At 37.6% G+C, this 72089-nt stretch overlaps 2 protein-coding genes across 3 annotated transcripts; both read right to left on the reverse strand.

The window, feature by feature from the left end:
• Positions 1 to 386: 386 nt before the first annotated feature.
• On the reverse strand, positions 387 to 11705 carry LOC140879966 (uncharacterized). Of its 2 annotated transcripts, none has more exons than XM_073283965.1 (28): positions 11424 to 11705; positions 11128 to 11302; positions 10909 to 11021; positions 10438 to 10554; positions 10075 to 10221; positions 9625 to 9978; positions 9378 to 9526; positions 9081 to 9202; positions 8877 to 8968; positions 8154 to 8388; positions 7965 to 8022; positions 7360 to 7520; positions 7179 to 7249; positions 6918 to 7091; positions 6672 to 6743; positions 4997 to 5098; positions 4832 to 4921; positions 3961 to 4036; positions 3744 to 3837; positions 3594 to 3663; positions 3331 to 3510; positions 2624 to 2746; positions 2449 to 2532; positions 1802 to 1986; positions 1576 to 1714; positions 1437 to 1496; positions 952 to 1056; positions 387 to 873 (listed from the first exon to the last, which is right to left on the reverse strand). In XM_073283965.1, exons 1-28 carry the CDS (start codon positions 11523 to 11525, stop codon positions 760 to 762), a joined length of 3564 nt encoding a protein of 1187 aa, XP_073140066.1. In that variant the 5' UTR covers positions 11526 to 11705; the 3' UTR covers positions 387 to 759. The 2 variants fall into 2 exon arrangements, with proteins under 2 accessions (XP_073140066.1, XP_073140067.1); XM_073283966.1 differs by having other exon boundaries at positions 7360 to 7508; positions 11424 to 11704.
• A 19248-nt stretch (positions 11706 to 30953) lies between these two features.
• On the reverse strand, positions 30954 to 35081 carry LOC140881397 (probable inactive leucine-rich repeat receptor-like protein kinase At3g03770). Its single transcript, XM_073286682.1, has 7 exons — positions 33343 to 35081; positions 33114 to 33247; positions 32637 to 32880; positions 32243 to 32457; positions 32119 to 32144; positions 31841 to 31952; positions 30954 to 31345 (listed from the first exon to the last, which is right to left on the reverse strand). Exons 1-7 carry the CDS (start codon positions 34736 to 34738, stop codon positions 31115 to 31117), a joined length of 2358 nt encoding a protein of 785 aa, XP_073142783.1. The 5' UTR covers positions 34739 to 35081; the 3' UTR covers positions 30954 to 31114.
• Positions 35082 to 72089: the final 37008 nt, after the last annotated feature.

Here is a 72089-nt window from a genome sequence, read left to right on the forward strand (position 1 = left end):
GAACAAAGAATTAAGCATGTGACATTCAAAAAACAAAATTGACCAGCTTGTCATGTAATAATTTTTTTTAGTGAAAACGAGAGGACAATTATGGTGACAGAAGGGAGTTCTTTCCTCTTCTCACATTTCAAAATTTTATACTGAACCCCCCAAATTTAACAAGGTTTTTGACTTTGGCCCACACTGAGGCATCTCTACGAGGACAATGGAAACCAAGATCATACCAATTGTCGAATCGAACATTGCAACATATAAAAAGCTACATCTAACAGTAACATACATATATTCAGGGAACACGTTACTCCGCCGCCGGCAGGACGACTAATGTCGCCAACACCAAGCAGAGGAAAGAACTCAAAACTATAATTCCAGCTGACAGAAGGAAATGAAAGAAACTAGGTTTTCTTATTAGCACAAGTTAGCAATAATTTAAACAATGAAGGATGACAATAAATATATATGCACAGGATCCGACTAATTTTTGTGCTGTCACAATAACTTAAACTGAATCCTGCCTCACATTTTCTATTTGACAGAAGCGAGAGATGGGATACAAAACAAAGCCAGAATAGCCATTAATCTTCACTTGGGGAGGCTATTCTAACCTTACACCATCTCACAAATTAGAACACAAGTGTACAATAAAACCTATACTTCATTGTACAATGTTGTGCATTTTCTCATGCATATCCAATGGAGGAGTTGTATCTAGAAGACTGGCGCTGACAATGAAAGAACAAATTGTACATATGCAAAACTTTACATGAAGTAGCTGAGGGATTTTTTCCTTCTCGAACCTCCTTCGCCGTAAAGTTCATTCCACTGATGAAGCTCTGTCATGTTTATCGACTCTGACGAAACACTTGCGCAGACCTAGGTGGAATAAATAAATTTAGAACAAGGGACAAGCAGGTGATGGAAAGCAACAGATTTCATGTGATTTTTTCTCACCCTTTCATGAGCAAATCGGAAGTCATCTATATTTAGGGGGCGAATATCAGCACTCCCACTTAAAGCTGGTGGGATCCTCCCTTCAGCAAGAGCAGCGGCTTGCTCCTGATATTAACCATAACAGTTAGATGAGGATAGAAAATCCAAAAAAGAAAAAAACAAAAAACAAAAAACAAAGGTAGTCTCTTCAGATAACCTACTTGATAACATCTCTATGAGAAACAATTTCTCCATTATCGGAAGTTGTAAAGAAAGAAACAAAGCCACCACAATATATCAAGAATAAGATGACTAAAATCCAAAATTGATTCTAAACCTTGATTATCCCCAATCAGATGATATAAAAGGAAACATGCTAAAAAGCTACAGTCCCAACAAGACATGATTTGTGTGGCACACTTGCAACAGTAAAAACCGGAAACAGGAAATAGATGCCACTAAGTTTAATTTTCCGATCTAAATGATATAAATTAAGGAGAAGATACCTTTTTCTCTTTTTCCAAAATCTCTCTAATTGGGCGATGTGCAGCTGTGACACACAAATTCTGAAACAAAACACAGAAGTTAACTTAAGTAGAGCCCTGCACCAACAAATCATTCACAACGTAAGCCTTAAGGCCCAACCTTAAGATCACTTCCAGAATAACCATCTGTCATACTCGCGACTGAATCCAAATCCATGTCTGCAGACAAGTCCTCTTTTGCTAGTATCACTTGTAGGATTTTTGCTCTATTAGCAGCATCTGGTAAGTTGACCATCAATCTATAGACAACACCATAAAATCGTAACCATCAAACATTTTGTGTTCAAGATCAAACTTCTTGAAGATGTTTTTGGTCTTGTTTTTACCTACGTGGCAGCCGCCTTATTACAGCTTCATCTAGGTCGAAAGGCCTGTTTGTTGCAGCAAGTACCAAAACACGCTCTGTGTCTTTCGTTCGCAACCCATCCCAATTCACCATAAACTCATTTTTCATTTTACGCATGGCCTCATGTTCTCCAGGGTTTTCCCTTCGCCCCAGCATGCTATCTACCTACAAAAGAAGAAAAAAGCACAGCAGTCAGGATAAATGGTAATGTGTCTTGTGAGCTCAGATAGGGCTCGGTTTTGACAGAACTTTAAACAACTCAACCACAACATTGGGTTGAACTCAAGTCCCCGAATTCAGCATCCAACTAATCGAGCTCGAGTTATGATACTCTTAACATTTTTGGCATGATATTTTATCTTACCCTGAATTTATCACTCTTGCCAACAATCAATTGACAACTTTATAAAAATACAAGCATTTTAGACACCACATCGTCCAATTCCTATTTCAAGAAGAAGCTGTGGTTCAAGTAACCAGATTTGCAAGTTACTATTGATCAAACTCAAGCAAGAATAGCAATTTTTTGGGTGCCTAAGCTCTAATTGGCTTGACTGCACCCCAAAAGAATGAAGTAGAAGATTGTAAGGAAAAAACACATCATAATGTAGAGTGACATGGGCATACTTCATCAACAAATATAACGCTTGGAGCGATTTTGCTGGCCAGTGAGAAGACAGCCTTGACATATTTCTCACCCTCACCAAACCACTGCAAATACAAAGAACGGTGGTGCAACATGAGAACGTTATGACATCAGCAGAATCTTATAAAAGTGAAGTTGAGCTTTTTATAGAATAACCTTTGATGTTATGCTGGACATTGAAATGTTAATGAAGTTAGCACCAGCTTCAGTGGCCACAGCCTTAGCAAGCATGGTTTTTCCTGTTCCAGGGGGGCCAAATAAAAGTATACCCTTGCAAGGCTGCATAAGAGAATAGATTTGGAGGTTCTTAACACAAAGAGTGCAAGCTAGCCACAATAATAATACTTAAACATCCAACAAATCAGGCACTGCCAGAAAAGACTAAATCTCAGAGTGAATTTGAATGCACCTCAGTAGATTGAAAGACATGTCATCCTAATTAAAATGTGTACAAGATTATGAGCAATTGAGACAAAGTAGTCTAAAGAAATCATTTTTATGAGGTGATAAATGGCAATCTTTCATCCGTATCATAGAAAATTATTCCGAACAAAAAGATATATATATTCTAAATCCCCCCAAAAAAAAAATTCTAAACAAAATGAAAGGGAAAATAGTAAAAAGATCAGCACAGAAAATGATCCCACTAACCACAAAAAGGGGTATCATGTATTTACAACAAGGAGAAGTTAAACAAGATACATAGGAAAGATGATATAATAATTCAAGAAAAATGAAAACAACTCAACAGAAACGGCAACTAAAAATAGTAAATATTGTGGAAATACGCAATAGTTCCTCTGCCCAAAATCTCCTTCTTGCATCAAGGGAATAATCCCATAAAAAGGAATAAAAAATGTCACCTTGGTGAGTTGACCCTTGCAGAAAAGTTCTGGCCTCTGTAAAGGAAGCATCACCAACTCCTTCAACGTGTCTTTCACATTTTCCAGTGCTCCTATATCATCAAATGTCACTCCAATATCACTGGGTGGAATTACATCTGCTAGAAGCCTCTTCTCGAATTCATTTTCAGTCACAACATCCTGGGAAAACCCAAATTGAAGATACAAATCGCAGATTGACAAATCAATCACAAATGATAATGGTGTAAGCAACAAAGTATCACCTTGAGGGACTTCTTTAGATTCTTGGATTCATTCATTATGGATTGTAATATTCCAATGCCATATTGAATGCTGCAACAAGAGTGCCATAATAGTTTATTCTGACTATTGGTTGATATTTTGCAAAATAAAAAGTGGCTTCTTTCTATTACCTCTCTGTAGATAAAACAAGCCTCGCATCTGCTTCAGCTTTAGGGTTCGTCATCAAATGATGGCTCAAAGCCCATCCAACAACCTTTTCCGCACCTTCAAAACATTAAAAAAACTAAATCATCTTCTCATGCTCACAAGTTTTATATCATTTCACATGAAAATCAAAGAGTAAAACAAAGCTAATATTTGATAAAGACGTGCAAAAGAAACACATACTCTCGTTTGTAAGTGATTGGTCTTTGATGCTTAAAGTTTCTAATCCATCACACCCCAGCACATAACGGTTTAGAACCTGTACATAAAAATACAAAGCAAAAGTCAAATGAAATTGCTAGCTCGTATAGTAGAGCTGGTTTCAGTTGGAATGATACGAGGATGATGGTTGAATAATCAAGCCTTATCAGTACGCAAATCCCATTATTATAGGTGAAACATGCACAATGTACTGTCATCACTGACAATAGCCAACATTCACTAAGATATCCTTCTTCGCACTTAAATTACATGAATGAACAAACTCATCCCATCTTTTCATCTTATCTCTAAAGAAACTGCACAGGAATGAAGTTACAAACAACAAAACACAAATGCCAGAGAGTAAGCACAAACCCATTCACAATTTTTTCAACTATTTTTTGGGTGGAAAAAATGCTACTCGTAATTCTGTGGTACAAGAAAATGGCATCCTAGCAAGATTAGAAAGTTCTGAAGTAAATATGGAGAATTAACCAGTTAAATACTACTAAAAATTAAAATTCCACAAAAGATTTTGATTCATATTTGTAATCGCTGGTCATTCTCCATATAAGTGCAGGTGTTAATGTTACTCTGCTGCCTCTTTGTCCATTCAGGTTAGAGATTCAATTTAATGAGGGCAGATTACTATACCCTGTATCATTTCTAGCATAAAGATCGAAAAAGTATGAATGGTGTTACTTAAAGAAAAAACTACATATGTTCAACCAAAGGAGATCTGCATCATGAGTAGCTCAAGTGCCAAGTGTAATCAAAATATTTGCAAGCCTATAACAATCATAGATAAACGAAAAATTGTGTGGCCCACTTTCATGATGAAAAGAAAACTCACAGTTCGTAAATTATACAAATTTGCTTTCACTTTCAGGGTTTCAGAATCTTGATCCAATTGACGCTTCCAACTAACCAGATGAGCTTCATCCTGAGATGTTGATCAGCATCATTATACAATTTAGTTTGCCAAAAACCATTATGAAAAGGAATTCCAGCAACAAACCTGAGGCATGTGAATTGTTACTTTATTAGGAAACAGTTTGGACAAAAGCTTAGTTGCCTTGGTAACATCCTTAGCCCTATCATTCAGCCTTCCAAAACTATCCTGGGATAATCAAATCCACATCATATGAGAGCAGTCAAAAATGTGATGAGTTGAGAATTCTGAGAGCTGGTACACTATCACATAACACGAGAAATAATCTTATTCGGAACAATGTTAGCCATCTAAACACAAGCAACTAGGATATACCAGCTTTATAATGAGAACCAACAAAGAAAAAGTTACGGACAGGTGTACTTGTCATAACAAAGAACTCTTCATTCAAGGTAAGCTCGGATGAAAAGTTAATCTATAGTAATTATTGTAGGATTTTAAATTACACGATTTATTATAGCTTCTTTCGTGGTAGTCTATAGGTTCCGCTTTTAGAGGAGTCGGTCGGTCTAACTTAATAGGCTGCTCAAGGTCCAAGTCAAGGTGCACTTGGCATAAATGCCTCAAACTGCTGTTGTAAAGCTTAAAGCCCATAACAATGGGCACTAATACCAATTTGTCACGCCCTGCATTATCAATCTTGTTATAGGACGATAATGTGCCTTTTCTTGTTGCATCTCCTCCCCTTTTGACATTTTTTTCTTGAGGCTCGTTAGACAGAATTTTTTGGCATGCAAAATTTTATCGATCAGGTTTTGGGAGACAGATATCCCAGGATTTCAAATTTACACAATTTGTAATTCTCTTCGATAGGTAACGAATTCTCTTCGTTGGTGTGTTGGACCGCCTATAATTTCTTAACATGGTATCAGAGCTCAGGCCTTCCGTGTGTGTTGGACCGCCCATAATTGGGCTGCCTGTAGTTAGGTCACCCGTTAATACCTCCACGCTCCAAATGTTCATTCCTGAGCGTGTCGTGTGGGATGTGTGTTGAAATATTGTCCCACATCGGTAGGATAGAGTTCCTGGGAGCCCTTAATATAGACAAGGACAACCCACACCTCTTGAGCTAGCTTTTGAGGTGAGTTAGGTCCAAGTCAATTTCTAACATGGTATCAGAGCCCAGACCCTCCGTGTGTGTTGGACCGCCCATAATTGGGCTGCCTATATTTAGGTCACCCGTTAATATCTCCACGCTCCAGATGTTCATTCCTGGGCGTGTGGGGGTGTGTTGCAATATTGTCCCACATCGGTAGGATAGAGTTCTTGGGAGCCCTTAATATGAACAAGGGCAACCTTCACCTCTTGAGCTAGCTTTTGAGGTGAGTTAAGTCCAAGTCAATTTCTTAACAATATGCACATAAGTGTAATTCAAGAATCGATAGCATCATGTACTGCCCAGCACATAAGAGGTTCGAATTAAAGAAAAAAACTCGAGTTTCTATATGTTCCATCATTCTTAATCTAGCTTGAAGATCTATAAGAATGTTTGTAACAAATAAGGATGATGGATACGTAACTTCATTAAGATAGATGAGTTTCATGGGAAGCACAAAGCCATATAAATGAAAGACAGCTTGAAAATGCTAGAAAGGTTGTTAAATAAGACAGACTAGCAAAGCCCTCACTTTGTGTGGCACAAATACATGCTTCATGGCTAAAGACGAAACATGCAGTATACTCCTAAACAGCACAATAAGACAATGACAATGTAGACAGAAATTTATCAACAGATTCTTACAGGGAAAGTCAAGTCAAGCAATGCAGTCTGGTGGCTGCCGAATTTCGTGAAAAGCAAACCGCCAGGGTGGGACTGCAGAAGAGAAAACTGGATTTACAAACGAATCCCAAAGTATATGCATAGAGTATTTGACTTATACTTAATGTCAATAATCTATTTTATGTCAACCCAAGCAGCATAATTAGAACAATCAGTGAAGCAGAATATGTAAAGAATGTGTGCGGACGAATAGGTGAATATTTTTACCTTTTCCTTAGAATATTCAGTTTGAATGTGTGTGCCAATAACGACGACATTATCGGGAAGTTTCTCAAGCTTGTTCTTAAAAATAGCATATGATTCTGAACTTCCTGCCATCGACTTCTCCGCATCTTTCATAAACAAAATAAAAGGGGAATCCCTGCTCTCTTCAAATACGGTCTAGCAATTGGGAAGAATAAAATTGGGTGATATCAAGTAACCATTTCAATGTAAACCCAGTGATTTTAAAAAGAAAAGCAATCACACCTCAAACATAGTGTTAATGAATAACTTGTCCATATCCTCAATGCCAGATGTATCCAAGCGAAGTTCATTGGCTAGATGGAAAAAATAATATTGTATGTATGAGGAATATGGAAAACTTTGAATTTCATATTGCACAAAGCTAAAAGAAATAAAGTAGAGATCCTATCAAGCTGGGAATCACCATGGCAGAAGAATCCATGTCCATTATCACAAAGACCTCCAAAATCAACCCCATCTGCAACGAGTCTGTCAAATCTTACACCAATTTTTGATAGAGGGTTATCTTCAAAAAGCAAGAGAACCTTTCCTCGCATTCCAGGAGTTGGTCCCCTAAAAGTCGAGCTAAAAAGGTGTCATTTCATAACAACACATATAAATCAGAATGATTCGAACTTTTTGGTGAACAAGGTGCAGAAACTGCAAGCCTAAGTGAAATCTAAGTTAGAGAAGACATATTGCATACAGGACCATAGCATATGAAAAAGCATGCTACATTATATATCCAATATTAAAAGCAAGTCATAATAAGAACTAACGAACATATTCCACTTGTAAGTTTTACCCAAATATATATGGTCTAATTGTACCATCACTTCATAAGTATTGTTCTTGAGGACAGAAACCAACGAAATTTTCAAATCAAACACCCAATGAAAAGCCAATACTACTCCTCATTTAATGTTATGAGAGCTCTGTGATTCACGAGCAGTTACCACCAGAGGAAATCTCATTCTACCAGAAGCCAATATAAGCCAAAGAAAGCAAGGCATGGGATATTGTTATTACCTTGTAGAACTTGGATATACTCCACCAGAAGGTATACCAATGAATTTAACTCTATCGCCTAAATCAATTTGCAACAATCAGAAACAAGGGATCAAAAATAAAAGAAACTGTGACAACAGTCGTTCCAAACTAGACAGCGAGCGTTGAGCAGACAAACAATTAAACCACACTAATTACAATGCTACTTACCTACTTTGATAGTAGAGTTCTTAGCAGCATTCACTGAATTGGGTATGACATCATTTTCCATTTTCAACGAGTCAGAGCCAAGTGGAGCACTCGGTGAATTACCGGTGTCTGCTTCACCAGATGTAAGACCAATGTCCTTACCAATAACTGTAGATCTAGTAACTTGCTTGCTCGTATTGCACACTTTTTCTGCATTGACTCCCTCTTTCAGAGTCTCAGCATCCTTAGAAGAACCCTGAAACAAATGGATAATCCATACATGAGTCTATGACACTTCATCTATTTATTATATTTTATCCTGTTTATTAGATATTTAAAAATATGGTTCAATACTTCAATAATAAAATCCAAAAGACCAATAAACAAATTCACAACCTGAAAAATGACGTTCAATCTACTCCAGATAGCATGCTTTTCACATGCATTCCTTAGAAAACTGTTCAATAAAATCTGTGGGTTTCATTTCTTGTTTGAAATATTAAATAAGGGACAAAGATAACTTGGGAGACACCCTCTCTCAATCAATTACTATGCAAGAAGAAAAATAATAGATGCAGGTATTAAAAAAACTAAAAGTATATAGGTTTTTCTCTTTTTTTACACTTTTTGGGTTAAAAGCATGAGCATAAACAAGTACCAGATGCCAATTTGTCATGAAAACATAATAAATCAAAATAGGAAACACATCTTAACAATAAATTGAATTGGTCAATCTAAACTTACTCCCAAAAATGAATGGCTGTCAAATATAAGCAATTTAGCCCCAAAAAAATGAGCTAACGCCTTTGCCAACATTTCTTGGTAGATATCAGACCCTGAAAAATAAAAGTAAAAATACATTGCATGTTTTAAATTAAATCTCATGAAACAGCATTAAGAAGATTGGCCTACTGGTTAACAAATACTAATGTGAAACCAATTGGAGACCTGCAGGACCAGAAAGCAAAATTCTCGGATTCAGAGTAGGAAGCTCGGATGTATATTTAACTTGATCCTTGTGCTTCAGGTGTATATATGAAGCCGCGACAAGAACATTTTTTGTATTCTCACTGCAAGTTAATTAAATATGTGAGTATCAATAACTCCGTGATACCAACATGTGTTGTTTATGCCTACTATAAATTATATGCAGGAAAACCAGACGATCAATAGAAAGATGATGGGGTGAATATAGGCTGCAGTTTCAAATCCTCAAAATTTTGAACTAAAGCTGCAGAGCACTACCTCAAATAGTATGGGAAATTATCGAATGAAACTTTTAGCTCTCTCCCATGTAGAATCGATAAAATAATGCTTTCTCTAAATGCTGAAGTTCGTGTGCACATGCCAGATGCTGATGTCAGAATCGGATCCCTATCCCAGCCTCTTTCATCCTGTCACACAAAAGTTTAGTCTAATCCCAAGTCATGAAAATGTAATAACATTATCATAGCGAAAGAAAATGCTCGGCCTGGCTACTATTGCTTCTTGCCTCTAAGCCAGGTTCTATACTGCCATCAAACTTGTTGGCAGCCCCAACATCAACAGCTGCTTCACTCCCTAGGTTTGTAGCTGAGTTAACTTCTTGCCCATCAAGCTCATCCTCATTAACAGTGGGGGAGGAAGGCAGTTCACTCACTCTGTAATTTTTACCACTGGCCTGAGATGTAGGCTTAAACCGTGATAAATCTTGCCGCGGGTTAGAAAGGGATGCCAAAATTGAAGCACCAGCCACAGCAGATGCATCTCCTGCTCGTCTTTCAACGGGAATCAGCTTTCCTACATTAGCCTGAACATCTGGTGGGGGGCTCTTGATTATGTGTTCATAAGGTAGCTGCTGGAAAATCTATATGGATCACATTGAGGACTCCACGTGAAATAATATGAATTGGAAAAGAAAATCAAATCAAATAATAATTGTTACAAAATACACTGAGGATACATATGCATGGGTTCCAAGAAAGCCGAAAACCACTTCATCTCCTGAATTAAGATCACAACTAGAATTTTTCTTGATTGTTTTACCATTCACTTGCACACATGCTTTGCTTCCCCGGCTCTCAAGCACCGCGACAGGTTTATCATCACGCTGATCATTTTCCACACAAAGTAAGCAAAAAAATAAAATAGCAGACCAAAAAACCTCAGAATATTCCACACACACATCGCAAGTGAAGAACCACAAGTAGGGCCATCTCTTTAAGCAATGCAGGTATCATCTTCATTTACGGAATCAGATACAAAAAATAATAATAATTTAAGACGAAGATCATTCCACCTTTTAAGTTTTATTTACAAGCATTACCTGGGTGAGCCTTATTGAACACAAGATTGCACTGATGGTTTGATCACGAATCAATAGATTCGCCTGTTTGCTCGAGCCAACTAAGAAATTGGTCGTGTACACGGAAACAGTTGGGTTCTGCAAACAGACACATTGTTGTTATTCGATCATTTCCTTTGTTTTTAAATCCCTGTATTATACATAATTATCAGACAATAAAAATAGTGTCTTCAGCTTTGTCTAAGCTAGAAACTTCAACTAACGTACACCAAGAACTCCAGTCATAAGAGATAAAAAAAAATTAATAATAATAAAGACTGAAAATAGAAAAGAAAGAGATCATCTGAGGGACTAAGTGAAAGGTCTGACCACTTTACCAAATCCAAAAAATGTAGACCAAGAACTCCAGCTCATACCAAGAAATTCAAATAGAAAGCAGATTAGAGAGAGAGAGAGAGAGAGAGAGAGAGAGAGAGAGAGAGAGAAAGTCACCAGCGAGGATTGGGTAAGAAGCCGGCACCAAGGCGTGGTTGTTTCGAAACCTAGATGCTGCTTCCACGAAGTGAACGAGCTCCTCGGCTTATCCGCCACAGCTGCCACAGCCCCTGAATTTCGAAAAATCACAGAAAATTCCACAAATTTCAGCATTCCACACACATGCAACAAAATCCGAAAGTCAAGTTCCCAAAAAACTTAAAACAAATAATCCACCTTCAACAACCACATGAGCGGCTACGGAGACGGACGCAGCTGGAGCGGCGGTAGCCGCAGGGCGTTCGGCCGGATCAGTGGAGCTTATTTCCTTCGGATTCTCCGCAGGCTCTAGCTCTAAAGCCTTCGAATTATCATCATTTACACTATTATTTTTATTATTGCTGCTCTCGCCCTACACCAAAAAATCATCCAAAATCAACTCTAAAACGAATAATCCTAAAAAGAAAAAAACACCAAAATAATTCCGAGCTGAAAAATTGAAAAATCAGACAGAGAAAGGAAGCGAAAAGTACCTTCTGACGCTTGGGAGAAGAAGGCTTGTTGTTATCATCGGAGGCGGAAGATGATCTCTTGTTATTCGACGGCAGAGATCCACTTCGCCGGGTCGACACCATCTCCGCTGGCTGAATTGTTGAATGCGATATGTTTATAGAGAGAGTGTGTGTGGGTGTACGTATATATGTATGTATATATAGACACACACTGAATGTATAGATATAGGTGTGTGTATGTATATATAGATAAATGGGGTCAAACAGTAAAAATTTATTGATGCGGTGAAGAAGACAAATACGGAGAACAGTTTGGTGCAATTGGAAACGAAGAGCCTGCGCTTTTCATTTTATATATATGTGGGTAATTGGGGTGCTTACGTTAGCTGGATTGTCTTTGTGCCACTAAATTACGCTCCAGGAGAAGCTCAACTGCTGTGGGATCTTTGATTTATGTAATTAGATTTAGGACACCGTGCTCGATAAAAACAAATTCAATTTTTTTCAAGTAAAAAACAAATCGAATAAATGAATTTACACAAAAATATTTATTAGATTATTTTATGGATTAATTTCGTGATATTGATATTTTATTCAAAATGAATTAAGAAAAAATATTATTTTTTATGTCATCTTATTGTAAATATGAGCTGAATCGAATATAGAGACTGTAAAACAAGAGACGTACTCGTGAATTTAATATCCTCTTGTTTTTACCAAATATTATCATCGATGATAATTGTATGACTCAAATTTTTTAGCAACTAAACCCGGACGTATTATCCAAGGTTAAATAAATTTAACTAAAATTTACTAAACCAATTTATGTTCTTGATAAAATTTAATAATGCTCGATATTTATTCTTTAACTCGATAATAAATGTAGAAAATTCAATTCAATCAATTCATCTAATAAAAAAAAGTTGGATATTTAGATGATTTGTTTTTTGGTTTAAGTAAATTATATTAATTAATAAAAAATTATTTTTATGAATCCACGTAATTTTTCTGATAGGTAGATTACTAGATTTCCTCTATTATGTTTCCTATGTTGCAATTTTGATTTTGTCCATTTGTTGTGATCGACATTAGAAATATTAATAAGTCATATAAGAAAAAAAATTAAAATTTATCTGTGGTTTTTTTATATATATTGTGTGTAGTAACCCAATTTCATTTTTACAATATTAATTTGACTAAAAATGTTTAGCTCAAGTAAAACATTATTAAGAAATCTTAATTTGATCAAATGGACCTAGAAATCGGATCCAAAATGTCTAAAAATGGTTAATAAACTTATTTGGGCTCGGGTGGTTCGAAAGGTCCGAACCCAAGCCCTGTGGGGATCGGACGGTCCGAAGTGATCGGTGGGAAGTACTTCGGAAGCTACGGACGAATTCGGAACGTCCAAACGTGATCGGATCGTCCGAATAGAGTTAGGCTATGCGCATTATCGACGTGTCAATTTTCTCGGACACGCAGGAGTTCGGAACGTACGAAGGTGGGATTGGAGCGTCCGATCTTTGCATTTCTACAACGTGGACTGCATGCGAGTTCGGAGCGTCCAACTTGGGGTTCGGAGTGTCCGAACTCCATCTATAAATAGGGCATCCGAGATCCATTTTCCTTGCTCATTTACATTCTTTCTGTAGTGACCCGTATCCAAAATTAATAATTAATGAGTAATTAATCGTGTGATCGTGTTTTGATTTATTAATACATGATTAAGGAAGTCTCTGTTGGAATAACGGACTTCAGAAATTGATTCAGAATGATCGGAAATGGCCCGAAAGGTGACCAAGAACGGAAGCAACATTCTGGCAGTGATGTCATTTGTGACGTCAAAAATATTACGTCATTGCTTACGCACTTGATGTGACATCGGAAGCAACGTTCGTCAGGCAGAACGGACGCAACGTTAAGAAACGGACGTTCCGTTCCGTGTCTATAAGTAGAGGGTCCGAGAATTCATTTCTTGCACCTCTTTCCTCTCTTCTCTCTCGATTCCTTAGCCTTTTAACTCAGATCTAGGGAAATCTAGGCATCATATTGGGATTCCGGAAGTGGCATAGCGATCCAGGCGTCGTAGCGGAGCTGTGGCCTAGGTTGGAGGCAATTGTCATCAGCGGGCTGACGACGGACGCAGGTATAGCTATGGTCTCCTTAAATTATATAGGAGTATGAAATAAATTAGTTAAGGTTTTTAGAGCTTAATTAATGATGCATGGGTATTTGCATTGTAGAGCTAATGTAGGCTTGGAACCTAGAGTGGGACTGCTAGGACTGCCTGTAGAAAGGTACGCAAGTACTGATTGAGATAGCCAGCGGGTTTTGCATGCTTATATATTGCATTTGTGTGTCATATTATTATGCGGCATGTGCATATCATATTGTGCATGTACATCTTTTGAGATAAGCTATGGAGGGCCGCTCAGCCCTGTTCGGACGGTTGATGTCGAGCGCCCCGCTACCGACGGGTTAGCCGGCACTGGCATCTGTAAGACACGGTCTACGTCCGATAGGAATGAGCAGTGCACACAGGGTTTGCTCCCCGGGTTGTACCACTCATTTCCTAGGCGCCATTAATGAGCAGTTGTATACAGTTATCCCAGATATGGATACCCTGTCATGTGCATGCATCATATTTGTATGTTTTACCCGTGCTTTCGTATTGAGCTTAGAGCTCACGTCCAGTCTTTTCTGTGTATCTGGACACCCCATTCGACGGGGCAGGTGTAGGTGCAAGATGGAGCACCAGGAGCTTGGAATAGCCAGTGATCAGTGAAGACAACAGGATTAGTTGTAGGTTTTGCCCTTTAGGCTTATTCATTCGATTGAGTTATATAATCGAATTTGTTTAACCGATTGTATTCTGTCGGTCTGCTTTTATTTAAGTCTTCCGCAGCGATTTATTTAATGCATGCTTATTTATGCTCTTAACTCTGATTAGGTAGTGGATCCGGATAGGATCGCTACACTTTCTCTCTCGGTTCTTGGTGGTTCTTAGTGGTTTTTAGCCTTTCCTGGTGTGCGGCGGGGCCTTGGCGAGACGTCCAGCAGTCGTAGCGGAGTTGTGCCCAAGTTTTGGGGCATTCGACAACAACGAGCTAACGACGGATGAAAAATATAACCCTAGATCCTAAAAATAGTTTGGGAGTATCTATTAGCTTAATGCTTTTAGATGTTGTTTAGTGATATAATAATCTTGTGATTATAGGCTTGGATAATAGAGCTGGTGTAGATTGCCTATTAGTATTAAGGTACGAAATTACTATTCGAGATATCTTGACTGAGTATGCATGTATTATGTGTTGCATCATTTATATGACATGATTTTATCTGCATATATTATGTCACGTCTTTATGCTTCATGCATGATCATCTTGAGCTTGTATCATTACGATATCCTGTAGTAGGGTGTTCAACCTATCTTGTTAGTGGATGATTGGACACGTAGATTCGTGATCAGGTCACCTATATCCACTGTTGGATATGTGAGTCACCACCTGGTGCGACGATGCAGAGTGCTACATACCTAGGGTCCGAGTCTGTTTTTGATCAGAGAGACTTGACCTCGAGTTTTGGTAACCCGTACACTTGCATACATGCACATATAATATTTGTATACTCATACTCTCGTGCTGAGCGTAGTTCGTTCACGTCCTTTATTTCTGTGATTATTGGATACCCTATTCGACGGGGCAGACCTCAGGTTGGATAGTGCAGGAGATGCTGGGAGATCCTAGGTGCCATGTCTTTTGAGAAGGTTATCCATAAAGTGTTGGTTGTTGTTTCAGGGGTGTTGGTTTTGGAAATATTCTACTCGATATGGTTGTAATAACTTAAGTTTCCAGATTCTTTTATTTTGGGCTGTATAACTTATATTTGGTTTCCGCTGTAAATTTTTCTGATATTGTTTAATTATGAATTTTTGCATGTTGAAGTGTTAATTAGTAGATGATCATGATGTTGGTCATTGCATTGTGCAACAATAATCAACTACCACACATCTATACTATTTACAATTTATATTATATTATATTATATTATATTATATATATATATATATATATATATATATATATATATATACTAGTAAACAGCATGTGCGATGCACGTGGTGACACTTTGTTTATATAATATATCTATTTATTATTTTTTATAATTATTGAGATTTTCACGGCCTCATAATAAAAATCATATAAAATTTAATTATTAATTATGAAAATCAACTGAAATAATACAATGATAATTTTTTTTCACTTTTAGTCATGTTAATGGTGAATTTGTATTTTTAATATTGTAACTTAAATGTTTTCATTTTTAGTCATATTACGATGCATTTTTATTTTTAATCATGTCACTTGTATATTGTTTTTATTTTGATTATTTAACTCGCATATTTTTTTTGGTTCTGTTGTGGTATATATATTTTCATTTATAGTTATGTAACTTGTATATTATTTTTATTTTTTGTCATTTAACTTGTATTATATCCCTATATATTTGTATATTACCTTACTTATAGTGTAAATAAAATGACAAATTTGTTATTTCACAATGATAAAACTTTATCCTTTTATTCATACTTTTAGATAGATAATAGATTTAATTTATACTCCTACATTAATTTCGTAAATATATGTTTTTAACTCTTAACTCTTAATATTATTATTATTTTTAGTTTTATTCTTTTCAAGATTTATATTCTTATATATTTTTTAATTCTAACATTTTATATTAATACAGTAAGTTTTAGTTTTTTATTTTAATTTTTTCAAGATTTATTTATCTATTTGATTAACTACAACTCAATTAAGCCAGAAATTAAATTTTAGTTTATTTTTATATATTTTTATATTGCCTAACTTTTAAAAAAAATTGTGAAAAATGAAAAAAAAATTGTGAAAAATTCAAAAAAATAATAATTAAAAAATAAATTGTGTAATGGTGTTAAGGGATACATTAGTTGCAATTCAATGCATGTCATAAATGTATAATGTATTTATGAATATTATTACTTTTTACATATAATAGATAACTTTTAATATTATGATACTAAATTTTTTGTTTTAGTTTTGTTCTTTTCATAATTTATATTATATTCTTAATTTTTTTAATTCTAATTTTTTATATTAATTTCGTAAGTTTTATTTTTTTTCTTTTGTTCTTTTCAAGATTTATTTATCTATTTGATTAACTACAATTCAGTTAAGCCACAAACTAAAATTTAGCTTATACCTATATATTTTTATATTGCCTAACATTACATAGCGTAAAATAAATAAAAACAAATTGTGAAAAATGAAAATAAAAATAGTTCTTTTCAAAAAATAATAATTAAAAAATAAATTATGTAATGTTATTAAGGTATGCATTAGTTGCAATTTAATGAATGTCATAAATGTATAATGTATTTATGAATATTACTATTTACCTATAATATAATAGGAATATTCATTTACTTTTATATCATAACTAAAATGTTGTTTTTACTTTTATATACTTATATATTTTTATATGAACTTACTTATAGTGTAAATAAAAAGGCAAAGTTGTTATTTCACAATCGTAAAACTTTACCCTTTTATTCACACTTTTAGATTTAGATAGGTAATAGATATATGTTTTTATATGACCTTACTTATAGTGTAAATAAAAAGACAAAGTTGTTATTTCACAATCGTAAAACTTTACCCTTTTATTAACACTTTTAGATATATAGGTCATAGATAATAGATAATAAAATAAATATATATTATCTTTAATAATTTTAAATAATAATTGCATATTTTTATTTTCCAACATTTGAATCATTTTTATGTTAATTGTTTTTAGATTTTCCTAAGAATTATGTTTTGATAAAATTTTATTTCTCTAATTTATTTTTATAATCAAATATCTATTGAATTATGACGTACCATTATTTTCAAATTTTTTTATAAGTATGTCGTAACCAAATTTTATTTTTTTATAAGAATTTTTTTTAAAAAAAGTGTTTTAAATTTTGTTTTCTTAAATTAATAAAAAATAATTCAAACCAATTCATTGAAGGTGAATTTCTATAATTAAATAAGAGGTTAATTGACACAATATATTTGTAATAACAAAGAAACTATATGAAAATATTTATTTTTGATTTCACTTATATTGCTATATTATATGATTAACTTTACAAATGCAATATGATATTTAAAAAACCAATTAAAATGTTGTGTTTAAAGAGTTCAAAAAAATTTTATATTATTTTTTATTTTCTTTCTAATATAGCATGCTTTTATTAATAGATTATTACATTATGAAATTTATTATTCATAAAATTTAAGGTGATGCTATATATCTATATATTATATTAAACACAAATTTTATAGAAGTGTAAATTGCTTAAATATTTTAAATGATCAGTTATTTTATTGTCATACTACAAAAAGTATGTGAATTCTTTTATTGCTATATTTGTTACGATCCTTATGTAATTCATTATCTATTTCAATATGAATAATTCATCATTTTTATTAGTATCTTACTATTATATTATCATAACAGGTTTTTCCTCTTAATTTACCTAATAATTCTATATTTTTCATGATAAAAAATCATTATTATCCATAAATATTAATATTAAAAATAAAAATAAAAATAAAAATGATTCACTTATAACATAATCCACAATAGCTTTGTTGCTTATGTAAGAGTGGGTGCCCAGTGAGCCAACTGTGTGGCTATGGGCTTTGTTGACTCTTTGTATAAACAATCTTTTGTTTAATATTATTTACACTTTTATGGCAATGACTTTATATTACTTCATATTGTTATATTGTGATATACTATTGTTGTTTTGATAAAGACCTTGAATATACTATAGTGTATGTAAGATGTGGTAGAACATGGAGATGTCTATCATGAAATACATCTTATAGTCACTGTATATTCTAAAACCGTTCCTAGTCGATTGAGCCGTCCGATAATAAGGATAAGGATCGCTCGAGTTTGAGACTAGCATTTGCGATGCGGAGTACCACGTTTCATTGGTAGGGAACATGGAGATGTTCGAAGCATGCAAATGGATATTCATAGGATGAATAGTCGAACTACCCTATCCGGACTTTCCAAGTGGTTATCACTTATCGAGTGGATAAAGTCCGCGGTTTTGGTTGTACACCATTAGTCCTTACGACTTGAAACATCATGGAGACTCTATATGCTAGTACTGTGCTTTGACTCGTTTACCGACTCTGAGGGGGTCATCAGGTGTCGAGATTGGGTACAGTTACGACACATATAGGAGTCAATGAATTGTTGTCAAGGATTCACCACATACTTGCGAGTGTGGATATCCTATGCGATCTGAGGAGATATTAGTGTGACAAATCTCTGGCCAGAGTACTTGATGTGATTTAAGAAATGGTTTCTTAGTAGCACATGCGATGTCACTAATTTGATCTTCAAGATGTATTGCATAGTTATCGAATCTTGAGCGACTCTCGATATACCAATGGTTGTTGATTCGATCGGGATATATGGATGAAGGGACCGTACTGTACGCTAACCAAAATCTACTGGTTCTTGTAGGCACTATCAGTGATACCTAGGGAATCATGGGGCGATGTTGCTAGGCGCTTTACCATGATTCGTTGGGCAAGTCGGAAAGTGTTGTTCCGAGTCACAAGGAGTTGTGAGCCCACGGCTAGCTGTATCCCTGAACCATTGAGGGTCACACAGTGTAATGGAGTTTTAATCCCCGTTGAGATAGTTAAATTTAAAGAGTTAAATTTAATGAACTAAGGAGTTGGACTTCTTAAATAAGAGTAAGGGAGTAGGATTTCCTAAAATGACATAGGGATGGACATTTTTGGAAACCACTGAATTCGGATTCAGGAAAATTTATTTTGACTTTAAAACGTGCAGAAATGGTTTCTGTGCACATTGGTGAAATCGTTTCATCAATCGGAGTCACGATGAATTTTATATTAATTTCTGAACGAGTGGGCTTTGCTTGTCGGGCCCCAGCTTATGACTAATGGGCCCTAAGGTGTTAGTGGCCTGCATTATAAATAAGTTATTTCAGTACAGAAATTACACACAATAGGTCATAATTTTTGAGACAGAGAAAAAAAATCGAAACCCTTCTCTCTCAAAGAATTTTCGGCCGTCCCCCTCCTGCTCTGCCCGAGAAAATTCCGGTCTGTGATTTTGAATCGCAGTAAGGAATAACGAATCAAATTCGTGTATTCTCTTCGCAGAAAACTTCTGATAGATTTTCTAGTGCAATCTATCAGAGGGATTAAACCTCTGTTCGTGGACCTGATTGAAGGCGTTCATCGGTTCCAGGGAGAGACAACAAGAGCAGAATTGTTCTGTTGGTGTCCATTAATCTCGTTGCGAGATTTGAGGTAAAATTTATTTAATTGTTATTTAAATTTTACACACACACGTAATTCAATCGATGAACGGTTGATACCCATACCATGGAAACGTTCCATGAAAAATTTTTAAACTTCCGCTGCACCGGGTATCAATCGTAATTGGTCTGGGAACTCGCCAGTTTTCAAACAGTGGTATCAGAGCCAGGTTGCTCAGATCAATCGATTGAATTAATCAATTGTACAAAATTTTTGAGTCTCGGTTTTTGAAACAAAATAAATATTTTTAATAAAAAAAATTTTTTTTTTTTTCCGGGGGCGAAACCCGGGCAGCGATTGGATCGCTGCCCGGAAGGGGCAGCGATGGTCGCTGCCCCCAGGGGCGGCGCACGGCGCCGCCCAGGGCGGCGACCGTCGCCGCCCAGGGCGGCGCACGGCGCTGCCCAGGGCAGCGCTGTGCGCTGCCCAGCGCAGCGCTGGGCGCTGCGCAGGGCAGCGCTCGGCGCCGCCCAGCGGCGGCGCCAGGCGCCGCCAGGGCAGCAAGCGTTGCTGCCCTAAGGGGGCAGCCGGGCTGCCCCGGCCCGCGCCCCGGGTGCGGGCCAACCCGGGAGTGTCCCGGGTGGCCCGCGGGAAAAATTAATATTTTATTAAAAATTAATTTTAATATGTTAAAATTTTATTTTTGGTCCGGTCAAAAATTGTTTTTGATTGGTTCACGAGATTTCGGATCGAATTGTTCGAGTCCGTAAATTTTAAAATTGATTTTGGATAAATTTGAATTTTTGGAAAATTTTAATATTTTATCCGTAAATTGAATTTTGAAATCAATTATTTTGGTACAATTGATGATAAGATATGATCTTATGATATATTGAGTAAAATATGATTTTATTTGTAAAATTGGATTTTATAGATAAAATATGATTTTATTTGATATGGAGATAAAATATGATTTTATATGTGAAATGTGATTTTATATATAAAATATGATTTTATCTTGTTTAAATTTGAATTGCCACAGCATGTTATCCAATAAATTAATTTTGAATTAAATGTTATTGGATAAGGATGATCGATTGCCATGACCAATTTTGTAGGTGTATGTTAGGAATTTACATTTTGTCTTTATTGTTGTTGGTTTTATTAATGGGCCTGGTTTATGGCCCGATATGAATGTCATATGTAATAAAAGTGGGCTTGGTTTATAGCCCGTTCCCACCCCCTAAAAATGTATCCCCTACTTGTCATTGTTATTTATTGTAAATACATTAGATTTAGTGGGAGATCAAGATTTGAAGATGGTGGGCCCAGCAGACAATGAAGACTGAAGAAATGTAAATTGGAAGCATATGTAATAGGATTGCATTTGCATACTGCATATTACCTAGGATTGGACTAAGACCCGTGATTGGCAACCACGGGTCAATTAGAAATGGAATCGATCATCCTATATAATATGTGATATTATGATTGTATGCATGTTTAGACATAAATTGCGTGAATCCGGCAATGCATGCAATAAATTAAATATGATGAGACAAATATTTTTATAAATAAAATCCCTCATTTTAAATATGATTTAAAATTTATATCAAGATAAATAAAGGAAATTTAAATATTGTTTAAATGTTCCTACCTTCCATCAACGGTCAATGTATGTGATGCTACCCACGGATACGGTCCGGCTCATATTATTGGGGGGGCCCGTCCGTCGGAAAGCTGTACATTGGATCGACAAATGTTGTAAGTTGGGTGGAACTCCCATGGGATCGGCTCATATTATTGGGGGATCCACATGGCGACCGTATCACAACTTAATATTGATGGGTCATCTTGACATGTCACTTTAAACGGCGTCATATTATTGGGCCCTTATTGGACATGAGGTAAACACATGGGGGTTGCTTTGGAAGCAATTGGGCTCTACCTTTTGAGAATTATGGTTGGCTGATATTATTCGGGACCATAAGTTTGTCAATTGGACTCCATGTTCTCACTAAGGAAAAAGTTTCCCGTTTTCACTAGAGGGTGGTGAAATCGTTAAAATAGTGGGAGTGAGATTCATAAAATTAAATTCGCCTATTTTATGTCTTAGTAAATTGTTAAACAATCATTGATATATGTCTGTTTTCTTTTTCAGTATTTCATACAATGAATTCGCGAAATCCTTTATTCTCGATCCTCGAACAAAACAAGCTGACTGGCGCCAACTATACGGAATGGTTCCGGAAGTTGAAGATTGTCTTAACTTCGGAGAAAATGCTCTACGTGTTAGAGAAAGCACCTCCGAAGGAAGCACCAGCTGACATAAGTCCGGAGGAATTGGCCAAACTTGATGCATGGTGTGACCATGACATCAAGACCAAATGCTATATGCAAGCCTCGATGTCTGATGAACTCCAGAGGCGATTTGAGGACACGGTGAATGCTGCTGACATTCACGCGCAACTCAAGGAACTTTTTGGGGCTCAGTCGAGGGCTGAAAGGTTCTCTACTGTTAAGGAGTTGATGACGTGCCGCATGCGTGAAGGGACTTCGGTCCGTGATCATGGGGTACGAGTGATTTGGCTCATACAGAAGTTAGCGACCCTTGATTTGGTGTTGGAGCATGAACTCAATGTGGACTTGCTGCTTCTATCTCTTCCTTCTTCATTTGATGGATTCGTGATAAATTTTAATATGAACAAGATAGAGGCCACCCTTGAAGAGATGGTCAATATGCTCGTTACATATGAATCCACACTTAAGAAGGATAAGCCAGCTTTCTTGGTGGGCTCCTCATCTTCTGCTAAGAAGGGGCCAAGTATGAAGGGCAAGAAACGTTCTGCCCCACCCAAGAAAGTGGAACCCGAGAAGAAGCAAAAGACAAAGGCTTCAAACAATGGAAAATCCAAGGATGTTTGCCATTACTGCAAGAAGCCGGGTCATTGGAAGCGCAACTGCAAGGAGTATCTTGAGCAGTTGGGAACTGCAAAGGGTATGTTCTATATCGAAATAAACATGTCACTTAATACAACTTCTTGGGTATTGGATACCGGATGTGGATCTCACATTTGCAATGATTTGCAGGTGATGACAAGAAGTCGCAGGCTTAGAATGGGTGAGACCCAGCTGAGGCTCGGGAATGGTTCCAGAGTTGAAGCTACGGCCATTGGAGATGTTTGTTTGATTTTGCAGAATGGTTTTAAATTATTGTTGAGAGATGTTTTATTTGTGCCAGATTTAATTAAAAACATTATTTCTATTTCTATGCTTGATAGAGATGGTTATTCTTGTAATTTTGTGAATGGGATTTGCAATATTTACAAGAATGAATGTTTAATTGGAAATGGACAACTTGAAAACGATCTATATAATTTAAAACTAAAAGACGTTCCAGTGAATTGTATTGACAAACCGGCAACAACAAACAAAAGGAAAATCGATAGTCAAAACCCGGCAAACCTATGGCACGCTAGACTAGGTCATATTTCCTCAAGGAGGATGAACAAGCTAGTGGGAGAGGGCATGTTTGATATGTCTGATATTAACTCTCTACCTACTTGTGAATCCTGCCTAAAAGGGAAAATGACTAAATCTCCTTTTAAGGGGAAGCCTGAGCGTAGTCAAAATCTGTTGGATTTGATCCATACAGATGTTTGTGGTCCATTTAGAGTAGGGACTCAACATGGCCACACCTACTTCATTACCTTTACTGATGATTATTCTAGGTATGGGTATTTATATTTAATGAAATATAAGTCTGAAGCATTTGAAAAGTTCAAAGAATTCAAGGCTGAAGTAGAAAACAAGCTAGGTAAAAGTATTAAAGCACTTCGATCGGATCGAGGTGGAGAATACTTGAGTACCGAGTTTTTGGACTATCTAAAAGAGAATGGGATTCTCTCTCAGTGGACTCCTCCTATGACACCACAGCTTAATGGTGTATCGGAGCGTCGTAATCGAACTTTGTTGGACATGGTTCGATCCATGATGAGCTTCACTGAGCTTCCACCTTCGTTTTGGGGCTATGCGCTTGAAACGGCGGTATTGTTGTTGAATAACGTCCACACTAAAGCAGTGGACAAAACACCATACGAGTTATGGAATGGCAAAGCTCCTAAGTATTCATACTTGAGGATTTGGGGATGTCCTGCTTACGTGAAGCGGACAGTGGGAGATAAGTTGGATAGTCGATCCAGCTTGTGTTATTTTGTGGGGTATCCGAAGAATTCAATCGGATATTATTTCTATTATCCTGCTGAAACAAAGGTGTTTGTTTCACGGAATGCCACCTTCTTGGAGAAGGAGTTCTTATTGGATAAGAAAGGCGAGATGATGGAACTCGAAGAAGTTCGAGAAGAACCCGAAATACAAAATAACGATCCCACACCTCAGGAACCATTGCTGGACACGCCTGCACCTAGAAGATCCGAGAGGACTTCTAGACCTCCAGTTCGATATGGTCTTCTTCTTGAAGAGGGTCAAGATGAACCCGACATTGGATGTGATCCAAAAAGCTTCAAGGAAGCAATTTCTGATGCGGATTCGAATTTATGGCTTGAAGCTATGCAGTCAGAATTGGATTCGATGCATACAAACCAAGTTTGGTCTTTAGTAGATCCTCCCGATGGAATTGTTCCGATAGGGTGTAAATGGATCTACAAAAGAAAGCTTGGGCCTGATGGTAAGGTATTGACCTACAAGGCGCGATTGGTGGCTAAAGGTTATACTCAAAGGCAAGGAGTTGACTATGACGAAACCTTTTCACCAGTTGCAATGTTCAAGTCCATAAGAATCCTAATTGCCATAGCTGCATGGTATGACTATGAGATATGGCAAATGGATGTGAAGACTGCTTTTCTTAATGGAGACATTAAGGAGGAAATCTATATGAAGCAGCCTGAGGGGTACACATCCATGGGAAGCGAGCATAAGGTATGCAAGCTTCAGAGATCAATTTATGGTCTAAAACAAGCATCAAGAAGTTGGAACCATAAATTTGATGAAACAATTAAAGATTTTGGTTTCATCAAGAACCCGGAGGAACCTTGCGTGTACAAGAAAGTAGTTAAGGATGCGGTAACATTCTTAGTACTTTATGTTGATGACATCCTACTCATTGGGAATGATGTAGGGATGTTGCAGTCAACAAAGATATGGTTATCAGGTAGATTTTCTATGAAGGATTTGGGTGAGGCATCCTACATTCTTGGGATACAGATCTATAGGGATAGATCTAAGAGAATGATAGGACTCACTCAATCAACCTACATCAATACCATATTGAAACGGTTTTCAATGGATGGGTCCAAGAGAGGACATCTACCCATGTGTCATGGAGTTTCTCTATCCAAGTCTATGTGTCCCAAGACTGAAGCAGAGATAGAGAATATGACACATGTACCATATGCGTCAGCTATAGGTAGTATCATGTATGGGATGATATCTACCAGACCGGATGTAGCATTTGCTCTGAGTGTCACGAGCAGATATCAGTCTAATCCTGGTCAGATGCATTGGAAAGCCGTGAAGGACATTCTTAAGTACTTGCGAAGGACTAAGAATATGTTCATGGTTTATGGAGGACGAGAACTCAAACTGGAAGGCTATACCGACTCTAGCTTCCAAAGTGATGTGGATGACTCGAAGTCAACCTCTGGATTTGTGTTCATGCTCAATGGCGGTGCTGTCTCTTGGAAGAGTTCCAAGCAGGACACCACAGCGGATTCCACCACTGAGGCTGAATACATTGCAGCATCAGCTGCTGCTAAAGAGGCCGTTTGGATGAGGAATTTCGTCCAAGAGTTGGGCGTCATTCCTGAATTTGTTGGTCCAGTCCCGGTGTACTGCGACAACACGGGTGCCGTTGCTCAAGCAAAGGAACCAAGGTCTCATCAAAGATCCAAACACGTACTGAGGAAATACCACATAATCCGGGAGATTGTGGAAAGAGGAGACATCAGTGTCGAACGAGTGGCCTCTGCAGACAATATCGCTGATCCACTTACTAAGCCTTTGCCAGGACCATTGTTTGACAAACATCGCGAAGCAATGGGTCTACGTAGTATGACTAGTTGGCTATAGGGCAAGTGGGAGATTGTAAGAGTGGGTGCCCAGTGAGCCAACTGTGTGGCTATGGGCTTTGTTGACTCTTTGTATAAACAATCTTTTGTTTAATATTATTTACACTTTTATGGCAATGACTTTATATTACTTCATATTGTTATATTGTGATATACTATTGTTGTTTTGATAAAGACCTTGAATATACTATAGTGTATGTAAGATGTGGTAGAACATGGAGATGTCTATCATGAAATACATCTTATAGTCACTGTATATTCTAAAACCGTTCCTAGTCGATTGAGCCGTCCGATAATAAGGATAAGGATCGCTCGAGTTTGAGACTAGCATTTGCGATGCGGAGTACCACGTTTCATTGGTAGGGAACATGGAGATGTTCGAAGCATGCAAATGGATATTCATAGGATGAATAGTCGAACTACCCTATCCGGACTTTCCAAGTGGTTATCACTTATCGAGTGGATAAAGTCCGCGGTTTTGGTTGTACACCATTAGTCCTTACGACTTGAAACATCATGGAGACTCTATATGCTAGTACTGTGCTTTGACTCGTTTACCGACTCTGAGGGGGTCATCAGGTGTCGAGATTGGGTACAGTTACGACACATATAGGAGTCAATGCATTGTTGTCAAGGATTCACCACATACTTGCGAGTGTGGATATCCTATGCGATCTGAGGAGATATTAGTGTGACAAATCTCTGGCCAGAGTACTTGATGTGATTTAAGAAATGGTTTCTTAGTAGCACATGCGATGTCACTAATTTGATCTTCAAGATGTATTGCATAGTTATCGAATCTTGAGCGACTCTCGATATACCAATGGTTGTTGATTCGATCGGGATATATGGATGAAGGGACCGTACTGTACGCTAACCAAAATCTACTGGTTCTTGTAGGCACTATCAGTGATACCTAGGGAATCATGGGGCGATGTTGCTAGGCGCTTTACCATGATTCGTTGGGCAAGTCGGAAAGTGTTGTTCCGAGTCACAAGGAGTTGTGAGCCCACGGCTAGCTGTATCCCTGAACCATTGAGGGTCACACAGTGTAATGGAGTTTTAATCCCCGTTGAGATAGTTAAATTTAAAGAGTTAAATTTAATGAACTAAGGAGTTGGACTTCTTAAATAAGAGTAAGGGAGTAGGATTTCCTAAAATGACATAGGGATGGACATTTTTGGAAACCACTGAATTCGGATTCAGGAAAATTTATTTTGACTTTAAAACGTGCAGAAATGGTTTCTGTGCACATTGGTGAAATCGTTTCATCAATCGGAGTCACGATGAATTTTATATTAATTTCTGAACGAGTGGGCTTTGCTTGTCGGGCCCCAGCTTATGACTAATGGGCCCTAAGGTGTTAGTGGCCTGCATTATAAATAAGTTATTTCAGTACAGAAATTACACACAATAGGTCATAATTTTTGAGACAGAGAAAAAAAATCGAAACCCTTCTCTCTCAAAGAATTTTCGGCCGTCCCCCTCCTGCTCTGCCCGAGAAAATTCCGGTCTGTGATTTTGAATCGCAGTAAGGAATAACGAATCAAATTCGTGTATTCTCTTCGCAGAAAACTTCTGATAGATTTTCTAGTGCAATCTATCAGAGGGATTAAACCTCTGTTCGTGGACCTGATTGAAGGCGTTCATCGGTTCCAGGGAGAGACAACAAGAGCAGAATTGTTCTGTTGGTGTCCATTAATCTCGTTGCGAGATTTGAGGTAAAATTTATTTAATTGTTATTTAAATTTTACACACACACGTAATTCAATCGATGAACGGTTGATACCCATACCATGGAAACGTTCCATGAAAAATTTTTAAACTTCCGCTGCACCGGGTATCAATCGTAATTGGTCTGGGAACTCGCCAGTTTTCAAACAGCTTATTAATTTATCTCATACTTTTAAATTTTTTAAGACAAAAAATAATAATGATTCATTTATAAAATTAAAAAATAGTTTATAAGAAAAAATAGTTAGTAGAAATAATGCATTATTTTATAATTTTCTTCTCATTATTATTTTTTTAGAATAAATTTAGGAATATGATGAAAACCATTAAAATGTTGTATTCAATGAGTAAAATAATAATAATAATAATAATAATAATAATAATAATAATAATAATAATAATAATAATAATAATAATAAATGCATCAATTAACCTAATAATTCTATATTTTTCAATATAAAAAATCATTATTACCCATAAATATTAATATTAAAAATAAAAAAAATGATTCACTTAGAACATAATCCACAAAAGCTTTTTTCTTATTAATTTACATCATACTTTTAAATTTTTTAAGACAAAAAATAATAATGATTCATTTATAAAATTAAAAAAATAGTTTATAAAAAAAATAGGTAGTAGAAATAATGCATTATTTTATAATTTTCTTCTCATTATTATTATTTTTAGAATGAATTTAATTAGGAATATGATGACAACCATTAAAATGTTGTATTCAATATAATGGGTAAAATAACAATAATAATAAATGCATAAATATTAATATTAAAAATAAAAAAAATGATTCACTTAGAACATAATTCACAAGAGCTTTTTTTCTTATTAATTTACATCATACTACTTTTAAATTTTTTAAGACAAAAAACAATAATGATTCATTTATAAAATTAAAAAATAGTTTATAAAAAAAAATAGGTAGTAGAAATAATGCATTATTTTATAATTTTTTTTCTAATTATTATTATTTTTAGAATGAATTTAATTAGAAATATGATGAAAACCATTAAAATGTTGTATTCAATATAATGGGTAAAATAATAATAATAATAAATGCATCAATTAAATGAATGAACAACACATTGATTTTTATAAATTCCACATCCCAAATTTGTCCCTAAATTTTACACCATTTTTCCACTCATGTCCATGCAATTAATACAAATAATTCATATCTTTTGGGCAATGTAGTAAATACACAATGAAAAACTTTGCCCTCTATTCATATTTTTATAGTAGATTATTATTTTTAGAATGAATTTAATTAGGAATATGATGAAAACCATTAAAATGTTGTATTCAATATAATGGGTAAAATAATAATAATAATAAATGCATCAATTAAATGAATGAACAACACATTGATTTTTATAAATTCCACATCCCAAATTTGTCCCTAAATTTTACACCATTTTTCCACTCATGCCCATGCAATTAATACCAATAATTCATATCTTTTGGGCAATATAGTAAATACACAATGAAAAACTTTGCCCTCTATTCATACTTTTATAGTAAAAATAATAATAAATGCATCAATTAAATGAATGAACAACACATTGATTTTTATAAATTCCACATCCCAAATTTGTCCCTAAATTTTACACCATTTTTCCACTCATGCCCATGCAATTAATACCAATAATTCATATCTTTTGGGCAATGTAATAAATATACAATGGAAAACTTTGCCCTCTATTCATACTTTTATAGTAAAAATAGATATATATATATATATGTATGTATGTATGCATGCAATATAAATGATTGAATTATTTATGTGCTTAGATTAGACGTGCTTTTATTATTACTCTTTGTTTCGTTTAAAGTTATATTTAAATAATCCCAATTATTGAGATTATCGAAAGAATTAAAATAGGTTTACTTGTTTTTAGAGCCATTTTGGAACCCAACTGATACAAACTTGAATTATTTGTGATATTTTTCAAGTTGTATTCTCTTAAATTTGTGTTGATTTTTATATATTAGCGTATCGCGACACACATGATATCCGTGTTTCGTAAAAAAAAAATAAGAAAATGAAGTAATTTTTTTTAAAAATAAAATAAAAGTTATTAATTTTTGAAATTGAAATTATACTAGAAAAAAATGTGACATACTAGCAATCGAGATATACATATCGTGTGTTCATTAAATACCATTTATTTTTAGCTAAAAAAACCATTTATTTTAATATAAATTTTTTAGATAAAACATATAATATTACAAAACAACGCATTCATACAAAAAGCATATTATTTTGAAATAATAATATAAAGAATAACAACGGACTTTCTCAAATTATCATGGTTACATTTTTAAAAAAATGATTTTTTTAAAACAAAAAACAAAACCCGGTGAATTACTTTAAAAGTAAGAAAATCACATAAAAAGTTGGATGGTTGCAACCGAAAAGAAAATGGGCGATTCTAATAAGAAGACTGTATCGGGGTGTGGAAAATTAAATTTGAAAAAAACAATGGAGATATTGGACTCAAACTTCCCATTCTCGCGTATGTATCAAAAGAGTTGAGTTACAAACAGGAGCGTAAACGAATTGAACTAGTTCACGAGTTTTTCGAGTCGACTTGATAACATTTGATTTGTATTTTAACTTATCGAGCTCGAGCCTTCCAAATTTTTTTATAAAATCAATAAATTTAATTTTTTGAAAACTTCCATTTTTAAAAAATTTTCTGCACTGAATTTGGAAATAGCAATGTATCTATGGTAATAATATGACGAAATTGTTCCGACGAAGGTTAAACAGGAACACTATGTACAACACCTCCGATTAAACAACCCTTCGACACGTAACTCAGTTAAGTCCGTACTGGCACACGGATAGTGAGTAAGTTAGATCCTACTTATACAGGTACTGTCTTAACACGCATTTAACGGTTGACATTTATCAATAAATGCGGGGTCAATTATTTTTTAATGGACCCCGCATGTATTATAAATGATGACCCTTAGATCTGTCATGGGATAATGCCTGTAAAGATAGGTTTGAAATGAACCCGGATAGTAAGTCACGAATTGTGTCAGAATTATAAACTTTCTAAAAATGTAATATTTTTATTATTATTTTTTATAATTGTATATTATCTTTTTTTTTAAAAAAAAACTCAAAAGTTAAGCATGAACACTATATACAACACTTCTGATTAAACCACCCCTCGACACGTAGTTCAGTTAAGTTCATCGTGACATAAGAGTAGTCGATCCAACGGCCCCAACAGTCGTGCCCTTGTGTTGTTATGCTAGTTTCGAATTTATTCACAAAGTTCATGTGAAACCTCTTAGAAGGAATCACACTACCTTTATTGGCCTCCTGAAGAAGTTTTATTCTTCAAAAAATGTAACATTTGATCTTCAAATATTCTTTAAAAAGAAGTTGATACAATAAGAGGTATTCACTACTTCAACCACAATATATGCAAATCCAAATTGCTCTCGTCATTTACAGGTTGACAGTGTATCAAATGACAATAGATTTAAGATTTCATATTTGCCAATATATGGCACAAGATCAAGATTGCACTAGTTTTCCAATTCTTTGTTCACCATCTGATGTTGCTTGAACTTGAGCTGCATATTGCAAGTTCCAGAGGACGTCCTCAAAAGATGGGCGAGTAGACGACTCGGGAGAAATGCAGTTGATCGTTAAGGATATGACGATAGATAGAGATTCTTGACAGCAAGATGCCAGTACGATTGGATCAACGATTCCACCTATACAATCGGGATTCCCTAAAGATACCTGTATATAGCAGAAAACTTATTAAAATGCATATTGGCTTGATGAAACACGGAAATTCGAAATTCTCATTGATAACTTTGGATTGCAGGGGAAATGGACTGATTAGACATGGAAAATGAACTTCAGAAAGGAGAAGTAGAACCAATGTTAGAACAATGAGAAAAGAAAAGAACCAGAACTTTGATACAATGTCGGCCAACGATTATCTCCATCCATCCTTATGCTATTAGTACAAAAACTATAGGAAATAGACTGATTTTTTTTGTTGGTTTACTTCATTTTACTTGCCTTTTTTTTTCGGGGATAAATCATTTATATTCTAGGTTTCTTGCTTCCTGTAGTTCTTTTAAGAAAGAGCATGAAAACACTTGTTAAGCTAGAAATGTAAATCAAAGAATACAGGCTTCATTTCAGATTGAGTATTCATCAATGTGGAGTTCTAGTTCTACACTAGATAGTTGACACGGACTTATCATTCAATCATATATAATTTACCATTTCATTGAGCACGAATGACTCTTTTCTTGCACGAACTGCTGGTGCAATAAGCGACTCCAGTAATATCATCCCGAAACTATAAACATCATCCTCAAGGTTCTTTATTTGCCTGTGGATTTAGAAGCCGTATTTGATAACTATAAAATAGCCAGTGACTATAGTTAACTCTAAAATAAAAAAGCTAAACAACACCGCTTATTATATAAATGTGTAAAGATTTTGCTAAAGCAAAATGTATGCTCTCTGTTACAGTAAACGATCAAAGTAACTCATACCATGATTTAAGGCCTCCACTTTCTTCCTGTAAAAAGAATATAAAAAGATGATATATCATTAGTGTAACAGTGCTTTCTTTTATCGCTGAAAAATTACAAGTTTTTTTTTTTTAATATTCGGTACCTTGTCCTTGTCAAGCTTTTGATCAGCTACAACAGACAACCCATAGTCCCGGAGCTTCCCCATCCCATTCTCATTTAGCAATATGTTTTTTGCTTTCAATTGGTTGCTGAAAAAACCAGGAATTATTCCATTGTGCAGAAAATGCACTGCCTTCGCGATGCCAATTAAAATTGACAACCTATCCGGCCATCTGATCACCTTTTGAGAACTAGTTTCTGCAGAGTCAATGCAGAAAATTATTAGTGATTTATCACCCAATATAACATGGTTAATGTAGTTATCATGCAATCTATTTCCCAATAATTGCTCTAGCTTAAGAAATATTGCTTCAAGTAAACTTTCAAATTTCAGCCAATAATATTTCAACCGATGACAGATTATTAGCTACCCTCACCAGAAAGACGAGCTTGGAAATTTCCATGAGATACATATTCGTAAATAAGATAGACTTCATTGACACCGGCTTCATCTTTTCCTTCAATCTCGATGCAGTGTCCCAGGAGGCAGACCAAATGTGGATGCCGAAGTTTAGCCAGCAAATCCAGTCTGAGCTTGAGGTTTCGGATGGTATACCTTTTGGACACTTTCAAACACCGTATGGCTACCTGCGTCATGTTTTCCAGTCTTCCTTTGTATATCTAAGAGCAAGACAAAAAAGATAACCCAATAATAAGGCCGATATTGACAGAAGTTGCCAAGTTTTGAATCATAGGCACAACTGTTACTCATCCAAGGAAAGTACAAACAAAGGCCAAAGGACCAAAACTGACGGCTTTACTAGTAATGCAATATTTTGAATCTTGATTTCGGTCAAAGAAAACAGCAAATACACCTTAACAGAAAATGCATCAATATGAAAAGATCGATCAACCTTTCCGTTTGAACCTTCGCCCATCAAGGCTAAATTGTCGAAGTTGTTTGTAGCTTCCTTTAGCTCGTCAATCGAAAATAGTCGGTGAGCTGGCCTATCTTGTGAGCCTAACTTTGCAGCATCAGAAATAAATCCTGGGGGGTAAAGACCGATTCTTATAAGCTGCTTGGGAAGATTAATTGCAAAAAAAATATATGGATTAACTGAAATAGCGAAAGCGACGACATACTTGCATTTGTTATAAGCTCCGAAGCGCCACTTTTAACTGAATTATCTTGCACGGACTTGTGCAGCAAGTGCTGTTCTGATGCACCGTGAGGGCAATACTGTCGACATAATACAAGAAATCCAAAAGCCAGAAGCCCCAATATGATCAAGATCAAGCAAATTACACCTACTAATATCCCCACATTCTTCCGTTTAGAGTTATTTTTACCGGAGTTTTCTACGCAATATGCTTCGGGATGCTGGTGTTCTAAATCTATCGACAAGCAATTCCCACCAAACTTAACCACTCGGGTTTTCGAAGCAGAGCTTAAACATGAAGGCAGAACTCCTTTCAATCTATTGTTGGATAAATCAACTAATGCAAGACTGCTGCCACAAGATAAAGTTGATGGTAGCGAACCGATCAACATATTCGATGCCAAGTTTAATGATGTGATATTAGGCAAGGCAAAAAGCTCTGAAGGAGTAGTACCCTGAAGAGCATTGAAAGAAAGGTCAAGTTGCTGGAGATTATTCAGCTCGCCATATTGCCTAGGAATTCTACCAGAAAAGGAGTTGTTGCTAAGCAAAACAGCAATTATTCCTTTCGGCATATTTGGGAGTTCGGAATCTAACTTATTGTTGCCCAAATCCAGCCAATTTAAGCGAGACAAGCTACTAAGATCAAGCAATTTACCAGAAATTTGATTGTGGGACAAATTGATATCCATCAAAGAAGTAGCTCTTCCCATTGAAGCAGGTATGGGACCATTAATTTGATTGTTCTTCAAACTCAAACTTGAAAGATTAGAAAATGAATCTAACCAAATAGGAAAAGTACCATTCAAGAAGTTGCCATCAAGTTTAAGGATCTCCAGGTTCACAATTCTTGGAAGTGTCTGAGGAATTGAACCATAGAAAAAGTTCCAACTCAAATCCAAGTATTCAAGAAACCGCAGCCTATGAATTTTTACAGGAATCGGACCCCATATGCCTAAAGACACCAGGCTCAAAGCTCTTAAACTATTAAGCCTCGACAATGTTGCTAAAAGTGAATCCATGGAGAAATTTTGTGACAAAGTTTGATAAGGAACAGGGAATCCATCAAAACCACTGGCCCTTGTTTGCATATCACCATATATTCTGATTTCAGAAATAAAATTATCTTGACATGAAATATTCACTTGAGGAGAAGAAAAATAGCACAGATCAATCCCTCTATTAAGCCAATAATCCAACTGTTTTGGGTACTCTAATTGCTTCCGTAACTGCAAAAGCACTTGGATTTGAGAGGATTGCAGCTGGAATGTACCACAGATCAAGAAACCCAACGTAAAACAGAGTAAAAAACACAATCTTGAAAATCCCATCTTAGGCTCGGCAATAAATTCATGAACACTCGAGACATAAATTTTCATGAAAATGACACATTCTTGAGAAACCCACAAACATTCTCAACATAAAGAAGCAAACCACACCGGAGATCACCAAATAAGCAGAAACAAGATTCAGATCACCGCCTCTGGTACATAGAACAGACCCATGCAGAGAACAAACAAAACTAGTGACCAAGGAAAGGAAAAAAAAAAAAGCACCAAAATTTGATCTGCTATAAAATCTAAAGAGTGGGATTTGAAAGTGTGAATGTTTGCTCTTGAAATTACACAACTTTATTGCTCGCACATGCTGTTGGTTTCATTGGAAACTGTGAGACTCCTGAGAGTGAGTGCGTGGGATGTTCAGTAATAGACAGGCTTGCAGACGACTAGTTGAGAATATAAGAACCAAAAGAGTCAAGATTTCAGTGACTGAGTGACGTTATTAATCACAAAAATTAATATATTTATTATATTTTATTGCTATATTATATATATAAAAAAAAAGACGCCACCAAAATTATGGTACATTTATACACCACAATAATTTAGTTTAGTTGCTTTTCGTTTGGGTGTGTCAACGACAAGTCCACAATGAATGAAGTGAAGTTGGCCGTCTAGATTTTGGCTACTACGAGCAATGTCCGATTCATCGGGGCAAACAAATCAATAGTCCTTTTCAGGAATTTAGTGATGGTCATCCATCTAGGTATGCTTGTCGAATCCAAAATCGGATTATACCGTAATTTCGATTTAATCGATTCTTGATTGAACTGAATCTTATGTTACTAATGAATCAAAACGAGTTGCAAGAATACAATTTTGATAGCATTTTAATCTGATCCGATTCAATCTATCCCATATACATGTTTATTGGGGAAAAAAGAATAATAGTTAAATAAAAAAAGGTTGGATATAAATTAAGGATAATTTCATATATTACGTGAAATCATGAGATTGTTGAAAACTCTTATTATAATTAACCCCTTGTGTTTGGAAATTTTAAGCATAAATATCCCTGAAAACACGTACGAACAAGAGACAATGTGCTCAAAATTTGAAAACATGAAAATATATGTTCAAGATTAAAAAACACAAGGAGTTAATAGATCATTTCTTTCATAAATTTTTTTTAGCAATCTCGTTATTTCACAGGGGTAATGTATACAGTTACCTCTATAAATTATTCAGGCAGATAAAAAATTATGATAAGAAAAATAAAAATCCATGGGAGTTCTGATTAGGGGTGCAAACGAACCAAATCGAGCCGAATAATGGTAAAATTTTAAGGCTCGAATTCGGTTCGTTATAAGTATATTCGAGTTCGAGCTCGATTCAAAACTCGATAATTTCAAATATTTTGGTTGGAGCTTTGCTCAAAATGAAGTTCGAGTTCGACTCGAAATATTTGAACCTATTCGTGAACTATTCGGATATTATGGTTTGAAAACCTCGAAATGTTCGAAAAATTTCGAAATGTATATATATTTATTATATAATTATATTATATTAATTAAATATTAAGGCTCGCGAACTATTCGTGAACTATCGAACAAAATAATTTTAGCTCAAGCTCGGCTCGAAAAAGAGGTCGAACATGTTCGAATTCGGTTCGAGTTCGATAAGTTCGAATACGAATCAAATATTTATCGAATAGGTTCGAAAAGCTCGTGAACATGTTCGGTTCACGTTTTGATCATTGATTTGACATGCACCATCCGTTCGTAAAGTATTCCCCTAGATTTGAGTAAATTAGCTAGTCCTTTCAATGAATCAACTAAAAATGTTACCAATTAATTAATATTAGATATCTCTAAAATAAACTCGACATGAATTTTTGTCCTTCGAATGAAATTAATAATTTACATTTCGTTCATGTCCTTAAATTAGTGGTGGCGACCAATTTATCCATCGTTTTCATTTTTATGATGCAACTTTACCTTTATGGCTTTACATCAAGACGAATAATTTTTTTGACATTAGAAAGCAAGAAAAGCTTTCACATATGTCGTAAAACGATTTTACAGATTTTTATTCATGAGACGGGTCAATTTTGTTCATATTTATTATAAAATTAAAATAATACATTTTAGAGATCTAAATATGATATAAGTCTCACAAAATTGACTCATGAGACAATCTCACGGGAGTTTTTTGTGTTTAAACTGAGGGTAGTAAAATTTTTTTGATACCCAAAAAAAATCAAGTTATATTTCACCCAAATTCTTCTCAATTACTTTTAAGTATGTCGCTGTTGAGACAAACTTATTAATCTATATCTGTGAGACGGTCGACTAGATCCAAAATATTTTTAAATAATTTTTTTTAGTTTTCATGAATCGGATGGGAGTGTTAGAAAATATTCTTGTAGATATTCATAATATTTGTATTTATCTACTTGTCTTATCTCTTTAGTAATTTACATGTATATCGCCATGTAAGTTAAGATTTTATATTGTGTATATCTTTACGCTTTCGTAGGAACTTATTTGTATCTATATATTCTCATTGTTCATATCAATAAAAGTTAAGTTCCATAAACTTTTATATGGTATCACAGCTCTTTTTTGGCCCACGCCAATAACCCTAGCCGTCTCTAGCCATCGTCGAGCCGCCACCTCTCGCCAACCATCACCACCACCATGGCCGACACCACCGTTTCCGCTGTCTCACCACCACCCTCCACACCCTCCTTAATCTCCATTAACGTCACTACTCAAATCCCTCCCAAACTCACATCCACCAATTACTCGGCCTGAAACCTTCAATTTCGTTCTCTTCTACTTGGCTATGATCTTATGGGTTTTGTTGATGGATCCAACCCATGCCCACCAAAAACAATAATTCAAGAAACTTCACCATCCTCAATCCTGCTCACTCTCTTTGTGTTTGTCAGGATCAGCTTTTACTCAACGCCATAATTGGCTCTCTCACACTCACCCTCATCCCTTTTATTGTCGCGTCTCAAACCTCGCTTGATGCTTAGACGATTCTGGCCAAGACCTATGCTGCCCCGAGCCGTGGTCGGATTCTCCATGTAGTAGTCCGAACCCAGTTTTAGTGAGTAATTGCTAATGAATCCAATTAACATGATTAAGGGAACTCTTAATGGATTAACGGAGTCCGGGATTAGACCCGGAATGATCAGAAATGGTCCGGAGGGTCAGAAGGAACGGACGCAACGTCCAGGAATCGGACGTAACGTTCGTGCCATCTGGAATGCGTCATTGCTTACGCACTTGATGGGACATCGGAAGCAACGTTCAGGAGAACGGATGCAACGTTCGTCAGGCAGAACGAACGCAACGATGAGGAATGAATGTTCCGTTCGTGGTCTATATATAGGGGTGCCGAGATTCACATTTGAGCACACCGATCACCTCTTCTCTCTCGTTTCTTCAGCCTTCTAGCTTAGATCTAGGGCATTCTAGGCGTCCCATTAGGAATCCGGAAGTGGCATAGCGATCCAGGTGTCGTAGCGGAGCTGTGGCCTAGTTTTGAGGCAATCGACAGCAAAGGGCTAACGACGAACGAAGGTATAACTTTTGCTTCCTGAAAATATTTAGGAGTATGCAATAACCTAGTTAAGGCTTTTAGAGCACTATAATGATATTAGTATCATTTGGCAGTGTAGTGCGAATTATAGGCGTAGACCTAGAGCTGGTAGAGCGCGCCTAGTATTTGAGGTACGAAAGTACTTTTTGAGATATCCTGACTGAGTATGCATGTATTATGTGACTGCGTGATTTATATGACATGACTTTATGCTGCATACACTTGCATCTTGAGCTATCTCTTTTGAGATGTCTGTTAGTAGGGTTTCACCCTATCCTGTTAGTGGATGAACTTCCATCAATTTGGGTCCGGAGTATCCACTAGTATTTCGGTATGAGAGCCACCTCCTGAAGCGACGGCACAACGTACTACATACTAGGGTCCAGTCTGTCTTTGTTATCTGATCCTTGACCTCAAGTTTGTAGGGAGTTCACTTTGCATGCATGTATACTCATACTCTCGTGCTGAGCATTTTATGCTCACGTCTCGTACTCTGTGTTTTTGGACACCCTATTCCATGGGGCAGATTTGCGATTGGACGAGGGGGGTGGTTCCAAGAGGGGCTAGGCAGTGGATTCACCAGTTGGAGCTTTGCCTAGGGTTTCTTTTGTATTGGGTTGACACAACTTTTGATTTGGCTGTATCATATTTGGGTATTTACAAATTCCTTTCCTTGGGATTGTATAATATTTATTGCTTCCGTAGTTTATTTCTCGTTTACTGTTTGATTAAGTTAATTGCATGCCTAAGTTCTGTTTAGTAGGTGATCTCGGTAAGGGTCACTACATTTATGGTATCAGAGCATGCATAGTATTCTTGGGTTTAGATTCTGCATAAGATAACCGTGAGGTAATTTTGTAGATGGCGAACTACGATGACCAGAGTAGCCATGGTAGTGGAGGTGGACGCTGGGGAGATGATGATCATGAGCGTCATCGGGAACGTCATCATCGTCGTCGTGATGAGGATCGTTTCAGCGTGCGCCGATTCTTGCAGATGGGTCCTAAGCACTTGGTTGGAGGTGAGTCTCCGGAGGATGCAGAGAACTAGTTAGACCGCATGGAGACTTGTTTCCAGACGTTCCGCTGTACTAAAGACCAGAAGATGGAGACACTTGGTTATCTTCTGGATGGACGAGCCCGAAAGTGGTGGAGATTCACTTCTGCACCTTTTGTTGCGGCAAGAGGAGTGGCCACCTGGGCCGAGTTCCGCACAGCTTTTCAGAAGATGTATTATCCTCCTGCACTTCGTCAGATGAAGGCGGGTGAGCTACTGAGTCTGCGACAGGGAGCCATGTCTATTGACGAGTATCAGCAGAAGTTCTTCGATCTGTTATCCTATTGCCCCGAGATTGCTGACAGCTCTGAGATGAAGTACAATCTGTTCCTTCAGGGCCTTAACCCTGAGATTCATGACCGTGTGGCGGTTGGTGATGACATGACCTACGAGGGTTTGGTGAGCCGTTGTCACCAGGCTGAGGATAGCATTCGGCGGAACAGGTATTTTTCTCAGTCTAGGCCTGCGAGTTCTTTGGGTCCCCGTGCTCAGACTTTCAAGAAGTCCGGATCTACTTCTTCTTCCTTTGGTTCCGCTGGAGTTGTCCATTTTGGGAAGAAGGAGAAGTGCGACCATTGCGGGAAGAACCATCCAACCGACAGATTCCGTAAAGCTTCTGGAGCTTGTTTCCATTGTGGAGAGGTGGGTCATCTCTAGAGGGATTTTCCACTATCTGGGGGAGGCAGTTCTGATTCAGGATCAGGTTCTCAGGCCACCGTTCAGCAGAGGTCGCAGGGACAGCCTTCTGGGAGTTCTCACTTGAAGCCGCGGGCTTTTGGCCAGGTGTTTGCCTTGAGACATGATCAGGCAGTGGAGGAGAACGAGAAGGTCATCGCAGGTACATTTCTGTTATATGGTATACCTGCTCTTGTACTTATTGACACTGGTGCATCTCATTCCTTCATTTCTGCATATTTTGTTAAGAGGCATAAGTTACCATGCATTGTACTAGACGTAGTAGTTTTTGTTTCTACTCCAACGGGTAAATATGCTTTGGCTAAGCTTCTAGTGATGGGTTGCCCTTTAGAGTTCGAAGAAAACATTCTGATAGCGAATCTCATGGTTCTTGCGATGGATGACCTCGATTGTATTCTGAGGATAGACATGCTGACTACCTATCGAGCTTCAGTGGACTGCTATCAGAGATGAGTACGCTTTCATCCGGTTGGGAGTGATAGCTGGTTTTTCTATGGTGAGGGAGCGCGACCCCCGATGCCTTTGGTATCAGCCTTGAGAGCCTGTCGAGCTCTAGAGTCTGGCGGGGAAGGCTACCTTATCTATGCAGTTGATTTGTCCACTGAGAGCGTTGGAATAGAGAGTATTCCTGTTGTGGATGAATTCCCAGATGTATTTCCAGATGAGATTCCGGGTTTTCCTCCAGCTAGGGAAGTCGAGTTTGGCATAGAGTTGATGTCGGGTACTTCTCCTATTTCTCGAGCACCGTATCGTCTGGCTCCGTCAGAGATGCGAGAGTTGAAGAATCAGTTACAGGATCTTTTGGACAAGTGGTACATTCGTCCTAGTGTATCTCCTTGGGGAGCTCCTGTTCTTTTTGTGAAGAAGAAGGATGAGTCTATGCGGCAATGCATCGACTATCGGCAGCTGAATCGGGTTACTGTGAAGAACAAGTATCCTTGCCTCGCATTGATGACTTTTTTGATCAGCTGCAGGGTACTTTGCTTTACTCCAAGATTGAATTGAGATCTGGGTATCATCAGATGAGAGTCCGAGATCAGGATGTAGCCAAGACTGCATTTCGTACTCGCTATGGGCATTACGAGTTTCTAGTGATGCCATTTGGATTGACTAATGTGCCGACTATTTTTATGGATCTGATGAACCGTGTCTTCAGGGAGTATCTGAACAAGTTTGTCGTAGTCTTCATTGACGACATTCTGGTGTATTAGCGTAATGCGGACGAGCATGTTTCTCACTTGCGGTTGGTACTGCAGACTCTTCGAGATGAGCAGTTGTACGCCAAACTGAGCAAATATGAGTTCTGGATGGATCGAGTGGTCTTTCTTGGCCATATCATATCCAGGGAGGGAATTTCTGTTGATCCGAGCAAGATTGAGGTTGTGCTTAATTGGTCGCGTCCGACGACGGTTGCTGAGATCCGTAGTTTTCTGGGTCTAGTAGGATATTATCGTTGCTTCATTCTGAACTTCTCTCAACTAGCTCGATCGTTGATGCAGCTTACCCATAAGGGTGTTGATTTTGACTGGTCCTCAGAGTGTGAGGAGAATTTTTGTGAGCTTCGACGACAGTTGACTTCTGCGCCGGTGTTGGCATTACCGTCATGATCTGGAGGGTACGTGGTTTGCACATATGCTTCTCTTCAGGGGTTGGGTTGTGTCCTGACTCAGAATGGGCATATGATCGCATACGCTTCTAGACAGTTGAAGTTGCACGAAGACAATTACCCAGTGCATGATTTGGAGTTGGAAGCCATTGTGTTCGCTTTGAAGATCTGGCGTCATTATCTATATGACGAGAAATTTGAGATCTTTATCGACCACAAGAGTCTCAAGTATTTTTTCACTTAGGCGGAGTTGAACATGAGGCAGAGACGTTGGATGGATTTTCTTAAGGACTATGATTGCGAGATTAAGTACCATCCGGGAGCTGCTAATCTTACCGCTGATGCCTTGAGTCGCAAGGTGCGATTATCCGCACTTCAGACTTGTTCTATGTCTAGTGCGATCTGTGATTGTTGTTCTTCAGGGTATACCTTCAAGCACAAGAAAGGTATGCAGAGTATCCAGATTTTTGCGATATTATCTGAGCCAGCTTTGTATTCGTGGATTCGGGATGCTCAGATGTCTGATTCAAAGACTCAGCGTTTGGCTCGTCTAGCTAACGAGGGTAGCATATCTGGATTTCACTATCAGTCAGATGGTTTTATGTGTTTGTTTGGTAGGCTTGTAATTCCGGAGGATGTAGAGTTGCGAGAGGAGATCTTGTCTTTGGCACATCGCACTAAGTTGAGTATTCATCCGGGAAGCAACAAGATGTACAAGGATTTACGTACTCGGTTTTGGTGGAAGGGGATGAAACGCAGCGTGTATCAGTATATTTCGAGATGTTTGGTGTGCCAGCAGGTCAAGGCAGAGCACCGATGACCTGAAGGTTTGCTTCACAGTCTGCCTATTCCTGAGTGGAAATGAGAGTTTATCACGATGGATTTTGTGTCCCATTTGCCGGTATCCTCGAAGAATTGTGATGCTATCTGGGTTGTGGTGGACCGACTCACCAAGTCAGCACATTTCATTGCCTATAGCCGAGAGTACTCTATAGATCGTATGGCTCGGTTGTACATTCAGGAAATCTTTCGACTTTTGGAACATGGTCGTTCTCCGGATCAAAAAAGAAAGTGATACCCGGTGCAGCGGAAGTTTTAAAATTTTATATGGAACGATTCCATATGGGTATCAAATTCCTACGATTAAAATTGATAACATAAAATTTAAACAACGTAAATTTTACCTTAAAATCTCGAAGCGAGATTATGGACACCAACAGATTAAACTGCTCTTGTTGTATATCCTAGGAACTGATGAACGAACGTTTCTTCAATCAGGTCCACGAACAGAAGTTTAATCCCTCTGATAGACTGCACTAGAAAGTCTATCAGAAGTTTCTACGAAGAGAAATAACAGATTTGATCTGTTAAATCAGACTGCAAATTCAGAAATTTGCAGACTGAATTTTCGAACACAGTAGGGGAGAGGGGCGGCCGAAAACCCTAAGAGAGGAGGCTCTAGGTTTTCAAAAATTATGCCTTGTGTTGTGTGTAATTTCTGTACTGCAATAACTTATTTATAATGTGGGCTGCTAACAGCTTAGGGCCCATTAGTCATAAGTTCAAGCCTGACAAGCAAAGCCCGCATGTTCAGAAATTCATATAAAATTCATCGTGACTCAGATTGATAAACCAATTTCACCAATGTGTACAGAAACCATTTCTGCATCTTTTAAAGTCAAGATAAATTTTCTGAATCCGAATTCAGTGATTTCCAAAAATGTCCATCACTATGTCATTTTAGGAAATCTTACTCCCTCTACTCTTAAATAAGAAGTCCCACTTCTTTATTCACTAAATTTAACTCTTTAAATTTAATTATCTCAACGGGGATTAAAAATCCATTACTTGTGTAACCCTCAATGGTTCAGGGATACAACTAGCCGTGGGCTCACAACTCCTTGTGACTCGAAACAACAATTTCCGACTTACCCAACGAATCATGGTAAGAGCGCCTAGCAACATCGCCCCATGATTCCCTAGGTATCACTGATAGTGCCTGCAAGAACCAATAGATTTTGGTTAGCGTACAGTACGGTCCCTTCATCCATATATCCCGATCGAATCAACAACCATTGGTACATCGAGAGTCGTTCGAGATTCGATAACTATGCAATGCATCTTGAAGATCAAATAGTGACATCGCATGTGCTACTAGGAAACCAAGTAACCTAAAACACATCATGTACTCTGGCCAAAGATTCGTCACACTAATATCTACTCAGATTGCATAGGATATCCACACTCTCAAGTGTGTGGTGAATCCTTGACAACAAAGCATCGACTCCTATATGTGTCATAACTGTACCCAATCCCGACACCTGATGACCCTAATAGAGTCGGTAAACGAGTCAAAGCACAGTACTAGCATATAGAGTCTCAATGATGTTTCAAGTAATAAGGACTAATGGTGTACAACAAAAACCGCGGACTTTATCCACTCGATAAGTGATAACCACTTAGAAAGTCCGGATAGGGTAGTTCGATCATTCATCATATGAATATCCATTTGCATGCTTTGAACATCTCTATGTTCCATACCAATGAAACGTGGTACTCGGCATCGCAAATGCTAGTCTCAATCTCGAGCGATCCTTATCCTTATTAACGGACGACTCAATCGACTAGGAACTGTTTAGAATATACAGTGACTATAAGATGTGTTTCATGACAGCCATCCCCATGTGCTACCACATCTTACTTTAGTATATTCAAGGTCTTTATCAAAATAGCAATAGTATATCATTATATAATAATAAGATAAAGTGAACGCCATTTAAAGAACGTATATTATATTAAACAAAGATTGTTTACAAAAAGAGACTCTCAAAGCCCTTAGCCACAAGTTGGCTAGCGGGGCATCAACTCTTTCAATCTTCCACTTGCCCTAAAACCAACTAGTCATACTACGTAGTCTCATTGCTTCGCGATGTTTGTCAAATAATGGTCCTGGCAAGGGCTTAGTAAGTGGATCAACGATATTGTCTGCAGAGGCTACTCTCTCGATAGTGATGTCTCCTCTTTCCACGATCTCCCGGATGATGTGGTATTTCCTCAGTACGTGTTTGGATCTTTGATGAAACCTTGGTTCCTTTGCCTGAGCAATGGCACCCGGGTGCCGTTGCCACAGTACACCGGGACTGGATTAACAGCTTCAGGAATAACGCCCAACTCTTGGACGAAATTCCTCATCCAAACGGCCTCTTTAGCAGCAGCTGATGCCGCAATGTATTCTGCCTCAGTGGTGGAATTCGCTGTGGTGTCCTGCTTGGAACTCTTCCAAGAGACAGCACCGCCATTGAGCATGAACACAAATCCAGAGGTTGACTTCGAGTCATCCACGTCACTTTGGAAGCTAGAGTCGGTATAGCCTTCAAATTTCAGTTCTCTTCCTCCATTAACCATGAATACATTCTTAGTTCTTCTCAAGTACTTAAGAATATCCTTCACTGCTTTCCAATGCATTTGACCGGGATTGGCTTGATATCTGCTCGTGACACTCAGAGCAAATGCCACATCCGGTCTGGTAGATATCATCCCATACATGATACTCCCTATGGCTGATGCATATGGTATGTGTGTCATCTTCTCTATCTCTTCGTTAGTCTTGGGACACATAGACTTGGATAGAGAAACTCCATGACACATAGGTAGATGTCCTCTCTTGGACCCATCCATTGAAAACCTTTTCAATATGGTGTCGATGTAGGTTGCTTGAGTGAGTCCTATCATTCTCTTAGATCTATCTCTATAGATCAGTATCCCTAGAATATAGGATGCCTCACCCAAATCCTTCATCGAGAATCTACCTGATAACCATATCTTTGTTGACTGCAACATCCCTACGTCATTCCCAATGAGTAGGATGTCATCAACATAAAGCACTAAAAACGTCACCGCATCCTTAACTATTTTTTTGTACACGCACACGGTTCCATTCGGGTTTTTGATGAAACCAAAGTCCTTTATTGTTTCATCAAATTTCTGGTTCCAACTTCTTGATGCTTGTTTGAGACCATAAATTAATCTCTGAAGCTTATATACCTTATGCTCGCTTTCCATGGATGTGAATCCCTCTGGCTGCATCATATAAATCTCTTCCTTAATGTTTCCATTAAGGAATGCAGTCTTCACATCCATTTGCCATATCTCATAGTCATACCATGCAACAATGGCAATAAGGATTCTTATGGACTTGAACATTGCGACTGGTGAAAAAGTTTCATCATAGTCAACACCTTGTCTTTGAGTGTAACCTTTTGCAACCAATCGTGCCTTGTAGGTCAGTACCTTACCATCAGGCCCAAGTTTTCTCTTGTAGATCCATTTACACCCTATTGGAACAATTCTATCGGGAGGATCTACTAAAGACCAAACTTGGTTTGTATGCATCGAATCTATTTCCGACTGCATATCTTCAAGCCATAAATTCGAATCCGCATCAGAAATTGCTTCCTTGAAGTTTCTTGGATCACATCCAATGTCAGGTTCACTTTAATCCCCTTCAAGAAGAAGACCATATCTAATAGGAGGCCTAGAAGTCCTCTCGGATCTTCTAATAATAGGCATGTCTTGTGTTGATTCTTGAGGTATAGGATCGTTATTTTGTATCTCGGGTTCTTCTCGAATTTCTTCGAGTTCCATCATGTTGCCTTTCTTATCCAATAAGAACTCCTTCTCCAAGAAGGTGGCATTCCTTGAAACAAACACTTTTGTTTCAGTGGGATGATAGAAATAATATCCGATTGAATTCTTCGGATACCCTACAAAATAACATAAGGTGGATCGACTATCCAACTTATCTCCCACTGTCTGCTTTACGTAAGCAGGACATCCCCAAATCCTCAAGTACGAATACTTAGGAGCTTTGCCATTTCATAACTCGTATGGTGTTTTGTCCACTGCTTTAGTGTGGATGTTGTTCAACAACAATACCGCCGTTTCAAGAGCATAGCCCCAAAACGAAGGTGGGAGCTCAGTGAAGCTCATCATAGATCGAACCATGTCCAACAAGGTTCGATTGCGATGCTCTGAAACACCATTCAGCTGAGGTGTCATAGGAGGAGTACACTGAGAGAGAATCCCTTTCTCTTTTAGATAATCCAAGAACTCGGTACTTAAGTATTCTCCACCTCGATCTGATCGAAGTGCTTTAATACTCTTACCTAGTTTGTTTTCTACTTCAGCCTTGAATTTTTTGAACTTTTTAAATGATTCAGACTTATATTTCATCAAATATAAGTACCCATACCTAGAATAATCATCAGTAGAGGTAATGAAGTAGGTGTGACCAAATTTTGTACCAATACTAAATGGTCCGCAAACATCTGTATGGATCAAATCCAATAGATTTTGACTACGCTCTGGCTTCCCTTTTGAGGCAGGACTCACAAGTAGGTAGAGAGTTAATATCAGACATATCAAACATGCCCTCTCCCACTAGCTTGTTCATCCTCCTTGAAGAAATATGACCTAGCCTAGCATGCCAAAGGTTTGCTGGGTTTTGACTATCAATTTTTCTTTTATTTGTTGTTACCGGTTTATCAACATAATTAATTGGAACGTCTTTTAATTTTAAGTTATATAGATCATTTTCAAGTTGTCCACATCCAATTAAACATTCATTCTTGTAAATATTGCAAATCTCATTCACAAAATTGCAAGAAAAACCATCTCTATCAAGCATAAAAATAGAAATAATGTTTTTAACCAAATCTGACACATATAAAACATCTCACAAAAATAACTTAAAATCATTCTGCAAAATTAAACAAATGTATCCCACAGCTTTGGCTTCAACTCGAGAACCATTTCCGAGCCTCAGCTGGGTCTCACCCATCCTAAGCTTGCGACTTCTTGTCATCACCTGCAAATCATTGCAAATGTGAGATCCACATCCGGTATCCAATACCCAAGAAGTAGTATTAAGTAAAACATTTATTTCAATATATAACATACCCTTCGCAGTTCGCAACTGCTCGAGATATTCCTTGCAGTTACGTTTCCAATGACCGGGTTTCTTGCAGTGATGGCAAACATCCTTGGATTTTTCCACGTTTGAAGCCTTTGTCTTGTTTTTCTTCTCGGGTACGGTTTTCTTGGATGGGGCAGAACGTTTCTTACCCTTTGTACTTGGCCCCTTCTTAGCAGAAGAAGAGGAGCCCACCAAGAGAACCGGTTTATTCTTGTTTAAAGTGGCTTCATAAGTTACAAGCATATTGACCATCTCTTCAAGGGAGGCCTCTATCTTGTTCATATTGAAATTCACCACAAAACCGTCAAACGATGAAGGAAGAGAGAGAAGTAATAAGTCCACATTGAGTTCATGCTCCAATACCAATTCAAGCGTTACCAACTTCTGAATGAGCCAAATCACGCGTACCCCATGATCACGGACCGAAGTCCCTTCATGCATGTTACACGTCATTAACTTTTTTACAGTAGCGAACCTTTCAGCTCTCGATTGAGCCCCAAAAAGTTCCTTGAGTTGTGCGTGAATGTCAGCAGCATTCACGGTATCCTCAAATCGCCTCTAGAGTTCATCAGACATCGAAGCTTGCATATAGCATTTGGCCTTGATATCATGGTCCCACCATTTATCAAGTTTGGCCAACTCTTCCGGACTTATATCAGCTGGTGCTTCCTTCGGAGGAGATTTTTCTAACACGTAGAACATCTTCTCCGAGGTCAAGACAATCTTCAACTTACGGAACCATTTCGTATAGTTTGCGCTAGTCAGTTTGTTTTGTTCGAAAATAGAGAATAGTGGATTGCGCGAATTCATCTTAATGAAATACTGAAAAGAAACAGATAATAATCAGTGATTGTTTAATTAATTTACTAAGACATAAAATAAGGCGAAATTTATTTTATGAATCTCACTCCCACTATTTTAACGATTTCACTACCCTCTAGTGAAAACGAGAAACATTTTCTTTAGTGGGAACATGGAGTCCAATTGACAAACTATAGTCCCGAATAATATCAGCCAACCATAATTTTCAAATGGTAGAGCCCAATTGCTTCCAAAGCAACCTCCATGTTTTTACCTCATGTCCAATAAGGGCCCAATAATATGAAGCCGTTTATTGTGACACATCAAGATGACCCATCAATATTAAGTTGTGATGGACGGTCGCCATGTGGATCCCCAATAATATGAGCCAATCCCATGGGAGTTCCATCCAACTTACAACATGTGTCGATCCAATGTACAGCTTTCCGACAAACGGGCCTCCCCAATAATATGAGCTGGACCGTATCCGCGGGTAGCATCTCATACATTGATCGTTGATGGAAGGTAGGAACATTTAAACAATATTTAAATGCTCTTTTGTTTATCTTGATATCAATTTTAAATCATATTTAAAATGAGGGATTTTAATTTTGAAAATTTGTCTCATCATTTAAAATTTGTATGCTTGCGGGATTCATACAATTTTGTCTAAACATGCATACAACTATAATATCATATATTATTTTAGGATGATCGATTCCATAACTAATCGACCCGTGGTTGCCAATCACGAGTCTAAGTCCAATCCTAGGTAATATGCAAGTATGCAATGCAATCCTATTACATTGAGTTTTCAATTTACATTTCTTCGGTCTTTATTGTCTGCTGGGCCCACCTTTGTCTTCAAATCTTCATCTCCCACTAAGTCTAAAATTTACAATAAATTTCGATGACAAGCAGGGGATACATATTTAAGGGGTGGGGTGTAACACCCGAAAATTTTAATACGTAAATTCGCATGCATAATTAGGGAAAATAATTATTTAAAAAATTTATATTTGGATTAAATGACATTTATGTGTTATTATGTGAATTATATGCATTATTTAAATTTATTTTATCATTTAACCCGCAGTTATGATATTTTTGGATTTTTGAGAATATTTATTATTTTGATCACGTAGACGGGACCGTGGACGGACCAGATACCAAAATTCTTAGCCAAAAATATTTTATGAGTTTATGAGCCTTAAAATCTTATTTTAAGGTATTTTGTCAAGAAAATTTTTGTATTTAATTATATATTTATTTAAGAGTTGATTTTTAGCCAAAATAAGTCATTTTAATGACTTTTATTAATTTTTAAAAATAGGCTATTTATTTATTTCGGGATTTTGGTCTATTTATCAGATTGGTAGGTATTTTAAGAGTTTAAAATTTTAAGTTTATGATATATTATCTTTTTAAATAAATTATATTAGTTATTATCCTAATCTACCCAACATTACACCCAAAATCTCTCCCTACCCTACGCTCAAACCCCATCAGCCGCCAACCCCATCTCCTCCACCTCCTCCCTCACGATTTTCAGCAGATAGCAGCCTCCTTAGCCGAGTTCTTCAAGGATTATTCAAGTTTTTGGCCCGTTCGTCGTCTCGGAGCCCCGTATACGCATAAATCTTCGTTATAATTAACAAGGCATGTTTAATTCCTTTTCTTTACCACCATATAAGCTACTACTCACGTTTTTCATTAGACTATATAGATTTGACATGATATTTACTGAACTTCTTCTGAAAAATCTCATAGACTCCTTCACGTGCATGAATTTTCTTGTTTTCTTCAAGGTTTGATCACGTTTTTCTCATGTGGCTCGGGTCCAGGCTGTTGGCTGTGGTTAGGATCGTGTCTTAGGTTCTGTAGGATTGAGTGAGGCAGGGGGTTTGTGCCAAGAAGGGCCGGAACCGAAGCCAAAGAAGTTGGGTGCAGCAGATCGCGCAGATTGCGCAGCGTTGGGAGATTGGTTCGTTCTCGGTCCACAGGGCGTATTTTAGGTTGATTCCAGTGGGGTTAGAACCCCAAGACCTTGGGAAAGATATTTAAGGTGGTGCTCCGGCCAGTGGTTGCCGGAGATGGGCGGCCGAATGGCCTGAAGTTTCTGGTCGCGTTCTGCGCATGAGCAGAAACTAGGGGTAGATTGTTTTGGTTCGTTCTCCTTCTACAGAGCTCCGTTTGAGGTAAAATTTGTTGGGTAGAACCTTCTGGATATTGTCTAAGTATGGAAAGTGGTTTCATGACCAAAGGTCACCGGAGTAGGTGGCACGGTCAGTTTTTCCAAAGTCGCTCAGGGCTGCCGTGAGTTAGGATTAAGGAAAAAAAAAGGCTAAGGTTGTGTCTAGGCTTTAGGCGGGTCGGGTTATGGGTCAGGGTTGAGTGCTGGGTCGGGTCAGGTAGTCATGGGTCGGGTTAAGTCGGTTCGGGTCCGGGTTAGGTGGGCCGGGCTTGAGTATTTTAATTTTTAAATGTTTAATGTTTTAATTGGTTTTTGGGCCAATTAATTAGAAATAAAATTATTTGGACCTCCAAATAATTTTATTTGGGCCTTAAATAATTTATTTAAGTTAGCACAATGATTTTTATGGGCTTGGGAGTCCATGAGAATTTTTGGGCCAATCAGTGGATTTTGGGCCAGTCTAGAGTTTTATTGGGCTTAAGTTAAGTAATTGGGCTTAAATATTTTATTTAGGTCAAGTTAAGTTTAATTAAGTTATTTGGGCTAAAATATGATTATTGGATTTTATTTAAGTTTAATGGGCTTAGAGTGAGTGATCAGCAGTCTGGACCAACCCATGAAAATAAACTAAGTCCGAAATATATATTTAATTATTTTTATGCATGAAGTCTATTTTAAGTAAAAGTATATTTATTATTAAAATTAATTAAATATATATTACGGACATATTTTAAGTGCATGCATACATGAAATATTTTATGATGTGTTTATGATTAAGAATTGAGCATGAAAAATATTTTTATGGAAATTGAAGTGATGTGACAGCATAGAAGTGGTTTTACCACTGACACAGAGGTAGTTCTACTACCGGCATAGAAGTGGTTTTACCACTGGCACAGAGGTAGTTTACTACCAGCATAGAGGTGGATTTATCCACCGCCACGTACGATGGTTCTTTAGACTGATCAGTCGGCACAGTTATTAGTCACATTCATGGATATGACCATACTCAGTTTTTATGTTTATGACATGCTCAATTATGTTATGTATGATGAAGAAAGTTATGTTATGTTTATGATTTATGATTCAGCATTTATGTTATGAAAAATGTTTCCATGCATGCTCATGTACATGTATATGTATTAGTATCTACGTGATGCATTATTTTTAACCTTGTTATAAAGGATTAGACATGTTGAGCCCCTAGGCTCACTACGCTTATATGGTGCAGGTGAGCATGATGACATTTATGTAGCTCCTACTTGTGGTGAGGACATATGAGCTCACGGAGCAGTGGACCCCGTGACCGTCGCAGTTATTTAGTCTATTATGATGGAATTTTGAAACATGTTTTATTTTATTATTATTCCGCATATGAGATTTTTCAGCAGCATTGTTTATCATTTTAAATTGATGCATGAAACATTTTTAAGGATTTATTTATTTATTTAATATTTTTCAGGTTATTTAAGAAATATATGTTATTTATATATACATATATGTATGGGCGTATATGTATAGTATTATAAAAAAAAAAAGTTTTTCCGCATTTTATTAGTAGTAGGCGTTTCATGGGGAACGGGCCATAAACCAGGCCCATTTTTATTACATATGACAATTCATATTGTGCCATAAACCAGGCCCATTAATAAATCCAACAACAATAATTAAAACCAAATGTAAAAAACCTAACATACACCTATAACATTGGTCATGGCAATCGATCATCCTTATCCAATAATATTTAATTCAAAAATTAATTTATTGGATATCATGCAATGGCAATAAAATTTAAATAGATAAAATCATATTTCATACATAAAATCTTATTTTATATATAAAATTATATTTTATCTAGTTTATCCATAAAATCATATTTTACATATAAAATCCAATTTTATACATAAAATCATATTTTATTATCAATTGTACCAAAATTAATAATTAAAGATTTAATTTATTGGATTAAATTTATAAATTTACAAAATTCAAAATTTATCCAAAAATTAATTTTCTTAAAAATTTTGGGCTCAAACAATTTTGACCCATTTCCTCGTGGACCAACTGAAACAATTTTTAATCGGGCCAAAAACTGGGCCCGATAACAATTAACGGGCCAAAATTCAAAATTTCAAAAAAAATAAAAATTTAATTTTTCTGGGCTGCCCGGGACGATCCCGGGCAGTCCCCGACATTCGGGCCGGGGGCCTAGCCCCGTCGCTGGGCTGCTGGGCCGCATCCGCGGCACAGCTGTGCGCAGGCACCCTGCGCGCAAACAATCTGCGCGCAGGGCAAGGGCCGCCCGCTGCCCGTCCCTCCGAAAAATTAAATTTTTTTTTTCGTTTTATTTTTCTGAAAAATCGAGGCTTGTACAATTGAACAATATTTTAATCGTAAAATTCGAGAATAACCTGGCTTTGATACCACTATTGGAACACGGTCGTTCTCCGGATCGAAAAAGAAAGTGATACTCGGTGCAGCGGAAGTTTTAAAATTTTATATGGAACGATTCCATATGGGTATCAAATTCCTACGATTAAAATTGATAACATAAAATTTAAACAATGTAAATTTTACCTTAAAATCTCGAAGCGAGATAATGGACACCAACAGATTAAACTGCTCTTGTTGTATATCCAAGGAACTGATGAACGAACGTTTCTTCAATCAGGTCCACGAACAGAAGTTTAATCCCTCTGATAGACTGCACTAGAAAGTCTATCAGAAGTTTCTAAGAAGAGAAATAAAAGATTTGATCTGTTAAATCAGACTGCAAATTCAGAAATTTGCAGACTGAATTTTCGAACACAGTAGGGGAGAGGGGCGGCCGAAAACCCTAAGAGAGAAGGCTCTAGGTTTTCAAAAATTATGCCTTGTGTTATGTGTAATTTCTGTACTACAATAACTTATTTATAATGTGGGCTGCTAACAGCTTAGGGCCCATTAGTCATAAGTTCAAGCCTGATAAGCAAAGCCCCCATTTTTAGAAATTAATATAAAATTCATCGTGAATCAGATTGATAAACCAATTTCACCAATGTGTACAGAAACCATTTCTGCATCTTTTAAAGTCAAGATAAATTTTTTGAATCCGAATTCAGTGATTTCCAAAAATGTCCATCACTATGTCATTTTAGGAAATCTTACTCCCTCTACTCTTAAATAAGAAGTCCCACTTCTTTATTCACTAAATTTAACTCTTTAAATTTATTTATCTCAACGGGAATTAAAAATCCATTACTTGTGTAACCCTCAATGGTTCAGGGATACAGCTAGCCGTGGGCTCACAACTCCTTGTGACTCGGAACAACAATTTCCGACTTACCCAACGAATCATGGTAAGAGCGCCTAGCAACATCTCCCCATGATTCCCTAGGTATCACTGATAGTGCCTGCAAGAACCAATAGATTTTGGTTAGCGTATAGTACGGTCCCTTCATCCATATATCCCGATCGAATCAACAACCATTGGTACATCGAGAGTCGTTCGAGATTCGATAACTATGCAATGCATCTTGAAGATCAAATAGTGACATCGCATGTGCTACTAGGAAACCAAGTAACCTAAAACACATCATGTACTCTGGCCAGAGATTCATCACACTAATATCTCCTCAGATTGCATAGGATATCCACACTCGCAAGTGTGCGGTGAATCCTTGACAACAAAGTATCGACTCCTATATGTGTCATAACTGTACCCAATCCCGACACCTGATGACCCTAATAGAGTCGGTAAACGAGTCAAAGCACAGTACTAGCATATAGAGTCTCAATGATGTTTCAAGTAATAAGGACTAATGGTGTACAACCAAAACCGCGGACTTTATCCACTCGATAAGTGATAACCACTTAGAAAGTCCGGATAGGGTAGTTCGATCATTCATCATATGAATATCCATTTGTATGATTTGAACATTTCTATGTTCCATACCAATGAAACGTGGTACTCGGCATCGCAAATGCTAGTCTCAATCTCGAGCGATCCTTATCCTTATTAACGGATGGCTCAATCGACTAGGAACTGTTTAGAATATACAGTGACTATAAGATGTGTTTCATGACAGCCATCCCCATGTGCTACCACATCTTACTTTAGTATATTCAAGGTCTTTATCAAAATAGCAATAGTATATCATTATATAATAATAAGATAAAGTGAATGCCATTTAAAGAACGTATATTATATTAAACAAAGATTGTTTACAAAAAGAGACTCTCAAAGCCCTTAGCCACAAGTTGGCTAGCGGGGCATCAACTCTTTCAATCTCCCACTTGCCCTAAAGCCAACTAGTCATACTACGTAGTCCCATTGCTTCGCGATGTTTGTCAAATAATGGTCCTGGCAAGGGCTTAGTAAGTGGATCAGCGATATTGTCTGCAGAGGCCACTCTCTCGACAGTGATATCTCCTCTTTCCACGATCTCCCGGATGATGTGGTATTTCCTCAGTACGTGTTTGGATCTTTGATGAGACCTTGGTTCCTTTACCTGAGCAACGGCACCCGGGTGCCGTTGCCACAGTACACCGGGACTGGATCAACAGCTTCAGGAATAACGCCCAAATCTTGGATGAAATTCCTCATCCAAACGGCCTCTTTAGCAGCAGCTGATGCCGCAATGTATTCTGCCTCAGTGGTGGAATTCGCTGTGGTGTCCTACTTGGAACTCTTCCAAGAGACAGCACCGCCATTGAGCATGAACACAAATCCAGAGGTTGACTTCGAGTCATCCACGTCACTTTGGAAGCTAGAGTCGGTATAGCCTTCAAATTTCAGTTCTCTTCCTCCATAAACCATGAATACATTCTTAGTTCTTCTCAAGTACTTAAGAATATCCTTCACTGCTTTCCAATGCATTTGACCGGGATTGGCTTGATATCAGCTCGTGACACTCAGAGCAAATGCCACATCCGGTCTGGTAGATATCATCCCATACATGATAATCCCTATGGCTGACGCATATTGTATGTGTGTCATCTTCTCTATCTCTTCGTCAGTCTTGGGACACATAGACTTGGATAGAGAAACTCCATGACACATAGGTAGATGTCCTCTCTTGGACCCATCCATTGAAAACCTTTTCAATATGGTGTCGATGTAGGTTGCTTGAGTGAGTCCTATCATTCTCTTAGATCTATCTCTATAGATCTGTATCCCTAGAATATAGGATGCCTCACCCAAATCCTTCATCGAGAATCTACCTGATAACCATATCTTTGTTGACTGCAACATCCCTACGTCATTCCCAATGAGTAGGATGTCATCAACATAAAGCACTAAGAACGTCACCGCATTCTTAACTACTTTTTTGTACACGCACGGTTCCTCCGGGTTTTTGATGAAACCAAAGTCCTTTATTGTTTCATCAAATTTCTGGTTCCAACTTCTTGATGCTTGTTTGAGACCATAAATTGAACTCTGAAGCTTACATACCTTATGCTCGCTTCCCATGGATGTGAATCCTTCTGGCTGCATCATATAGATCTCTTCCTTAATGTTTCCATTAAGGAATGCAGTCTTCACATCCATTTGCCATATCTCATAGTCATACCATGCAGCAATGGCAATAAGGATTCTTATGGACTTGAACATTGCGACTGGTGAAAAAGTTTCATCATAGTCAACACCTTGTCTTTGAGTGTAACCTTTTGCAACCAATCGTGCCTTGTAGGTCAGTACCTTACCATCAGGCCCAAGTTTTCTCTTGTAGATCCATTTACACCCTATTGGAACAATTCCATCGGGAGGATCTACTAAAAACCAAACTTGGTTTGTATGCATCGAATCTATTTCCGACTGCATAGCTTCAAGCCATAAATTCGAATCCGCATCAAAAATTGCTTCTTTGAAGTTTCTTGGATCACATCCAATGTCGGGTTCACTTTGATCCCCTTCAAGAAGAAGACCATATCTAATAGGAGGCCTAGAAGTCCTCTCAGATCTTCTAATAATAGGCGTGTCTTGTGTTTATTCTTGAGGTATATGATCGTTATTTTGTATCTCGGGTTCTTCTCGAATTTCTTCGAGTTCCATCATCTTGCCTTTCTTATCCAATAAGAACTCCTTCTCCAAGAATGTGGCATTCCTTGAAACAAACATTTTTGTTTCAGTAGGATGATAGAAATAATATCTGATTGAATTCTTCGGATACCCTACAAAAAACATAAGGTGGATCGACTATCCAACTTATCTCCCACTGTCTGCTTTACGTAAGCAGGACATTCCCAAATCCTCAAGTACGAATACTTAGGAGCTTTGCCATTCCATAACTCGTATGGTGTTTTGTCCACTGCTTTAGTGTGGACGTTGTTCAACAACAATACCGCCGTTTCAAGAGCATAGCCCCAAAACGAAGGTGGGAGCTCAGTGAAGCTCATCATAGATCGAACCATGTCCAACAAGGTTCGATTGCGACGCTCCGAAACACCATTCAGCTGAGGTGTCATAGGAGGAGTCCACTGAGAGAGAATCCCTTTCTCTTTTAGATAATCCAAGAACTCGGTACTTAAGTATTCTCCACCTCGATCTGATCGAAGTGTTTTATTACTCTTACCTAGTTTGTTTTCTACTTCAGCCTTGAATTCTTTGAACTTTTCAAATGATTCAGACTTATATTTCATCAAATATAAGTACCCATACCTAGAATAATCATCAGTAAAGTTAATGAAGTAGGTGTGAGCAAATTTTGTACCAATACTAAATGGTCCGCAAACATTTGTATGGATCAAATCCAATAGATTTTGACTACGCTCTGGCTTCCCTTTGAAAGGAGATTTAGTCATTTTTCCTTTGAGGCAGGACTCACAAGTAGGTAGAGAGTTAATATCAGACATATCAAACACTCCCTCTCCCACTAGCTTGTTCATCCTCCTTGAAGAAATATGACCTAGCCTAGCATGCCAAAGGTTTGCTGGGTTTTGACTATCAATTTTTCTTTTATTTGTTGTTACCGGTTTATCAACATAATTAATTGGAACGTCTTTTAATTTTAAGTTATATAGATCATTTTCAAGTTGTCCACATCCAATTAAACATTCATTCTTGTAAATATTGCAAATCTCATTCACAAAATTGCAAGAAAAACCATCTCTATCAAGCATAAAAATAAAAATAATGTTTTTAACCAAATCTGACACATATAAAACATCTCTAAAAAATAACTTAAAATCATTCTGCAAAATTAAACAAATGTCTCCCACAGCTTTGGCTTCAACTCGAGAACTATTTTCGAGCCTCAGCTGGGTCTCACCCATCCTAAGCTTGCGACTTCTTGTCATCACCTGCAAATCATTGCAAATGTGAGATCCACATCCGGTATCCAATACCCAAGAAGTAGTATTAAGTGAAACATTTATTTCAATATAAAACATACCCTTCGCAGTTCGCAACTGCTCGAGATATTCCTTGCAGCTACGTTTCCAATGACCGGGTTTCTTGCAGTGATGGCAAACATCCTTGGATTTTTCCACGTTTGAAGCCTTTGTCTTGTTTTTCTTCTCGGGTCCGGTTTTCTTGGATGGGGCAGAACGTTTCTTACCCTTTGTACTTGGCCCCTTCTTAGCAGAAGAAGAGGAGCCCACCAAGAGAACCGGTTTATCCTTGTTTAAAGTGGATTCATAAGTTACAAGCATATTGACCATCTCTTCAAGGTAGGCCTCTATCTTGTTCATATTGAAATTCACCACAAAACCGTCAAACGATGAATGAAGAGAGAGAAGTAATAAGTCCACATTGAGTTCATGCTCCAATACCAATTCAAGCGTTACCAACTTCTGAATGAGCCAAATCACGCGTACCCCATGATCACGCACCGAAGTCCCTTCATGCATGTGACACATCATTAAATCTTTTACAGTAGCGAACCTTTCAGCTCTCGATTGAGCCCCAAAAAGTTCCTTGAGTTGTGCGTGAATGACAGCAGCATTCACGGTATCCTCAAATCGCCTCTAGAGTTCATCAGACATCGAAGCTTGCATATAGCATTTGGCCTTTATATCATGGTCCCACCATTTATCAAGTTTGGCCAACTCTTCCGGACTTATATCAGCTGGTGCTTCCTTCGGAGGAGATCTTTCTAACACGTAGAACATCTTCTCCGAGGTCAAGACAATCTTCAACTTACGGAACCATTTCGTATAGTTTGCGCCAGTCAGTTTGTTTTGTTCGAGAATAGAGAATAGTGGATTGCGCGAATTCATCTTAATGAAATACTGAAAAGAAACAGATAATAATCAGTGATTGTTTAATTAATTTACTAAGACATAAAATAAGGCAAAATTTATTTTATGAATCTCACTCCCACTATTTTAACGATTTCACTACCCTCTAGTGAAAACGAGAAACATTTTCTTTAGTGGGAACATAGAGTCCAATTGACAAACTATAGTCCCGAATAATATCAGCCAACCATAATTTTCAAATGGTAGAGCCCAATTGCTTCCAAAGCAACCTCCATGTTTTTACCTTATGTCCAATAAGGGCCCAATAATATGACGCCGTTTATTGTGACACGTCAAGATGACCCATCAATATTAAGTTGTGATGGACGGTCGCCATGTGGATCCCCAATAATATGAGCCAATCCCATGGGAGTTCCATCCAACTTACAACATGTGTCGATCCAATGTACAACTTTCTGACAAACGGCCCCCCCCAAATAATATGAGCCGGACCGTATCCGCGGGTAGCATTTCATACATTGATCGTTGATGGAAGGTAGGAACATTTAAACAATATTTAAATGCTCTTTTGTTTATCTTGATATCAATTTTAAATCATATTTAAAATGAGGGATTTTAATTTCGAAAATTTGTCTCATCATTTAAAATTTGTATGCTTGCGGGATTCATACAATTTTGTCTAAACATGCATACAACAATAATATCATATATTATTTTAGGATGATCGATTCCATTACTAATCGACCCGTGGTTGCCAATCACGAGTCTAAGTCCAATCCTAGGTAATATGCAAGTATGCAATGCAATCCTATTACATTGAGCTTCCAATTTACATTTTTTCGGTCTTTATTGTCTGCTGGGCCCACCTTTGTCTTCAAATCTTCATCTTCCACTAATTCTAAAATTTACAATAAATTTCGATGACAAGCAGGTGATATATATTTAAGGGGTGGGGAACGGGCCATAAACCAGGCCCACTTTTATTACATATGACAATTCATATTGGGCCATAAACCAGGCCCATTAATAAATCCAACAACAATAATTAAAACCAAATGTAAACAACCTAACATACACCTATAACATTGGTCATGGGAATCGATCATCCTTATCCAATAATATTAAATTAAAAAATTAATTTATTGGATATCATGCAATGACAATAAAATTTAAATAGATAAAATCATATTTCATACATAAAATCTTATTTTATATATAAAATAATATTTTATCTAGTTTATCCATAAAATCATATTTTACATATAAAATCCAATTTTATACATAAAATAATATTTTATTATCAATTGTACCAAAATTAATAATTAAAGATTTAATTTATTGGATTAAATTTATAAATTTCCAAAATTCAAAATTTATCCAAAAATTAATTTTCTTAAAAATTTTGGGCTCAAACAATTTTGACCCATTTCCTCGTGGACCAACTGAAACAATTTTTAATCGGGCCAAAAACTGGGCCCGATAACAATTAACGAGCCGAAATTCAAAATTTCAAAAAAAATAAAATTTTAATTTTTCTGGGCTGCCCGGGACGATCCCGGGCAGTCCCCGACATTCGGTCCGGGGGCCCAGCCCCGTCGCTGGGCTGCTGGGCCGCATCCGCAGCCCAGCTGCGCGCAGGCACCCTGCGCGCAGACAATCTGCGCGCAGGGCAGCGGGCAGTCCCCCCGGAAAATTAAATTTTTTTTTTCGTTTTATTTTTCTGAAAAATTGAGGCTTGTACAATTGAACAATATTTTAATCGTAAAATCCGAGAAAAACCTGGCTTTGATACCACTGTTGGAACACGGTCGTTCTCCGGATCGAAAAAGAAAGTGATACCCGGTGCAGCGGAAGTTTTAAAATTTTATATGGAACGATTCCATATGGGTATCAAATTCCTACGATTAAAATTGATAACATAAAATTTAAACAATGTAAATTTTACCTTAAAATCTCGAAGCGAGATTATGGACACCAACAGATTAAACTGCTCTTGTTGTATATCCCAGGAACTGATGAACGTACGTTTCTTCAATCAGGTCCACGAACAAAAGTTTAATCCCTATGATAGACTGCACTAGAAAGTCTATCAGAAGTTTCTACGAAGAGAAATAACAGATTTGATCTGTTAAATCAGACTGCAAATTCAGAAATTTGCAGACTGAATTTTCGAACACAGTAGGGGAGAGGGGCGGCCGAAAACCCTAAAAGAGGAGGCTCTAGGTTTTCGAAAATTATGCCTTGTGTTGTGTGTAATTTCTGTACTGCAATAACTTATTTATAATGTGGGCTGCTAACAGCTTAGGGCCCATTAGTCATAAGTTCAAGCCTGACAAGCAAAGACCGCATGTTCAAAAATTAATATAAAATTCATCGTGACTCAGATTGATAAACCAATTTCACCAATGTGTACAGAAACTGTTTCTGCATCTTTTAAAGTCAAGATAAATTTTCTGAATCCGAATTCAGTGATTTCCAAAAATGTCCATCACTATGTCATTTTAGGAAATCTTACTCCCTCTACTCTTAAATAAGAAGTCCAACTTCTTTATTCACTAAATTTAATTTTTAAATTTAATTATCTCAACGGGGATTAAAAATCCATTACTTGTGTAACCCTCAATGGTTCAGGGATACAGCTAGTCGTGGGCTCACAACTCCTTGTGACTCGGAACAACAATTTCCGACTTACCCAACGAATCATGGTAAGAGCGCCTAGCAACATCGCCCCATGATTCCCTAGGTATCACTGATAGTGCCTGCAAGAACCAATAGATTTTGGTTAGCGTACAGTACGGTCCCTTCATCCATATATCCCGATCGAATCAACAACCATTGGTACATCGAGAGTCGTTTGAGATTCGATAACTATGCAATGCATCTTGAAGATCAAATAGTGACATCGCATGTGCTACTAGGAAACCAAGTAACCTAAAACACATCATGTACTCTGGCCAGAGATTCGTCACACTAATATCTCCTCAGATTGCATAGGATATCCACACTCGCAAGTGTGCGGTGAATCCTTGACAACAAAGCATCGACTCCTATATGTGTCATAACTGTACCCAATCCCGACACCTAATGACCCTAATAGAGTCGGTAAACGAGTCAAAGCACAGTACTAGCATATAGAGTCTCAATGATGTTTCAAGTAATAAGGACTAATGGTATACAACCAAAACCGCGGACTTTATCCAATCGATAAGTGATAACCACTTGGAAAGTCCGGATAGGGTAGTTCGATCATTCATCATATGAATATCCATTTGCATGCTTTGAACATCTCTATGTTCCATACCAATGAAACGTGATACTCGGCATCGCAAATGCTAGTCTCAATCTCGAGCGATCCTTATCCTTATTAACGGACGGCTCAATCGACTAGAAACTGTTTAGAATATACAGTGACTATAAGATGTGTTTCATGACAGCCATCCCCATGTGCTACCACATCTTACTTTAGTATATTCAAGGTCTTTATCAAAATAGGAATAGTATATCATTATATAATAATAAGATAAAGTGAACGCCATTTAAAGAATGTATATTATATTAAACAAAAATTGTTTACAAAAAGAGACTCTCAAAGCCCTTAGCCACAAGTTGGCTAGCGGGGCATCAATTCTTTCATTGACTTCATGGAGTGCCTGTGAGCATTGTCAGCGATCGAGACCCCAGGTTTACTTCTAGGTTCTGGGAGAGTGTTCAGCGTGCGATGGGCACTACTCTCAGTTTGAGTACTGCCTATCATCCGAAGACAGATGGTCAGTCAGAGCGCACTATCCGTACTTTGGAGGATATGTTTCGAGCGTGCGTTATGGATTTTGGTTCAGCCTGGCAGGATCATTTGCCATTGATTGAGTTTGCGTACAACAACAGCTATCATCGTAGCATTGAGATGACACCTTTTGAGGCGTTGTACGGACGACGTTGTCGTACTCCACTTTTTTGGGAAGAAGTGGGGGAGGGACAGGCTGAGGGACCAGAGTTAATCCAGCAGGCAGCAGATGTTGTTGATCAGATCAAGAAACAGATTAAGATTGCACAGGATCGTCTGGCTAGCTACGCTAATACTAAGCGTAGGCCTTTGCAGTTTGATGTTGGTGAGAAAGTGTTTCTGAGAGTTTCACCTTTTCGTAGGATTCTCAGATTTGGCCTCAAGGGCAAGTTATCTCCCAGATTTATCGGTCCATTTGAGATCTTGGAGAGCATTGGCGATTTGGCTTATCGTCTAGCCTTACCACCGTATCTGTCCAGTATTCACGACGTATTCCACGTATCTCTGTTGCGACCGTATGTGGCAGATCCGTCTCATATTCTGCAGCCGCTGAAGTTCAGGTGGATTCGGGTTTGACCTATGTTGAGAGACCTATTCGTATCCTGGATCATAAGGATAAGGTCTTGCGAAATAAAGTCATTCCTCTGGTTTTAGTTGAGTGGCAGCGCCGAGGCACTGAAGAAGCCACTTGGGAGCTCGAAAGAATGATGCGTACAGAACATCCTGAGTTGTTTTGATTTCTTTTTGAGTTGTATTCAGTTGTAAACTCTGTAAACGTTTGATTTGAATAAAGAATGTTTTTGCATCTTGTTTTACATTCAGTACTTAAGATCTGATTTCGAGGACGAAATATCTTAAGTAGGGGAGAATGTAGTAGCCCGAACCCAGTTTTAGTGAGTAATTGCTAATTAATCCAATTAACATGATTAAGGGTAGGGGTGGGCGTCGGGTCGGGTAATATCGGGTTCGGGTAGTTCGGGTCGGGTACCCGATATGTCGGGTTTCGAAATTCATTACCCGAACCCGATCCGATCTTGTCGGGTACCCGACTATCGGGTACCCGCAATTCGGGTACCCGAAAATGGAACATGTTTTTTTTCTTTTTTTTTTTCAAAAAAAAAATGCTATTTTCATTTTCTGAAGATTAATTCCACCAAAAAAAAAAAAACCAGCACTTACACTTACACAGATGAATTTCAGAATTTGAAAACAAAAAATACAACTTTTTAAAAGTGCTTTCCTTCGACTCCAGTGGGCAGAGGCACTGTGGCAGCTTCCATTCCAAGCTTCAAACTCCAAAGTCTCCAACAAGTAACAAATTAACGATATACATAAACCCAAAACTCAAGCATCAACACTCCATAGTCAGATAACAAATTCAACATTTAACTAAAACTCAACAATAAGTCATGAATAACAAGAACTCAACAAGAATTCGAGCAGTTTAATAATCAACAATAAAAATAAACCCAAAGACAAGTTAAAACATCCTCTAAACTAATGCATCATCATTTCAAATAATACGTCTTCAAAGTTCCAAACAACAATCTGCCAACCTCTTTCATGTAACCTCCTGAAAAAAAAGGCGAACAAGTTGCAGAAATTAAAACAAGATAACTTAATAAACTTGTTCGAAAATTTGGATAGATTTAAAGATACCTCCACTCCTCCAGAAACTGAGAAATAAAAGATTTAATAAACATCCTAAGTCAAACAAGAAATAAGAGAAATAAAAGAAATATAATGTTAAACTTACTATAATCCTTTCATGAGGTGATTTGTAATTATATATCAATTATTGTCGAATCATTCCCCGATTGTGCTAATTCTATAAGAAAAAACAATTCAAAGAGATTAGATATAGTAAAAATATCACACAATTATAAATATAAACAAGATGAAATATACAAAACTACAAAAATAAAATGTAACTATACCTTTCTCAAGTGCTTCGATTTCAACCAAATCTTCCTCCACACATATTGGTTTTGAATCCAAACGAAGCCAATATTGAGCACATACCAAGGCTTGAACTATTGTTGGAGACAATGAGCTCCTAAAAGCGTCCAATACACGACCACCGGTACTAAAAGTTGCCTCCGAAGCAACAATAGAGACAGGAACAGCAAGGATGTCACGTGCCATTTTAGAAAGAATAGGAAACCTAGGAGAATTGATTTTCCACCACTGAAGGATATCAAAGTTTTCGTCATAATCCTCCGGATCCTCACTTAGATATTTTTCTATTTCTGTCTTCACATGTTCTTTCTTTCCTCCAAGTTTGTATTTTCTGAACTCATCTTTCAAGTACATTCGAGAAGCCACGGGACTATCAGACTGAAAACTTTTAGAAAATGAACTAGAAGCAGACAATGACGGTGCTGGACTTCCTGGAGTTCCATATCTCAATTTATAATCGTAAAACAACTCTTGCATTCCACTCTTCACTTTTTCCTTCATCATCATGCCATCCGTGAAATCATCGTACATCGCATCAAATGAAAATTCAATAAACTCTAATTTATGGCGAGGATCAAGAATCACGGCATAATACAATAACATGTTCATTTTTTCAATTGATCCCCAATACTTGTCAAACTTGGTTTTCATTTTTCTCGACATCTCACGTAATTCAAAATCATCACCATTTAACCACTCCTTCAAAAGCATGTCAACGGCACTTATTTCATGAAATATAGTGTTGGAAGTGACATATAAGGTGCCAGAAATTGACAAAGTAATCTTATAAAAGTGTCCAAAAAACTTTAACAATAATTCAGCCCTTTCCCAATCATAATTCGTTGGAATCCCATCATACGGAGGTTTCGAGAGATCATTCACATAGGCAAGATCCGTATCAGCATAAGCATCAAATGCTCTTTTGAGACATACAGCAGATTCTAACATAAGATATGTAGAGTTCCACCTTGTAACCACATCAAGAGTCAACATTTTCTTTGTCCCTATTTTTTCAAGCTCAACACATTCACAAAACCTTTTATATCTTGCTGGAGAGTTTCAAATATACCTCACTGCTCCTCTAATCCGAGATATAGCTGAATGCTCATCTTTTCCTTTCAAACCATCCTGCACAATAAGATTGACAATATGTGCAATACATCGCATGTGTAAATACTTTTTTCCTAGGATATTTGATCCCCAATTGTCAAACTTTTTTTGTAAATATGTAATTGCACCATCATTTGACGAGGCATTATCAACAGTAATGGTAAATATCTTGTCAATCTTCCAATCAAGCAAACATTTTTCCACCCCTTTACCTACATCATCACTTTTATGGCCAGTAATTGGACAAAAGTTCAAAATTCTTTTTTGTAATTTCCATTCATCATCAATGAAATGAGCAGTTAGACACATATAATTCACTCTCTGTATTGAAGTCCATGTGTCTGTGGTTATGCAGATTCTTTGAGTGCAATGTTTCAAGATAGACATCAGCTGCCTTTTTTCATTCATGTACAAATCATAGACATCTTTGGTTGTTGTCCTTCGAGATGGAACTGAAAACATCGGGCATGTAATCGACATGAAGTGTTTAAATCCTTTGTTCTCTACTGTTTTAAATGGAAGCTCATCAACAATCAACCAATAAGTCAATGCCTCTCTAATTTTGTTCTGATCAAATTTCCAAGTACCAATATGTCCTTCTTTCTCACCAGCTCTTAAAGGTTGAAAAGAAATTCGAGCTTGATTAGTTGCAACTTCATGAGGTTTTTTTTACAAGACTCAAAGTGATTTCTTAAAGGACGAGTTCCATGTATTTTTGGATCTGCCTTAATCTCTCTGTCACAATATTTACATCTACCCTTTTGTACTTTATCAATTTCACAAGTGAATTTAACAAAGTGTTCCCAATACTCTGATTTAGAACCGTCTTTTCTGCCTCTCTTTTTAGACTTAGGCCCGACTTCTTCATTTTTATCATCTTCAATATCTAAATTTTCCACATCAGCACTGTGTTTTTCCTCGTTAACATTACTAACTTCTTCCATCAATTAAATTCTAAAATTAAAATAGAAATAGATATTAATCATCCACATAACTGACATAAGACATTACATTAACATTTAACTACTTCTATTTATCAAAAATTCAACAAGTCAATGACACAGTGCTGATGGACAATTAACATCTTCAATTCATCATATCAGATATTCAAACATTCACATGACTAATTGAGAATTAAAACCAACAGCCAAATGAAGAGAAAATCAAACATTTACTTGTACCAATTTTCCAATTTGTATACTTCTGGTTCTGGAGTCTGGAGCTCGTTTCTCAATTCTCAGCACAACCAGCTCAATTCTCAAAGAACTTCATGTTTCAGTGTTTCACAAATCACGTGTACTGTTTGCAAAAAAATATGAATCAGTCTACAAATACAATAAAACCAAGGAAAACGTAAAAACGATGCAAAATGAAAAATAAAGCATGCTTAATATAGAAAAGCCTCAAAAAAAGATTCGAGAGAAAGAAATAAAAACCAAAATTCTTCATTTAATCGTGAGAGGCTGAGACTGAGAGGCGGCCGAGTTCTCGCGCAAGAGTTGAGGGTCGATAGTTCTGGACCAAGTTGAGACTCGATCCCAATCCAACCAGCGAAGTGCGAACAAGTATAATTGAAGTGGCTCGTCGAGGAAGAAGGGGGAACAGGGGAAGACCGAAGAAGGGGAATTGTGGCCGTCGAGGAAGAAAGGGGAATTTGGGAATCCCTAGCCGCTTCACATAATGTATATCTGGCTTCACATAAATACATAATGCAATTTCAAATTGCACGCTTGCAGCCCATACTCCATTATATATATATATATATATATATATATATATAATATAGTACAATTTTTTTTAAAAAATAGGCATATATCGGGTAACCCGATACCCGATCGGGTAGCATATTTGCTACCCGACACCAACCCGAGATCCACATTATCGGGTTTGGGTTCTACCCGAACCCGTTTTTTTCAATTAAAAATGAACTCGATCGGTTAAAACCCGATCGGGTCGGGTCGGGTACCCGATACCCGACCCAAAACGCCCACCCCTAATTAAGGGAACTCTTAATGGATTAACGGAGTCCGGGATTAGACACAGAATGATCAGAAATGTTCCGAAGGGTCAGAAGGAACGGACGCAACGTCCAGGGATCGGACACAACGTTCGTGCCATCTGGAATGCGTCATTTCTTATGCACTTGATGGGACATCGGAAGCAACGTCCAGGAGAACGGACGCAACGTTTGTCAGGCAGAACAGACGCAATGATGAGGAACGGACGTTCCGTTCGTGGTCTATATATAGGGGTGCCGAGATTCACATTTGAGCACACCGATCACCTCTTCTCTCTTGTTTCTTCAGCCTTCTAGCTTAGATCTAGGGCATTCTAGGCGTCCCATTGGGAATCCGGAAGTGGCATAGCAATCCAGGCGTCGTAGCGGAGCTGTGACCTAGTTTTGAGGCAATCGACAGCAAAGGGCTAACGACGGACGAAGGTATAGCTTTTGCTTCCTGAAAATATTTAGGAGTATGCAATAACCTAGTTAAGGCTTTTAGAGAACTATAATGATATTAGTATCATTTGGAAGTGTAGTGCGGATTATAGGCGTAGACCTAGAGCTGGTAGAGCGCGCCTAGTATTTGAGGTACTAAAGTACTGTTCGAGATATCCTGACTGAGTATGCATGTATTATGTGACTGCATGATTTATATGACATGACTTTATGCTGCATACACTTTCATCTTGAGCTATCTCTTTTGAGATGTCTATTAGTAGGGTTTCACCCTATCCTGTTAGTGGATGGACTTCCATCGATTTGGGTCCGGAGTATCCACTGGTATTTTGGTATGGGAGCAACCTCCTGAAGCGACGGCACAACGTGCTACATACCAGGGTCCGGTCTGTCTTTGTTATCTGATCCTTGACCTCGAGTTTGTAGGGAGTTCACTTTGCATGCATGTATACTCATACTCTCGTGCTGAGCATTTTATGCTCACGTCTCGTACTCTGTGTTTTTGGACACCCTATTCCATGGGGAAGGTTTGCGATTGGACGAGGCGGGTGGTTCCAAGAGAGGCTAGGCAGTGGATTCGCCAGTTGGAGCTTTGCCTATGGTTTCTTTTGTATTGGGTTGACACAGCTTTCGATTTGGTTGTATCATATTTGGGTATTTACAGATTCCTTTCCTTGGGATTGTATAATATTTATTGCTTCCGCAGTTTATTTCTGGTTTACTGTTTGATTAAGTTAATTGCATGCCTAAGTTCTGTTTAGTAGGTGATCTCGGTAAGGGTCACTACACTCCAACTTAAAAATCAGCTTGCCAACCCTGTCAAAGGCTCCAAATCTATCACAAATTTCATGCATGGTATCAAGGAAATTATTGATGCCCTCGCCCTCATGAACGTCTCCTACGACTCCGAGGATCTTACTCTTAAGGTTCTCAATGGTCTTGACGATACTTACAAGGAACTCTCTCACGCTATCCAGGTCGATCTCGTTTGACGAACTTCACGAGAAATTGCTCAGCTTCGAGGCTCAGCTTCCTCATCGGCCGCCTGCTGTCACTGGTCCTACCACTGCCTTTCCGGCCTCTTGGTCTGCCAAACCTTCCACTATCGGTGCACCTCACGGCCAGCACCGTCCCTCTGGCCAGCCTCGCCCACGTGACCCACGTGGACCTACTCCGTGGGCTCCTCGGCACATGTCCGGTCCCTCTGGCCAATCACCGCGGTCCTATCTCGGCCGTTTCCAGCTCTGTGGCACTACATGACACTCTGCCAAGTGATGTCCGAACTTCCAGTAACTATCTTGGACACCACCATCTCCATCGCAGCAACCTCCTCCAGCCTATGCCCATCCACAGGCTCACTCTGCGTCACACTCTCTGAGCATGCCTTCATCTACTGAGTGGATCCTTGACTCCGGTGCATCGCATCATGTCACCACGGATCTGGCTAATTTTTCACTACATGCGCCATATGATGGGTCTGACACAATGACAGTTGGAAATGACACTGGTTTGAATATTTCTCACATCGGCTCTCTTTTTCTATCTACTTTTACTAACCCTTTATTACTTGACCATGTTTTGTGTGTACCATCTATGACCAAAAATCTGATTTCGGCCACTCAACTTTGTCACACTAATCATGTTTCTGTCACCTTTTTGTCCTCCTCCTTTCAGGTGACGGATCTTCGCACGGGGGCCCTTCTCCGCAATTGTACATGGGATCTTGTTCCATCTCGTCCCGGTTAGAATCTTGTGGGATGTAAATGGGTATTTTGCATCAAATGTAATCCTGATGGGTCTGTCGATCACTTCAAAGCCCGTCTAGTTGCTAAAGGGTTCCACCAGCGCCCTAACATTGACTACAGTGACACCTTTAGCCCTGTCGTAAAGCCCACCATTGTTCATCTTATATTAAGTTTTGCTGTACATCAGGGCTGGTCATTGCAACCACTTGATGTCAATAATGCCTTTCTTCAAGGCTCCTTGGATGAGGAGGTTTTTATGGCTCAACCTCCCGGGTTCTGTGACAGTAACTTTCATACACATGTTTGTAAGCTCCGCAAGGCCATCTATAGTCTTAAGCAGGCACCACCTGCTTGGTATCATGCGCTGCGCAATTTTCTCTTGGGTCTTGGCTTCTCCAATTCCCTCTCTGATGCCTCCCTCTTTATTCTCCGCCGCTAGTCTGATACATTTTATTTCTTGGTTTATGTTGATGACTTAATTGTTACAGGTAGCTCTTCATCACTTGTTGCTGATGTCAATGCCCAACTGGCTGCCAAGTTTTCTCTCAAAGACTTGGGGCAGCTATCTTACTTCTTGGGTGTCGAGGTTCTCCCTAACAATGGCGGTCTCATTCTTTCTCAGCGCAATTATGTTTTTGATCTTCTTGCACACTTCAATATGCAGAGTGCCAAGCCCGTTCAGACACCACTGGCGACGGGGACCACTCTATCGCTTCATGATGGTGCTTCCTCCACTGATGCATCCCGCTATAGACAGGTTGTCGGCAGTCTCCAATACCTTCTCCTTACACGCCCTGATGTGGCATTTGCTGTCAACCGTCTGTCTCAATTCATGCACTCTCCTTCGGAACATCATTGGGGGCGCTGTGAAACGCTTACTTTGCTATCTCAATGACACTCTTGATTATGGTCTTCACATCCGGAAGGATACCATTTTGTCTCTGCATGGATTCACTGATGCCGACTGGGCCGGTAATCCCGATGACAGATGTTCCACTGCTGCATATGTCATCTTCTTGGGCTCCAACCCGATTTCCTGGAGCTCAAAGAAGCAAAGGTCGGTCGGTCGCTCCTCAACCGAAGCTGAATATCGCGCCATTGCATCTGGTGCGGCTGAACTCACTTGGATCAGCTCTATACTTCGTGAACTTGGCATCTCATCGCCCTCTGTGCCTGTCTTGTATAGTGATAACATTTGGGCTACTTATTTATGTGCTAATCCGGTTTTTCACTCTCGTATAAAACATATAACGCTGGATTATCACTTTGTTCGGGAGTTGGTTCAACGCTCGCAGTTGCGTATCTCCCATGTTTCTTCTCAAGACCAACTGACATATGCGCTGACAAAACCATTGTCCTCTGCTTGCCTACGTTATTTAACGTTCAAGATTGGTGTTTTTCGCGAATCACCATCTTGAGGGGGCATGTTAGCAAATATTCTTGTAGATATTCATAATATTTGTATTTATCTACTTGTCTTATCTCTTTAGTAATTTACATGTATATCGCCATGTAAGTTAGAATTTTATATTGTGTATATCTTTACGCTTTCGCAGGAACTTTTTTATATCTATATATACTCATTGTTCATATCAATAAAAGTTAAGTTTCATAAACTTTTATAGCGAGATCCATTTCAATTGGTAAGATTGCTATTAGAAGATTTTGTGATTAGTTTATTATAAGTCAATCGTACTAAGATGCTATTTAGAATAGTTTATTTTAATTGCTTTTAAACTTTTATCCAATAAAATGCTTGGAAATTGTATGTAGAAGCTGAGAATGACTTAAAAAAACTCTTGCATATATTACTTAAACCACATAATTTTATGCGAAAATTCATTTTCAAATCGAAAATGGGAAACTATGGGCACGTTGTGAAATTTAATGTTGGATTGTAAGTTCTAAAAATTATAAAATATTGATTTATCTGAAACATAAAGCATGCGAATAATCAATTGCATGCTTGATTAATGACTATGATCAATAATTTGTTGTAAAAATACTCTATGTTTTTATGCCAAATGAAAAACTCTTCATACGAAATTTGTACATCAATCAATGGACCAAGTATGTGATTATGTTCCACCTGTATATTCGTTTTGAATCTCCGATATTTAAACGTGATATAATGATCAATTTATTTGTATAAAATAATATTACTTCTATTTCAATTTCAATTATATAAATTTTGTTTTGTTTTGGTTTTTTTTTTTTCCCGTTTGTCTCAAATATTTATCAACTTTTTACATTAGTTGTATGTTTTTTTGGTTTTAG

The sequence above is a fragment of the Henckelia pumila genome, chromosome 2 (assembly GCF_033568475.1).
Source record: "Henckelia pumila isolate YLH828 chromosome 2, ASM3356847v2, whole genome shotgun sequence".
Taxonomy (NCBI): Eukaryota; Viridiplantae; Streptophyta; class Magnoliopsida; order Lamiales; family Gesneriaceae; genus Henckelia; species Henckelia pumila.

Excerpts from the sequence above, each read along its gene's own strand:
- LOC140879966 (XM_073283965.1), bottom strand. The coding sequence starts at position 11,525 with ATGGTGTCGACCCGGCGAAGTGGATCTCTGCCGTCGAATAACAAGAGA. Across the intron at positions 11,303-11,423 it reads CTTCTCCCAAGCGTCAGAAG|GGCGAGAGCAGCAATAATAA; the intron begins GTACTTTTCGCT and ends TTTTTGGTGTAG. Across the intron at positions 3,664-3,743 it reads CTTGTTTTATCTACAGAGAG|CATTCAATATGGCATTGGAA; the intron begins GTAATAGAAAGA and ends CTCTTGTTGCAG.
- LOC140881397 (XM_073286682.1), bottom strand. The coding sequence starts at position 34,738 with ATGAAAATTTATGTCTCGAGTGTTCATGAATTTATTGCCGAGCCTAAG. Across the intron at positions 32,458-32,636 it reads TTTCCAAGCTCGTCTTTCTG|AAACTAGTTCTCAAAAGGTG; the intron begins GTGAGGGTAGCT and ends TTGACTCTGCAG. Across the intron at positions 31,346-31,840 it reads CATTCGTGCTCAATGAAATG|GTATCTTTAGGGAATCCCGA; the intron begins GTAAATTATATA and ends TGCTATATACAG.